The sequence below is a fragment of the Lepisosteus oculatus genome, chromosome 2 (genome assembly GCF_040954835.1).
Source record: "Lepisosteus oculatus isolate fLepOcu1 chromosome 2, fLepOcu1.hap2, whole genome shotgun sequence".
NCBI classification, from domain to species: Eukaryota; Metazoa; Chordata; class Actinopteri; order Semionotiformes; family Lepisosteidae; genus Lepisosteus; species Lepisosteus oculatus.
In genome coordinates, this window is record NC_090697.1 from 64,670,755 (window position 1) to 64,742,843 (window position 72,089).

Consider the following 72,089-nt stretch of genomic DNA (forward strand, 5'->3'; position numbering starts at 1 on the left):
TTATCCCTCCCCCATTGGTCCATCGTTACACCATTGTTTCCATATTACGTCATCGTCAATTAACTCTCGACCAATCAACTCAGCTTATTCAGTATATAACTTAGAGTTAACTATCAGAATGAAGGGGCCTTTCGCTTGACTTCGGTTCTGCTTGGCTCAGTTTTGTTTCGCGTTCATTTTGCTTTGGCTTTGCTTCTCCATTTTCTTTCATTTCGCTTCGTGTGTGTGTTTTCGTGTAGCTTAGGTTTTGTTGGTTTGTGTTCATCTCCTTGAACTTTCGTTTGTTTATGTTTATCTTTGTTTCACCATTACCTTGCCTAAACATATTATATCAACCTCTGTGTTCTTTTGTACCCTGTTCCTTGTGTCTACTCTCATTTTCCCTTATTTGTATTCGTACTTCACTTGTTTATTTGTGTGAACTTTTGTGTAAAGGGTTAGTGTAGGTTGTGAGGTAAATTGTACACACGTAGTTGGTCTTTGTATTAGTAACACTAGTTTAGGACATGAGTGCCTTTTGTCTAGTATGGTTTTTGGGTAGTTAGTGAAGGTTAGCTAGGGCACTAGAAGATGCCGAAGACTGAGTGTTTTGGATTTTTTGTTTCGGTAGTTAGGTCCGCTTTCCCTCACGTTATCAGCCAGCTCCATTTTGTTTGTTATTTTCTTTTCTTTGGCAGTTCCCTTTTTCCTGTGTGTTATTGAGTCCTGTATTTGTACCAGTCACTTATTCACCTTTTTAAATAAATCACTTTTGCACCAAACTTGTTGTCACGCTTTCTATGTCCCTCACCAGAAACCCACCGGCATCTAAATCCATCCTAAATCCATCCAAAGCCATCCTAAACAGGACCAAATGTTTATATTTATGAAGTGTACAAAAGACACAAAGACAAACAGAAGCATCTAAGCCTGTAGGACTGTTACGGGAGCAGTGTTGGCCTCCCGTGGAGTTTGCAGTAAAGACCCCATGCATGACGGTTTAATCTGGAAGAGGCAGGAGACAGACTTCAGGGAAAGACACAAAAGGATTTATTGTGACAATAGTGAGCAGTGACAGTCCGTGATCCACTGCAAGGGGAATAACCAAAGGCATCCGAGTCCAGGCAGGTCCACATAGGTAGTCAGAAGAGCAGTCCATATTCCGTTAACCAGGTAATCCATCAAAGACGAAGACAAGGATAAAATCCCCGGAATGGGGAGGCAAGACAAAGAACACGCGGGCATGGAACACGAACGGGACTGGGCGCTACGAGCCCCAGCCTCAGAGGTCAGGACGTCTGGGTATAAGGCCTATGCCCTCAGGCTTCTTCATAGCCTGGTGATAGGCAGGCCTTCAGCGATCCATCTTGCAAATCTGAGCCCGGAACACCAGAGACTCTAGGCTTATATAGAAAACATTGCAGACAAGGCACACCGGAAGATAATTAAACTAAAACCAATTCCAATAGCCGATTGGAGCGCCCTCTAGAGGAGGGATGTCGACCATAACAGTGACATAGATGTGTTTCTGTGAATAAAAGTAATTGTTGTTTTATTTGACTGACACCTTTATCAAAAGCAACTTATAGAGGTTAAATTTTATTCCTCTAAAAATGTTGGTAACACTTTTGTTTAGATGTCTGTTTTAAGTGCTCATAACTAATCTATAAACATGTTATACTAGAAAAAGCATAGCATTTTAATAGAAGCAATAACATATCAATAATACCCATTTGCTATTTTTATTTTTGTCAATATAATATTAATAATTAGTATCCATTTTAGATTTTATTAGGTGTCTCTATTGACATTAAAATAACAAGTTATGATAGATTTTGTAAATAATAATAATAAACTTTATTTTATATAGCACCTTTAAAAGTGACTTCTGAAAGCGCTTTACAGATTGACAACAACTACAATAAAAGCAAATACACAAGATATGTACAATGAGAATACACAATGAGATGGAACGGTTATAAAACATGTATTAATAATTATTAAAAAGATTTACATAGACTAAAAGACAACAAATAGTCTATAATTTGCAATATAATCATTAATATGTTTAAGAATTGTTGATAAGCACTTATAATGGAAACCTAAAGTGAAATATTGCCCATATATTTTGGTACCCATTAACACAGCTCAAATTTGCTGCAGTAATCTGGTAATATACTGAACCTTGTTCAAGAGTAGAAGAACGGTGATCACATTAGGGTTCCCAAAGCCTCATCCACTACTCTCTACTGTTGCCACAATCAATAATGAATAGGCCTTGGAATTGCTTTTTTATAGAGGTGGAGATCACAGTTCACCAACAGACAGTGGCTGTTGGCTCAGGTTATAAAACATTCTACTATGTTTTAAAAAATTTTAATCATTTGAATGAACCTTGTGTATTAAATGACAAGATTTAGTATAGCTACTGTGGATCTCCATAAACTGACATTGAAAAAGGTACAGTAGCATTAGAAGGGCAAAGAAATGGAAATGCAGACTCACGTTTGATTGCTTTGTTTGTTTTTCTCAGAAAATCAAAAACAATATACTGATTAGAAATAGTCCTCAGAATGGTGAAACCCTGTTTAATAACCCTAGAATAATGGAGATTGTGAAATTTCAAATGTTGTTCACATATTTTATATACAGTGTAAGTACTTTATAATCACTTAGCATTCTATATTGTGTACTTACAATTTCCTTTCTTGCATTTGTGAAATTGGCAAGAAATGTAATAAGATAATTTGTATAAGACAAGATTAGAGCAATAACATTCAAAGAGCAAAAGGAAAGATGTGAAATATGGTAGATCGGTTTAATCAATTGTAGCGCCCTCTCCTGGCATTGCGGCCAAAGAGCCAACAGCTGGGGTCCATAGTGAGGGAAAGAACGGGAATAGTAGTGGCCAAGGCAGGGACTAGGAGAGCCACTGGCAAGTGTGCTTACCAATTGTGGAACCGGTTTACACAGTCGCGAGATCGCCCGGACTCATGTAAATAGTTTCCCTGGTTTTGCACCCCTTATACACATGTACCCAATTACCACCCTATAACTGTGTAACTGTACCCGAATTGACCCCAGTGTGATGTAGGCTGTTAGTGTCTCCTCTCCCTCTGTTATGGTTGCTGTGCCCGATGCATGTCCGAATAATAAAGCGCCGTATTCTCATTTAACAAGAGCCTGAGTTCCTTTCTCTATCCTTGCCGAACCTGTCATGTTACACAATTATGAAAACGTTCTGTCCTACAGAAAAGAAATGAAACTAGATGATTTATCAGTTCAGATAATTCTGCCTAAAGTTAGATGATTGTTGCAAATCTGGCAGTTTTTTACAGGAATATTGAGACTCCAGTGTATGTTTAATAGCTTTCTCCAGGTCATACCTTGATTTTTTATATAGTTCTCTGTCACCTGACTGAAAGGCAGCAGAGTGCGCTTTAAGTTTACAGCAAATGTCTTTGTTCATCAAGTGCTTCTGATTGGGATAGGAACACATCTGTCCAAACAGTAATTGATGTGGGACGTGACCTCCTCTGTATACTCATTTAGATCAGTGGATTAATTTATGAATATACAGTACACCAATCAGTCATCTCAAAAGAGTCTGTGAGTTCCTGCTCAGCAGCGTCTGACCATTGCTGCACAATCTTAATTGCAGGTGACACACTCTTCAGCTTCTGCATGGAAGCAGGAAGAAGGACCGTGGAGGCGTGGTCAAACTTCCCGAAATGTGAGCAGTATGCTGCTCTAATAATGGTTTAACAGTGAACCAGTGTGTTACTGCCTCCAGTGGGAATAGAAACATGTTGAAAGATTTTTGGTAGTACTTTCTTACGGCTGCAGTGGTTAAAGTCCTCCGTCACGATAGAGACAGCTTCCGGATTCGTGTTTTCATATTTGCTGATGACACTCTACAACTTGTTGAGTACTGCTTCAGTATTAGCATGCATCTGAATGTACACAGCAGTCATAATAACAGCGGTAAATTCCCCCGAAAGGTATAAAGGGTGGTATTTAATAGTGAGGTATTCCAGATTAGATTAGCAATATCTGTAGAGAATTTCTATGTCAGTGCACCAAAGGTTATTGAAGATTAATCGCTGTGTCTTGTACAAACAATCAGGAATACACAATTCTCACAGCTTATCTCTTCCCTGAACAGACAAGCCAATGCCTTGAGGACCGGGGTATTCCAGGATTCCTATCCCCTTGCTCCTAAACTTGATCACTGTACTGTTTCCCAACTGTACAGCTACCCTAGCCATGTCCAAACTGTAAGTATAAGGATTTATTAACCAAGATGACATTGTGCAAATCTCATACTTAAAGCCGCTGAGCACTTCAATAATATTTATTTAACCAGGTGGCGATTTGATCTCACCGGAAAATGTTCATGGCCCTGAATACTAGATGTGTACTGTTAAATGTTTGGCTTGCCTGACCTACTGTAGATAGCACAAAAAATAGAATAAAAAACGCAGAACCATCAGTTTATGAAGTATTTCATTTCCGTTTAGAGCACAATATAAATAGCACATCCAAAACTTTATTTTACATCTCCAAAAGTTGTAATAAATCATAGGAAGATCAATGATTTTTACATCACAGATATTTTTAAAGATGCATTTTTTAGCTATGGAATGTTATTTTAGCCCCCTAAGAGAATATAATTCATAGCTCTAATATGCTGTTGGGCAGACTCTTAAAGAAACATATAGTATATATTTACTTGCCTGGCGTTTGAATTGTTTGAATTGAAACGTCAGCAGGTTGCAATTTTGGTAAAGTACAGACCAGTATAATTCTTAGCATTGTTTATTTTAATGTTATGTTTACTTCATACTGAAAGTGCATTATCTTTGAAAGTATTTTTTCTTACAAATGTTTAAAAAATTGAATAAATTGGTACACTTACATAACCATACAATCACAGCATGAACACAGCCACAAAATGTTATTAGGAGACATTATTAGGTAATTATTCGGTATAAGGTATTTGGATCAACCTTGCTTTTCATTTCTCCAAACAATTTGGAAAAACAAATAGAAAAAGATTTAAGTTATTCAAAGTATCTAACTTGTTAAGAGACAGACAAGTTGTAAAACCAGGAAAACGTTGAAAAAGAAAAATATGATGGTCACCAGTCCTGTTAAATGTTAAAACATTTTTGTCTGGACAAAGTGGGCAATTAATATACCCTATATTCCTTGATGATTTATTTGTTGCTACAGTCTTCTTCAATACTCACATCTGTCTAAAAAGAAAACATAGTATATCAAATTAAATTGGTTGAAGTTGAGGAATGCAGATGTTCATATTTGCATAATTACAAATCTGCATCAAGAGTTCCATGATGCAGACTTCAGTAGGAGAGGTGCGAAATAATTATGATATATATATATAATATCACAATTCCTGTTGAAAGTAACTCTGAATACTGTAGAGCTGCACAAAGATGAGACGGGAAGCTAAAAAACTGGCACATACAGATTCTTCAAAAGATTTATTATTTCAAAACCGACCAACAGACAAAATTATCAGACAAATCTCCATAATCGAGAAAATTCAGATTTATATTGTCTTATTACTGACAAAGACTTGTACAGTACATACATGTACAATATACTGTACAGTATACAGTCACTTTCTCAGTTAGAGTCAGTCACTCTCTCAGTAAGACTGCATTGCCAGTGGCAAACTTTAAGCAGTGTTACTTGAATTTCAATTTTGCAGCTTCATGAGAAATTATACACATTGACTAGACAAATGTGGTAGAAGTAAGAATCGGTGTGTGATATAAATGCAAAATTCAAATCTGTATTTGAGATCTTGCATCATTTCCTAACCAATTACATACATTCTTTTCAAGATGGAGGTCAAGCCAAAGACATTGACAATGAAAATGTCAGTATATGTTAAAGGAGGCTTTTAGAGCTTTAAGAGCCATCACTGACGATCATGTTTTTCTATTAAAAATGTGTCAAGGTAGGCGTATCATATCACAGTAGGTGACAAGAACAAGTTCAAGAAAAAAGTTAATCACTTTCATTCCCTCTCCATCCATAACCATTCTGTAGCATTTCCATGGCTCTTTTCATCAAGTACTGTATGGTGGTTTTGATAGCCTCATTTACATGCCCTACTCTCTCAAATGCCAGATTACAGTATGTACTAATTTGCTTGTCTTCCAATTTACAAAATACCGTGGATATTTTCTGAATCTGAATAAAATGCTTTGGTACAGATGTAGAGCAAGAAACAAAGTTAACAAACAAAAGCCAGTTTCAGAATTTCAGTTTGTAAATATGATCTGTAAATTAAAATGTATTGATTTACATATTCTTGTTGAAAAAGCTTCTATCAAATCAATGCCATAGATTCAGAAATTAATCTTAATTAACTGAATCTGCTAAGTTAAAAATTTGCTATGAAATGTCAGTCCATTACTTAAAATTCAAGGAAACAATGCAAAGAAAATTATTTGTAAATTTGAGAATTAGAAGTGCTTACTCACTCATCACCGTCCTGCTTGTTTCTTTCTGGAAAATAAAACTAAATTCTTAAGAGATACAGTTACAATGAACTCTTTTTATCTCTAAAACATGCAATTTGTCTACATAAAAGGATAATTACTTGGCATTGTTTTGCTTTCATATTAAAATCACAGCACATAATTTTGCTGATGTGTTCCATCAAACATTCCTTTTCATTTAAATGCTGCATTTTTACATTGTGTATGTCGTACTTTCATTTGATCTCTGTTTTGTATGTCCAAAATACACAATAGAAAATGAGCTTGCTGGTTTAAGAAGAATGAGCAAAGGTTTCCGGAGTAAGTTGAATAAGATTTATAAAAAATGCTAATAATGTAAGAAAGACCAACGTACTGTGTTTGAAATAAAAGATAGATGAAACTGCCATTGCTATCAGGAAAAGTAATTTACCAGAAGCAACCCAGATACAATGATGAGAGTATTGTCCTGAAAAAAAACAAACATGCACATGATTATACAGTATACCATAAAAGAACTGCAACAGTCAGATCTAACCCACTTAATGAGATATGCTGGACATACATATCAAAGAAAATCACATAAAACCACAAAAGAATCAAGTTTTCAATATGAAAGATATCATGTTGTTAAACTGAAAGTATTATAATATTAGCATTTGTGTATGACCTCCCCATGTATTCGCACAGTCCTAGCAGTGTTGCTGCTCAGATCTGATCAGTCTATGAATACACTGTTGTAAGATGTTCATCCATTCTTCCTGGGCAGCCAGCTGGCTCAGATGTCTGATCATATGTGTTTCCTGCTAGTTTGGACCCATTTCTTGTCCACTCTGGTTCTAAGAACTTCGTATTGTGTTAAGATTGTAATCCTGGTACTGTGGTTTGGCATTGTCCATTTTGAAATTTTACATTTCCAGAAGAGCTTTACAAGACTAGAAAAAACAGTTTACTCAAGGACGCATCAAAGTATTGCTAAGCTGTGAGGTTGTTCTCAGTCTGCACCATAGATATTCTTGGGCTGAAGAATGCTAAGAAAGGAAGCAAAGACAAGCTCAAATATATCTGAAGATTTTTCAGAGAGGCTCAGTCTAAAGAGAAAAGTGGATTCCATGCAGCCATAGAGACAAGTGAAATTCATATGCAGATTACCTGCCACAAAATACCTGCTGGTGGAGCAACACATAATAAGATTTATTTTTAGTTACTAGTGGCCCTGAAATGAAGAATTTCCAAAAGAGCATTGAGCTTAATTAACAAAACGCATCTAATATGTGATTACAAAAATACACTCTCCATAGGTTCTACTTATGCCAGATCCTATGCTAGCAATAACCTTTCTTAGTAGAGTATCCCGTGTATTCAGCATGGAATTATTTTGCAATGTTTGCAAATTTTGAAAGATATTATCAATAGATCACAGCTCACTCTAGGGCCCACATTCTGAATTGTCAAAGTCTGTGAGGTCATTGATCATGATACCTGTCAGTTTTAGGACACCACCAAAAATGGTCCTAAATGATGGTATCACCCAATCACCTGCACCCTCTTCAATAAAAATAAAAGACATCAGACTTTCCGTTTGAACGTTCTCTGCTCAGAAAATTTCCGTGAACCCTATTTTTGCTGGCCTTGTCCCATTTCAGCCAATACAGCTGACCACCTTGTCCACAAAGCCGAAGCAAAATTCTTAGCAGTCATTCCATTGGGTTTGCTTAAATCTCCTGAAATAATGTATAAGATTAATAATGCTATGTGCTTCCTTTAGATTAGTCTTTTCCAAGAATCAGTGGAATCCTGACCATGTGAAAATTTGTGAGAATATATTTTATAATCATTGATGTATAGTAGCGGTATTTTTCATGTGTCACATTAATGTTTAAAAGAACTAGACCAAGAACACATCAAAACCATTTGTTTGGTACTGATACCAAATTTAATTGAGTGGTAATGGTCAATTAACCCTCTGAGCTCTGACCACAGAGCAGGGTTCGGCAGTTTTTTTTAAAAGCATGGACACTCTTGTCTGTAGCTGCAGAGAGCAATGACTTTGATGAAGGCTATGAATGCAGAACTGAGATATTTTTTGTTGTGGTGATTGCTGAGTTCTTGGTAGAGGAGGAAAAAAATATATTTCTGCATTAGTTGTATGTTTTGCCTGAAAGAAGAATGAAAGGATGGAAATTCATGAAATTCATCCCCAAGAGCATGAAACAGTTTTAAGGTAAATACCCCCACCTCTTAGGCTACTGGAGAACCCTGTTGCAGACTGATACTCACCAGCTTCATCTCTGGACACATTTGATTCTGAATATCCTGAAACAATAGGGAGAAACATTTGAGGAATTTAGAAACAAACATAATGATATTAATGAATTTAGACAAAGTATGATTAAAACAGCAAAAAGAACGTCCACAAAAAGGTGACGTAAGTTATAATGAAAGCAAGATATACTGTACATTATACTTTAGAGAAAGGACAGGCTTGGAACTATTTTTAGGTTTTGAAAAGTTGTTGCATCCAGTTGAAAAACAAACACTCATCCAGCCACATGGGACAGGAGAGCAACATTTGTAACTTATAACTGTAATATAATGTTATCACCATCTACCATTCTCCATTTGATTTGCAGTAACATGTATTAGATATCTTAGAAATGAAAAGACAAGTTTATAGTTTTTCATTTATTAATTTAGTCAAATACCATTACTGACAAATTGGAAAGTGCAGACAACAATATAATTCCTAGAATTGTTTCTTTTAATTTTGTGTTTACACGGAAAATGCATTATCTTACAAAATATCCTTTCATGTAAATATTAAAAAACATTGAATAAATTGGTGCACTTACAGTAGATAATCATACAATCACAGCATGAAAACAGACAAATTATTTAAAAGAATTATGCATGCTGCTTATTGTAGATTAAAAATGTTTCTCTTTAATTTGAGCTTTAACATAAACCAGCCAGAATACGAGTTATAATTTCCTAACGGGTCCATTCAATTCAGTGTCAAGGGGAACTGAAGTCTACTCCAGTAAGCAATGTGTACAAGGCAGGAGACACCCTGGACAGGACACCAGTCCATCGCAGGGTACACACAGACACAGACACAAAGATATACACTCACAACAAGGCCAGTTTTCCCAGAAACCAATTAACCTACTAGTGTGTCTCTGGACTGAGCAAGGAAACAGGAGCACTCAACAAACTGGCTCCACGCAGATAGCACCCAAGTTCCAGAATTAAGAGCCCAGTGCTGCAAGGCAGCAATGCTAACTACTGCACCACCATTCCATTCCCGTAAGCTAAAATATGATTAATGTATTTCTTAAGTGCTGAAAGATTATTAAAGTAAGTTTCTCCCAGCTTCACAAAAACTATATTCTAATTTCCTCAAGTCTTTATTTCTGATAAATAAAACTGTGAAAAGTAAATGACACAAATGCACTTTACAGTATGTACAGTAGTTGATAATGATAACGATTCGCTATAAAAATAAGAAACAATCCTATACTTTCAAAACTATTACTAACCATCATCTTCCAGATTTACTCTGATGCTCTGGCTGCGTCTTGAGGTCACCATTGTTTCTCCCAGCTTCACTTCCACCGAACACCTGAGGAGAATCTGAGGACTCTTCCCACTGTGTCTCTCTGACACCAGCTCTTTCACAGGGAGAGCCAGGCTGCAGGAATTAAACTCTTCACTGTAGGGCACTGATCCAAGAGGAACTGTGTCATACTTATTGTAAAAATGACAATGTGTTCCTGTGTTCGCATAGCAGAACATTTGGACAACATCTTCTTCATTGACATACTGGGAGTGTGCTTCAATACGAGGTCTTTCCAGTTGACTTAGCTTGTCTGTTGGAGGAAAGATATAATATGATCTATAATAATAATTCCTTACACTTATACAGTGCTTTTTTGGACACTTGACTCAAAGCACATACACGTCACCACCACCATGTGTGTACCCCCCAACTGGATGAAGCGCTGGCAGCCATAGTGTACAAGTATACTCACCACACACCAGCTATCAGTGGAGAGGAGAACAGAGTGATGAAGCCAGTTTAGAGATGAGGATTATTAGGAGGCCATGATTGGTAAAGGCCAGAGGGAAATTTGGCCGGGACACTAGAGTAATACCCCTACTCTTTTTGAGAAACGTCCTGGTATTTTTAAACACCACAGAGAGTCCGGACCTTGGTTTTATATCTCATCCGAACAATGGATGATAAATAATGATGATTAATTATCCTTTGCTACAGACTTTAAGTACACTATATTTTAATTTTCGATTATTGCAGTAGGCGTAATTGCTGACAAATACACTTTTAAAATAAACCAAAGTTTAACATATTATCATTTAACTCACCAACAACCTCCACTTTGTTAATATCACTGTGCTGTGAATGTTTTAGCTGTCCATCAATCATCATTTCAACAGAACAGCTCAGAGACACTTCAGTGCTCCTCCCAAAGTCTCTGTCCCCCACTAACTCCTCGACAGGGATAGAGAGGTGACAGAACTTATATTTTGCACTGTATTGTGTTGTTTTGAAAGGGACCGCACTGTGATTGTGGTAGAAATGGCAATGAATTCCTCCATCAGATCTGCAGCGAATCATAATGTTGTCTCCTATATTGGTTTGTTTCACTGGAGAATCTATATATGGTTTTGTCATCAAGGCTGAAAGCAAAACAAACAATTTCAATTATTCAAAATTTAAAAATGCAAATGTATCTAACAAAAGAAAAATTTTAATTATTTAATTAAATTATTTAATTTTTAGTTGATACAGAAAAATTACTTTAGCCTTTAAATAACAACTTTTACCATACTGTACGCAGTTTGGGAAGTAGAACCTAGCCTTCTTAATCATTTGTAGATCTAATTGAAAATATAGAAATTAAACAACCACGTTTCAAAGCGAGCAATGTTTGACCTTCTGGTCAAAAATAATTTATTTTGTTCTCACCTTGTACTTCTGTGGGAGCCACCAGCAAATAACTACAGTACTTATATTATTTGTCAGATTGTGCTAAAACCAAATTTAAAGAAATTAACAATTTTCTTGATTTCAACTCATACACTTTATATTATCCTGTTATCCATTGTTTGTAATCAATGTAGTAGTGAATTAACATCACAGTGTGTTGTCCACAACGGTACTATAGTGTGCATGATTTCATCAGAGTAATCTTACATTCCTATAATTCCAAAAGTTCTAGCTTTCCACCATGCACAGTTCCTTCCTTCACATTTGTTTTAAACCATGCCGTTATTTATGCAATTGCTCAATACAATAAAACAAATCTATTTCTGAATTATATACAGTTGTAAACTGCTGTAGCTAAAGAATTCATGGGAATCTAATATTTGTCCTGGAAAGATTTTACTACTATTTGCCAGCTCAATAATATTATGTCACCAATAAAATCATCAACTAAAATTTATTTTTGTAATGATCGCAATTCGTATCAAGTGTGCAGATTTGACAAAACCATACATAGACTGATAATGTTTAATAGGCTGTTCGCATTATTATTCTTGCGAAATAAAACAGAACTAAAGAAATAAATTGCATACTGTACCTGCATTTTCCATCTTCACTTCAACCCCAACTATAATTTTGACACAAAAAACCTCTGTTAATCCTAACCTAGAAATTACATACAATTAAAATATTATTGACTAAGAATACAAATTATTATAATAAGAAAAGTTATGGTAGAGCAAACAAATCTAATAATTAAAATGTTACACTATGTACTTACTCAGCATATAAAAATACATTAATAAGATCATCTTATTGTGAGCTTTGATGGTAAAATTGTGCCAGCTGCAGTAAAGTGACTCTGAGTGAAAAGAACACAGTGAGCAGAAATAGGAAACATAACAACCCACACCAAGTGAACGTAAAGTGACGCTGTTTTGTGCAACTCAAACTATTAAGCAGGTACCCTAAAGACATGGACCACAATTTGAAAATAAATGCTACCTCAGTAGTTCAAAATTATGTGTTCTGCTTACTTTCTTTGAGAGATTAAGATCTTAATAGATTTCCATTATTTGAGTGCCTACTGTTACAAGTTTGGTACGGTATGTTGTATTTTTTCTCTCTAACCAAACCTCTAATGGTTGATTTCTTACAGACCAAAATAAGCATCTGTTTTTTGTAAAACAGTAAAAAGTAATAACGAACAGATCTGTGTGAATTAATAGGTCTCTAGATGCCATCCATTAAAATGTATATGAGATTAATAAAGCTAAATGATAAAAATATATGCTTCTTTAATCATTAGAGCATCACATATACTGTAGATCAATTCAGAAAGTATTTTAAAAATGAGGTCGGGTTTATTTGACACATTTGGTGAAAACACGGAACACAGCTCTTACCATGTGTTTCCTTAAAAATGAAATGGAAAAAAACAAAAACCTCATTCACTTGCCAGGAAATGTCATTCTTATCAATTTGGCCCTATGCAATGCTGGAGAGTTTTACAGTAGAGTCCCTCAGGTTTAATATAATTAATTAATAAAATAATATGTATACCTCTGGATCTTACTTTCTTATCAAAGCTCCCTTGCCGTTGTTAATTTTAGTTTCTAATTTTGATATTTCAATATGTAAGCCAGCCTAGCATACAAAAACATACAAAAAAACAAACAAGACAAAACCTAAACAAAACAGACAGATAAACAAAACCTGTTTTGGTCCCTCTGAGCATAGTTTGAGCACAGAATAAAACTGTCAGCATTCACATTGCATTTCCCCTGTATATCTGTAATAGTACTACATACCTGAAACTAGTTGACCCAGCGCTGACCAGTGACATCTTGCTTGGCAGTGGGATTGTTGTCAGTGACGACAACAAATCAGTGTTCATTAAGGTGTTCATGGAATTTTTCAGTTACTGCTCATTTTAAAGCTAGAAATTCAAGTTTATATGCAGAGGGAGAACATGTTTGTTCAGATCTGTTCCTCTGAGCATACGCAGATGTCAAGCAATACTGTAGAGGAACAGCAGTGGTGGCATATCCTTTAATGCCTGGAATATCCAGAAAACCCAAGGAACTGCAGCACTTCTCTCCTGTTGGCAGGTTGAGTGAGCTTTAATGCTCTCTGCCAGCACAACATGGCCAAAATCCAGTATTCTTTCCTCAACAAGCTGCATGTTTAGACATATTCAACAGTTAATAATGAAAATGACAGCATCTGGAATGACCCCCTAAAGCAACTGTTTTTTTAAGCAAAATCATAATTATGTTCATACTGTATGTATCCTAGACAGTAAATCCATGGACAGACAGCTGAGGATTTTTTTTTCCACACATGTCCTGTGGCTCCAACAAGCTGGCAAATGTTCATTGATCAAGGATTTCTATTACTAGCCTTCACTGTTTTCCAAATGTTTTGTTTGTTGAAGATCAGGTGAAAATGGACATGGTAAAACATTAAGAGTTCTGAGTGTTGCTATCCTGAATAAAATTGTGGTACAGTATTTCAACCACAGTGTGGTTTTGCAGTATCTTGCTGGATAATCGTTATATCATTAAATTGTATGCTTTCAAGAAATACTGTAGTTCCTGAGCTACAGCAAAGAAATGTGCCATCCCTAGTCTACTTTTGAATATAACTGCTGATTGCTGATGTTTTACATTCTAAAAGCAATTTCTCTCACTACAAAACCACCTACAAAACTGGAATCAATTCTTCAATGATAAAGATTCAGATATGGGGTGCTATCTGCATGGGGTTTTTATGTTCTCCCAGCAGTCAATGCCCACAGTTCAGAGACATACTGTACCGGTAGGTTAATTTGTTTCTGGGATAATTGAGTGTGTGGGTGTCTGTGTTTACTCGTGTGTGCCCAGCATTGGAGTGGCATCCCATCCAGGGTGTATTTCAGACTTGCACCCATTTCTTGCCGGGATAGGCCTCTTGAATTGGATGACACACTTAGAAGATATCAGGAAGATTCATGAAAGAAGAATTGCTGCTTTGCTTGTAGAAATATGCATTACTTGTTTATTTTTATTTTTTTACTAAAATTATAATACAGGAAATACAATACATTTGCAATACATTTCTCTGTGGAGATAACTGTATAAACAGTTTCAATTAATTAAATTATTCAGTTACATAATTAAGGGATTTGACAATATAAAATTAGGAAGACCAGTGATCCTTAAATACCTCAGCTGACTACTCTATAGTAAAATACTTTAAATTTGTTCTTAAAGAGATTGAGCTGCTGTTTCATTTTGGACTGGTTTACAAGCATTGTCAGTATGTATTTGTTAATACAGATGTTGAAGACATGAATCTCTCCTCTTACACTGTCTCTGGACCACTGTATCTCAGTGTATCACCACAGCGGCATACTGTGAGTTTTCAGTGACCTGAATCACTGGGGCTGTTATCTTCTGACGTTCAGTATGCATCAAAGTGGAATAGCATACTTCATTGTCTGTGACATGCTGTTTCTGTAAAGAAGAGTAAAATGAAAAATAATGTTACAATACAGCACCTCTATTCAAATAAAACAGGTAAAATTTGCCTTGATTATTTTGTCTTTCTAGCTATTTTGCTGTTCTACTGTCAAATCTTTGAGGTTGTCAATGTTAACAAAAAAGTAGTTCTACTGTACATGTGTCTGTATAGAAACAGTTTAGAATTCAAACCACAAATTTCATTTTAATATTAGATGTGATGAATGTTACTTGTGTTAATTGCAGCATTGTTTAAATCTTTTGTAAATGTTAAAATTTAAAAAATGTGACTTTTTTATGTGTTATGGGTCTCCCGATGCATTCAAGTTAGGTACCCCTACACCAAGTGTGGGACTGTTTACCCACTAGTAGAAAATGGGTTTGGTTCATCATGAGACAGGTTAGTTTTACTCTACTGATGATGTGTCTTTGTGATAACAATCCTGCTTAGTAAAAGTAGAGGCACAGGTGCCTGTGCTTGGCTGAGGAGCCATTGGTACAAAGCTACCACCTTTGTGATTAAGATTGAACTCCTCTAAGACACTTTAAAAGGTCACCAATAATTCATCCTAAATTATACTAATATTGTACACTAAGTTTTCAATGTCTAATGTATCCACTAATGGCTCAAATACAATGTACAAAACAGCATAATTTCACAGGCTGAGATGCTGCCGGGGGACCACAGGAAGTAAAAGTAAAGTCGCTCACATGTCACTGCAAGATTACGTGGCACTGGTTGACAGTTATGAATCATTGCATATGCTGCATTGGGGTTTGACCTCCTATGGTGGTAAAGGATATTGATGCAATACATCATGCCATGTGAGGTATTACTGAATTGAAAGATTAAGGGATTACTTTGATGTTCTTGCACTTGTACAAGTTGGTGGATATCAAATCTCAAACTGTGTTTATTATTTTATTGAGCGGTGAGATCATCATCATCACCAACAACAACCATGACACTGTTGCCATCTCTATGACTCAGCTGATCATTCTTGGGTTCTACTGTGTCACAAAATGAGTTACAGAACTAGAATTCATGAAAGCTTAATATGTAAAAAATACTGAGTTGTCTAACTCCTGTATTCAATCAGGTCTTTAGAACTTCTAATGGCATTTAAATGTTTTAGTTTGTGTAGTTGTTACTGTATGAATGCAATTCTTCAGGTAGTCCTAATTATGTTAATAGTTATTTTTTATTTATTAAACACAGTTGATTAGGTTGTTTGATAAATTATAGCACTGTTGACATTCAGAGATGATGTGTGGGTCTTAAATAACCTAATGAATTTGTATTGCAATATGTCTGCCAGCACATGTTTGTGCATCTTTACATAACATAACCATGTTTAACCACAATTCTTACTTATCACCTTTTTGCCATTTCAAGGGTAGCAAGTGCATACAGTAGGTGAGATGTGGTCTTAGACATATTCTGCAGACACAGCAAAAACCACTTTTAACTGTATACTGTAATTAACTTGTTGGTCTGTCATAATGCTCAATTACTGTAGGTATTAAATACACATTCTTGAGTGTTTCAAAACATGTCCTTGGTGATATTTTTACCATGACTCTCTGTTGTCCTTTATTAATACTGGCATCTGTAAAAAAATGAAAATAAAAAAGCATAAGAAAGCTTCGGAAGATTTGAAAGCTGTGAAGAATATCTATACTTAATTACTTTCCTTATATCAGTTACCATAATTCTGTAGTTTTCACACATACTTACAGACAGTATTCTCAAGATTGCTGTTTTCATGCTGTTCTACATCCCTACGGGAGACAACAAACATATTTAGGAACAGAGCCCATGCAGACAAGCTCATGAATATCCAAAAGTGATACATATTTTGAAAAATCCCAACGGGAATCTTCAAAGATGGAAAAAAAAATCAAGCAGTAGTCATCTTTATATTATCTGTTTACAATAAAAATGTGTTTTAGGTAAAAGTATACATAACACACTGTACATTATTTGCATGCAAACACAATGTTAAAAAAAATGTTGTAAACCAATTGTTTTGCGATATTACTTAAAAAAGATATCAAGGCAGTGCTATTAACACAAAAAAAAGATGGAAGGAGTTGAGAAATGTTGACTCACCTTTCACTGACATGTTTGTTTCTCTCTGATAAATAAAACCAACAAACAACCTGAGAAATATTGTCCAGTGCAGTGAATTTAAGTTTTTTTTTAATTAATAAATTCATATGTTATCTGGTATTGTATATGATATTGGATGGTATAATATGCAGTATTTTATTCATTAAAATAATTCCAAAGTCTACTAATTTGCAGTTTTGTGGGAATTTTATCATGTTAAATAGTAAAGAAAATATGTGTTAATTATATAGCTCTGATCTAGTATAAACAGAGAAATGAGGTTCAGCGTAGACCAAAAAGCCTTCTGGAGTAAAATAGATTAATCTGATCAACTACAAAAACATATTCTTTCCATCTCACTGGCAAAACAGTGACAGATTATTTTGCTAGGAACTACATCATGTTTAAATGAAACAGCTACAGTATTGTAGGAGTTCAGAAAACCTGTTTTAGGAAGAATGGAGTATTGCTAATGGAAGACAAAATACACATACTGTGCTGGAAGAAGACACAGGTCAGAACTAGCATTGGAATCAGGAAGGATAATCCACCAACAGCTGCCCACTTGACATTTTTTGGAAGATGCCCTGCAGCAACAAATGGAAGAATCTTTTTTTTAACTAAAGCTGACAATGTAGCACAACGAAAAATAATATGATGTTGTTTTCATCTACTGTAGGTACTGTAGATGATCCTCTAGATAAACGTTCATGTTCATTTCCATAATCTAAGGTATAATTACTTGGCTTGGTTTCCACATCTTTCTCTGTAGATGGATTCTGGAGAATCGGGTTTTTTAATGGACGTTGCACTGAAGTGCTTGATACTCCAAGTCATGTACTTTATTAAAATAAAGAGATGCTGGTTTGCAAAAGCAGAAGAAATAATAAAACGTCTCTGGCATAGGACAACGATTTTGTGTAAAGGTATAGCATTCTTGCTTTTCTGTACATATAGTAGAAGATGTCCCTGTGACATATTCTACTATATGTACAGGAACAGGAACAGGAACAGATGTACAGGTACAGGAACAGGAACAGGAACAGATCATCATGGACAGAGAAAATTCATTGTGTGAACTCACAATTTCCTTTTATGATTCCATTTTTATGAAGTTCATCTGATTTGGTAACATCTGGAACAAAAGGTAGACAGATTTGTATTTAATTAAAATGCTATACAATTTTATTCTGTTTAGACTTTTATTTATTTTGCATACATGTGTTGCTGGAAAGTATAAAGTTTTATGAGTCATTTTGAAGTGGGACCTTGAGTAGACCTTCTTCCAGCAAGTTAACAGCATGCAATCAAAAATAACAGGTCATACTTTAGGTCTCCATATTTATAGTCTATAAGTAGTTTATTAATACAGTATGTTATTAATAGTACTATATGTAAGAAAAGTACATAGTCCTAACCTCAAGATTAGGGCCCAGGCTATTTTAACTAGATAAAGATGAGGGTTTTGCTGATAACATCTACAGTAGTTAATCTACAGCATAAACATATTATTACAACAGTATGTTGTAAACTCATTTTATAAAACATGAGTAAATGTCATTTGCAATACCTAATCCAATTTGTTGCCAAATATAATTCATATTTTATAACAAAGAAGTTGCATGTCATGCAGAACACCCTTCAAACCTGAATAACATACAGACTAACAGTAGAATCTTGCATACTAGTAAGGATACCAAAATAGAATGTTTATCAACAATGTAAACACTGAAAAGAAAATTGGACTGAGCTTCAAGTAGTATCTGTGAAAAAGACACTGTACAGTGGGTGTGTATCTTGACATTGCTGTTGGATTCTAGACAATGTGGGGATGAAATAAAAAATAGAGTAGAACAGAATACATTGAACAGTAGAAAACAAAAGAAAAAAGAAATGAGGTGTTTCTGTGGTACGAGTTGAAAATAAAAAAAATAAAAAAATAAAAACACATATGGTTCAGGATATTGAGGTAAAAGTCCTTTTTTTTCAGCTGGTGAGAAATAAATGTACCACAGTGTAGTAAAACGTTTGGATTCACACATTTCCCTGCCACTCAATGATTGGTTAATCTATTTTTAAGTCCTTTCAACTCACAGATTGCTCCCTTTCACACCTCTGTCTCACATGTTTGTTCATACTTTTGTCTCACTACAGTAACTCCATCCATTTTCACCTGTTTCATTTGTTTTCCCTTGCCCACCTCCCTCCTCCTTATTCTACCCCTGTCCATTTTAGTTTTACACACCTGGGGAAGGTGTGACAGCCAAAACTGTCCAGTATTTGAATTTTTGCAGTGTGGAATTAACCTTTATTTCTTTCTTATTCTTAAACAAATATCAGATTTTAATATGTGTTGTGTTTATTGTAGTATATTATCCTAAGTGGGTAGCTGCTTCGGCATGCTTCGGCTGTAAAGGAACAAGTAAAAGGTTCATTCCATGCCAAAAAAAGAAAACACAACTTCACACCCGAAGAAGGCTTCACAGCCAAAACGTTGTGTTTTCTTTCTACTCTTTTCAGCATGGAATAAACCTATTACTTGTTCCTGTATATTATTCTATAGTTAAACAGTAAATTGTAGGTATCAGCTAATAGTATATAAAATTAACTAGAAATTAATTTCATACAAATTCATCTTTATCTTTATTTTATGTAAATGAAATGTAGCTCTCTAACACCATAAATTATAAAAATAAAAACAATATCAAATAAAAAATTAACCTTGTGCCTTTACTGCTCATGCACTGATCACACTAACTTACATTACTCTAACAGTAATGTGCAAAGCCTTGCAAAACAGTTCCCTTCTTTGCAGTCATCCCAGTTCTGTTGAGTTAAATATGATACAAATTTTTAAATGTATTTTAAAGTAAATATTTTTACTCTCATCTTAAATGCTCAAACGGAACAGTTTCATGGTTAAAAAAGGGTAAATGTCAGAACAAATTGCTTAAGCAAAACCAGGTCACAGGTGCAGCTGCTGGTATTCTTTGTGGGCCAGAAGTCTCAAACCAATGACCAGTCACTATATGTCCCATGACATGTTTCAAAAGAGAAGGGTTTCCTTGAATTTAATTGATGAAGTAATTTCTTACTTCGCAACCTGATCTGCTGTGAGCTGGCGATACAGTACAAAATGGCTGCTGCGCTTCAGAGATGTATGAAATGGGTCCCCTTCTATGACTAAAGTGCTTGAGGATTTTTGGGTTGAAAAACTGTAAACATGAAAGGGTCTATTATCATAAAACAGTAGCTTTAGCACTGTATATACAGTATACAGTACAGTACTTGAAATGTTTGGAAACGCTACAGAGTGCCAGGGCAATGGGCTTTTCAAAGACCATTTATCTTCTAACTGTTTAGTTTGTATGGAGTTTACTGAGACCCATAATGCTTACAGAAAAAGACAATTTATAAAACAGTCCTTTAGAGGATACAAAGTTATGCATGAGTATTTTTTAGTTGGAATCTAGAGAAGAAAATTGACAAAATGTTGATGTTTCATTCAATCATTGAACAATGAAAAGTTTGTTTGCAGTTAGGGATTTTCTTCTTCTTATTATTATTATTATTATTATTATATTTATTTATATGTATATTACATATATTATATTTATTGTTTTAGTCTCTTTACAAGCTTCCCTGAATTTTTAATCTTATGGTACTAGAAGGGTTCTGAGGAGCAATGTTGTTAAATATTGGTTTGCATCATGGTATTATTCATTTTTTTAAGTTTAATTCATGTTTTCTCCAGACTACCTGTGCATAGTGTACTCAATCTTTAAAATACCATTAATGACTGAACAAATGCATGAAAGAACAAGAACTGGTTTGTTTCTTACCTTCCACCTCAACAGTGATGTTCTTACTGCGTTGTGAAGTTGATGTTTGTCCCAGTGTACCTAGTTCAACAGCACAGCTCAGAACAACCTCAGTCCTGATCCCAGTCCCTCTCTGTCCCAACAGCTCCTTCCCAGACAGAGTGAGGGAACAGACTTTATACTGCTCCCTGAATGGCACTGATCTGAAAGGAGCTTCACTCTCATCAGTGTAGAAATGGCAACGTGTTCCTCTCTCAGCTTCACAGCGAATTGTAGCATTCTGGTCTGTGTTGATACGTTTCAGATCCATATCAATTCTAAGACGTCCAAACTTGGCTGCGGGAATAAAAACGGATGTATCTCATTAATCAGGATAAGAAATAAAAAGGGAGGAAAGGAGAAAGAAAACGTGATTTTAAACAATGTCACTTGCTTGAGTGGGAAGAATCACCATCCAATCACTAAATATTTCTGTGATTTTCAACATTAGTTACAATTGGAAATTGATTGGCAAAACTTTGCTCAACTGTTCAGAGCTGTTTATCAGATTTATCCAGAAGTTTCTGGAGTAATTAATTAACTGAAAAAATACAGCAATTCAGGCAGGAGACCTCATCAGTAGTTTCTAATCAGATGCCGAAGCAAAATTACATGGAAAAGTACATTTTAGATTTATAGTTCACACAAAAAACTCACAACATATTCAGTACTTTTGCATTTTTGGATTAATCTACCAATCAGACAAATGTACTTTCCCTTTCGAAAGATAATGGTCATCATTAAAAATAGATTACTACATCTTTCCCTGTTTTAAATTAAGATAATATTGCCATATTACTTCCTATTTATACCTGTATTATCTGATGTATACATTATATAAGCAAAAATAAATTAAGAAGGAATTAATTTGGCTGCACTTACCCTCCACCTTGATTCTGATCTTCTCACTGTGAGATGAAGTAATCATTTGCCCCTCACTTTCAAGCTCAACAGCACAGCTCAGACTGACCTCTGTACTGATCCCAGTACCTTTCTCTTCCTGCAGTTCCTTCCCAGACACCCTGAGGACACACACTTTATACTCTTCCCTGAAGGTCTCAGATCTGATATGGTTTGGATTCTGATCAATGTAGAAGTAGCAGCGTGTTCCTCTCTCAGCTCCGCAGCGAAGTTTAACATAGTCCTCTTCATCAATGTGCTTGCGGTCTACTTGAATTTGAACCTTTCCAACGCTAAGTGCTGGTAAATTATATGAGATTTGTCTCATTAATAACCCTTATGTTTTATTATAGATACAGTCTAAATCACAATTCTTTAATCCTTTAGACAAGCTACATTACACTGTCAAGCGTCCTTTATAAATATTATATTATATACAGTATCATAATATACTGTACCAAGATGCATCATTGTAATCCTATTCTGTTTGTCCAGATTACATCTGAGGTCTGCAATTATTCATTATGTTTCATGAACGTTACAGTCTAAAGGACAATTCTTCAGTGCTTTACGGAGTGGAGCAACGTAACACTGTCATATGTCTTTCGTAAACACTAAGAAATATTATATAACAGGAGACACCATTTTTTATAATGATTTGTCCAGATTACATTAGAGGAATGCAATTATACATAACAATTAATACTAAGACTTTTTCACCTAAAAAATAAGAGCACAGCTCCACGTAAAAACAGTAGTTGATTAAAGAATAATTCTAACCAAACACTTTACAGTTCTAATTTTAGAAATACCAATAACGATGACTTACCAACAACCTCTATTTTTTTTATTTCACTCTGCTGTGAGGTAACTGCTTGCCCATCTATCATCAGCTCAACAGCACAACTAAGAAGCACTTCAGTTTTATCCTGAACAGCTGTCTTGCCCAGTAGATCTCTCCCAGTCATAGAGAACTGACAGGTTTGATACTTGTATGGTGCTGATCTCAAAGGAACTGGGCTCTGATCAGTGTAAAGGTGGCACTGTGTTCCCCTCTCAGCTTCACAGCGAATGTAGACACTTTCCAGTAAATTGATAGATTCGGGTTGCACCTCAAGAATGGGCTGTGATAGTGAAACTGTTGAAAACAAACATCTAAGAATGTTCTCTTCTTCAGATTCATAAAAACATAGTCAATGATTGTAAGCAGTCAATAAAATATTTTCCACAGTAGGTATATTAATATCTTATTCTCCATACCTATGTTATGTGTTGCCTATTGATTCTAGAGGCAAATTACAATTTACATGTAGTTATTACCTCCAGAAATTATGGAGGACAAAACTGAGATGACTGTCTACATCTACAGTATGTAGAGTATGTAGATGTTTAATATTTATAAATATAAAATAATATGTAATTTAATAACATACTGTACCTGAGTAACCTTGTCTCACTTCAACCCCAACCATAACTGAAGAAAAAACAAAGCAATAAAGCAGTTAATGGTCAGATTAAAATTTCAAAACCATACAGTGCAAAAAATTTGAAACATTAACTAAATATTTAATTTCTTAATTAAAAAAAAAAGAAAATATTTTCTCAGATCGAACTTTTGTACGTCTCTACTTTTCAACGATTTCAATTGTTGAATGTATTCAAATTCAAATGCTTTTAGTACAGCAACTTATTTGTTTTATTAAAAGATTCAGGTATTTTGTGATGCATTTCATATTATTCAAAAAGCTGGAAAGCTGGATGTTTGATTTTCCACTATAAAGCTTATGCTGTGTTAATTTGTAAAAAGTCCCATTGTACAATGGCAAAGAGAATCAAACAAATAATACTCACTTAATGTAAGAAATGACAATGAAAGAATCATAATCTTCAGGGTGTTAAGCAAGAGATGCACTTATGTTTGAGACTGTACAGTATAGCTTTGCATGAAGCAGTGCACATCTCACAGGAAACGGAAAAAAAAACCCTTAGAAAAGCCCTGCAATGACGTGCAGGCTTCATGTGTTGTCCTATGTTGTCTTTGACTCTTGCAGAAAAGCTGGTCAACACATTTGGGTTTTATTTTAGAATTGGTTAGTGCTAGCCGTACTCACTGGGGTAACTAAATCCACACTTCCAATATGTTCAGAATTCGGCAGACAGAATCCTGACCAGGTTGTGTGCAAGCGATCACATTATGCCTGTCTTGGAGTCCTTGCAGTGGCTTCCTATCAGGTTTCGAGTTCTTTTAAAAATCTTTATGATCACCTACAGTGCATAAGGCTTTACTTGGCTTGGCACCTCAGTTCCTGTCTGACTTATTATCTTACCACTTCCCACCTTGAAACTTCCATTTTCTTCTGACTACAGTCTTCCATATGTTACCCAAGCTCACTTACATACTATGGGTGACAGGGCCTACGCTTGCTCCTGTACGTCCCAATAGTCTGAAATTCTATCCTTAAGGATATCAGAAAGTCACTTACCCCTAAATGCATTTAAAATTTCAAAGCCTTTCTTTACTTAACCTGTGTCTGCTCTGTTTTATAACATTTGCTGCACTTCTAACGTCTTGTTTTATATGTTTTATTTTGTAATTTGCTATCCTTATAACAAAATTATCCTGCAGCTAGGATCACACCTTTCCCCTTCTCGACAGACTAATTTTCTTTTAAATTCTCTCTATTCATTGTAGGTTTAATTTCACACCTCTCTTCACCTATCCTGACTTTACACTTCCTGATTGGCCACTGTCTGTCCCCTGCTCCCGCCTCCTGCTCCTCCTCTCTCCCAGCTTTTGTCCTCCTGCTACATTACCTTTGCTTACTGCCCTGTCTTTCTCACACCTGAAGAAGGCTCCACGGCTGAAACGTTGTGTTCTCTTTCTTCTCTTTTCAGTGTGGAATAAACCTATCACTTGTTCCATTGCAGCCTACGCATGCTGTCGCAGCTACCCACCTGAACTACTTTATCCTTATAACTGTTTCTATATCTATTGCAAAGTGCTTTGAGACGGTATGTTTGAAGACTATATAAAATAGAGTTAATAATCATCATCTTCATCTTCCACTAAGAACTATAATACAGTAGAAAGCAGCAGATTGATTGAGACAAAATATGCAAAATACATTAAGAAACAAATACAGGGAAAAAGAAACATAACAAATTCTTCTTGGAATGAACTTGCTATGCTACTGTACTGTATATGCAGCAATATTAGGAATTCACACTCACTCAGAAGCCAAGAGGGTAAAGATTTTAACCCCTTTGCTCTTCCTGTTCTCCTACTTAAATCCACATACAGTACACTGTAACACTGTGTAGATATACACTATACAAACCACTGACAAGTGAGATGCTACACACTGACAAGTTGCAGACGACACCATATACTGTACAAGACTACATACAACCCAGCACATATAATGTAGAATATAATGTAATATTATGTAATATAATATAGAATATTTAATGCACAGAAAAATCTTTTTTTTACATTTTGAATCCTAGTTGTTTTATCTTAGTTTATGCTGCATTTTAATCTTTTAAATTTCAGTGTTTATTCATATTCTTTTTGCTCCCAGTTTTCTCTACTGCTTCCCATGAAGTCTGTTCAATGTCTGTGAGATCCTCCATCAGATAAGACCTTTGTTTGTTGGGGTGTATATTAACTGTTTCTAGTTAAAATGTGTAAATGGTTGTTGAATACAATAGTCACATTAGCTACATTTGTTTGACCTTCCTCCAACCCTACCTTAAGGTGAGCTAGGCATTTCTCAATTGCCACAGAAAAGTGGCCTGTTCTCTTTTTGAAATGAGAATGGATAGTAGGAGCCAGTCCAGTATCACCCAGTCATAACACTATCATAGTTACAGTTATAGTGCCATTATGAATGAAATTATGAATACAATAACTTTGAATAAAAAAGCATTTTATTTCCAGTCATTTCCACATTCAGCTATTTGTAAATTATTTTCAACTGAACTTGAGTGGCAGATTGTTTCCTCTGTCCTTGTACACAGCTACTGTATTTCTGTGCTGTAGAATTGTGTCCATATGCCAACAAACGTCACTCATCAACAGTGAAAGAATTTAAACCCTTTAATTCACATTTTTATTTTCAGTAATGCTCGACTGGTATTCATATTCTATTCTTCCCACTTTGTATCACCATGTAGTTCACTTCTGTTAGATCCTCCATCAGATAAACCTTTATTTATTGGGTTGTATATTTCTGGATGGTTACAATTTGTTAATGAAGGTTGAATACGATGCTCAAGAATGTATAGCATGCAAGGTAAGAACAACTATAACTACAGTATCTCTAATCCAGTTAGCAATGATAGGAAAGTGGTGTTCTATAGACCACATCCCTTTCTGTTTTAAAGGACTGTTGAATTGGCAGTTTGAAACAGGGTATACAGTAACAATACTGCAGGTGGGGCTTGAATCCTGTCATTTGTATAATGCTTCTCCCTTTAAGTGCCTGGTAAATTTTATTTATGAGAACAACCTTGTAAAATGCTGAAGAACACAAATCTCGCTACTTTCCAACCCTTTGAAGATCATTTGTTTTAGAAGTAATTTCAAACTCCATAATATGAATAAAAAGCAGTTCACACAATGTATAGTGAAGTTACATTAAAGCTTCTCAATGAAAAGGAGCTGTTTTTATTATGAACAGTTTCATTGGTATTATCATGGTTTCACGAGATGTTTATTAGCAAACTCAATAATGGAACAAGTACATTCCCCTGGAGACTCACAGAACAACATTTAAACTACAGTAAATTCACTCTGAAGCTCATGTACAACAGGTTAAAAATTACATTAGCTTTGCATAAAAAACTAGAGTGATAAGCAGGAGAAATGACATCGAGAAACAAGGCATTACTTTAACATTAGTTTAGCGGTAAGTAAATTGCTGAATTTCTCTGTTATTTTAAAATGTTTATGATTCAGGGTCCTTCAGTGTCTCAGCCAGGATGGGCATGTTTGGAGTCCAAATTTAACTTGATAGTCATCACCATGAAGCGTCATTCCACTGTTTTGACTGGGAGTCTTCAATGTCCGATACCCTGGGAGTTTGATGGACTCAAGTCAGTTAGTGCAATGTATTGCAATATTGTGATGGTGGGGCACATCACTCCTCCATCTGCTGCCAGCTCTTCAGTAGGTTCTGTCCAAGAGTCAAAGTGAGAATTACTTATTGGGCAGGTACTGTACATACCAATGATACAAATGAATGGAACAACTTTCTGAAGCCTTTTTTTTTTCAAAGAGATGTAAAGCGAACCAGCGCCTGACCAGTCCTGTAGCTTCTAAAACATTGTAGACATTAAAATATTTTTGTTTTCACAAATGCCCCACTGGATCTTACAGACACTATGAACTGCTAAAACATTATAAATGATAAATGTCTGCTTCTATAGTTTTATTTAATTCGGTGTTCTCATTTGAATTGCAATGTGATTTTTTAATACACTGCATACTCCTCTATGTCAGTGTCTTGTAATCTGCTAATAATCTTCTTCAGAATTACTGATAACCACACCTAACATAACGTGGAGTACAATTACACTCCTCGACTCTTCCAGCATTCAACATACTTACAGACAACAGTCTGAAAAATGTTGTTTTCATGTTCCAGATCCCTGCAGAAGAACAACATTTAAAAGTAAGTTTAAAAACTAAGGACTACCTGCCTCTTTATTATCTTGTTCCAGATTGCTAAATTTAAAATTAATGTAGCACTTACAAGGTTTAGGCTAAACCAAAGTAATCAACTTATAGAATTTACATTCTTCTACCAACAAGTAATTATGTATATACAGTCGTTTTTTTCTTTCATCCATGGGGTACTTTTAGAACATTCATCCATGTGTCACATTTGACTTTATGCTTAGATTTGAACCTGCATTTCCTAAAAACATTTTTATTTTTGCATTTCATACCCATCTGATTTGGAATTGCTAATTTATTCTTTAAACATCAGCTCATTCTATAAACAAACAGTACTGCTGGCTTCACAGTACTTGAGAGGTGAGTTACTGTTGACTGGAGGAGAGCTGTATGTCATACATTGTAAACTGAACACTAGTACACTGTATGCCTGCAGTAATCACCTCTAAGCTGAGAGTCAGTAATGTCCTTACCAGCACACACCATCCCCACCTTTGAGACAATTGTGTGTTGCCACTAAGGGAATTCTAATAACAGTACCTAGTGACTAGTGATTCTGAGTCTGAGTCTCACAATTACTATTCACAATAATGAGATACTTTTTAAATAAGAATTCACCTAGTATTATTTGGAATAAAAACATACAGCATTTTCGCCACTGAAAAAGCCAGAGAATAGGAAATGCTGACTAACCTTTCACTGTCCTGTTTTATAACTTCTGAAAGAGAAAGACAGGTTAGTAGGTAGTAGTAGTAGTAGTAGCAGTAGCAGTAGTAGTAGTAGTAGTAATAAGAATAATTTTCCTTTAAAGGTGGTTTCTCAAACTGTTTTACAGAATGACAACAACAACAGAAAAATACACAAGATATGCACAATGAAAATACACAATGAGAGAAGACAGTAGATGGGGATACTGCGTACAGAAGGAGCAAAGGGGTATATAACAGAACCAGTTGCCAGGCCATGCAGAGCCTTATAGGTGAGCATGAGGATTTTGAAGTCAACACGAAACCTGACAGGAAGGCAGTGTAAGAACCCCAGGATAGCAGTAATGTGATCACTTGACCTGGTGAGGACTCTGGCTGCCAAATTTTGGATATATAGTACTGGAGTTTGTATTTAGGAACCCCAGCGAGTAGAGCATTACAGTAGTCAATTTGGGAGAAGACAAATGTGTTGATCAGCTTTTCATCCACAATTAGTGATAACATAGGACATGGCCTGGCAAAATTTCTGAGGTGAAAAAATGGTTTTGACAATATGCTGCACATGTGGGTTAGCCTGAATCAAATATCACCCCACATTTTTCAATTAAGAGTGAAGCTCAAGTTCAGTACCATCCGCAGATAGGATTACAGCATTGGCTTTACAAAGTTAATGGGGAGTGCCAATAATCATGACTTCAATCTTGTCACAGTTTAGATTAAGTTAATTGTGAGTCATCCATGTTTTTATGTCAGAGGTGCAATTAGCTACAGTACATCAGTGTCAGGTTTGGCATGGATGTAGATTTGAGTATCATCAGCATAGAAGTGATAGTTGAGGCCATGTGATCTTAAAAGCTGACCACTGTGAGTGTGAGAAAACCTTGCAACTGCTAATTTAAGAAAGGCATACTCACTGTGCTTGAAGTAAAGACAGCTCAAGACTGCTGTTGCCATCAGGGAAACTAATTCTACAGCTGCTACCCAGATGAAAGTTTTAGGAAGTTGTCCTGTAGACATGAAAAGGTGCGATTGATTTAAAAAAAAAAACAGAATCAAATCATACATAAAACATCAAAATTGAAAAAAAGCTGTCCTATGTATAAATCTCCAATTGTACTTTATATTGTACATGCAGTACATATAAAAATACATTTCAGAAGATTTTAATTTCATTGACTTCAATAAGTTTTTTTCTGTTTTCTGTCATTCTCTAGGAGAGTACAGATAAGTGAATTGCTTAATGTTACACTTAGATAATTGAAAGTAAACTGGAAGAACAAATCCTAAATTGAGCTTCTATAAAATAAGGATTTTCTGTAAGGGAGCTGGGACCCATTAAATACCACAGGTTTGTGACCTCCCATTTTACTGAGAAAAAATGCTCACTTAAACCTCTTTATGAAGAATGCATACGTACCAGGTCCAGTTGGCTCAATTATAGGGATGTTTGACTTGGAATCTTAAATAAAAAGGAAATTTTATGCATTGCCACTGTACATCTGTTCCAAGACTGACATCTGACTCATGATTTTTTCATTAAGAAGAGGATATGTGCTATTGGTACTGTAGCTACAATATAGATGATTCCTTGAATAGAGCATCCTTTCTCCAAAAGATTCATCATTGTCTATATTTGTAGGTTAGGGAAACTCTATAACTGCTCACTACTATCTGCCTTCTGGGAGCACAAAGTTCATAAAGAGATAAAAAATGTCACACTAACATCTTTCTAATTCACCTTTCAACTACTGAAATGTCTGGCTGAGAACCTTTCCAGTTTCCATAGACTCTTCTAACTTTGAGTTCCAAAGAAATTCACCTAGATTTGATGCCTGCATTCTAATGTGAGGAATTTAAATTCCCAATTTGTGAGGGTTTGTGAGGATTGAGTCTTCAAAATGTATCTTGGTTACATTTGGTTTTTATAAAGCCTTTCCGTACACAATATGAAGGTTGACCTGTAGTGTACAAAACACTAAAAATACATTTTAATGTTGCAGACAAGGTTTAAATGTCTTCTAAAATTAATACTTTAATCCTTAATGACTACAAAATTAAAGATGTTTTGAGGAAATACAGTATATCATCAGTTGATGACATACTGTACTTACTACTCTGTGAGGTACTGTAATACCTTATCTCTCAAAATTACTTTTACTGAAATTCTTATCAATTTAAAAATTGAACCCCCTAAACATGTAAATTGAAATTGTAATTGGTTGGTTTAAAAGTAAGCTTTCACAGCATTTTGGAAGCATTGTATGTACATAAAGTACATCAATAAACATTAGATACATTTTTATAGGTTAATTTATAAAAAAGCTCTGCGTGGATATCATAGTGGGAAATTTTACTGATGTATGACATAATCTGATATATAAACGCTACAGCCAAGCGTGAGAGTGTGGGAACTGAATATTGGTATAATAAAAGAAAACTACAATTCAGACTAGAACAAAATAAACAATATTGAAATGTGGATAGCATTCCTTATTCATAAAAAGAGTGTACTGTATAAGAAAATTGAAAGAGAGATTCAACAAAGTATTTTATACCCGAGTAACCAAATTTACTTCAGCAAAACTGAATTTCTCCCAACAAAGGCTTACAAGTAAGAAATAAAATACTTATTTAACACAAAAATTCTGAAGGATACACCTTACTCTGCATTCTAAATTTTCCTATTTACAGAACAGATTCACTGACACATGATAACAATAGGTAGTCTGGAGCTCAAAAAAGGTATTGAGATTATTCATCACAAGTACAGCAAATGTACTGTATTTAACTTCTGACTTTACAGCCAGCATTTCCAATGCCTCATGCTCCAGCTACCAAGAGATTGTGGTGTTAAAATTAGAAAAAAATAAAGCAAATACATTTTAAAAAATAAAACACTATGAAACTCAAGTTCAAGTTGTAAAATTTACTGATTTATTTTTTATATACTATAATAGTAAAATGGTATTGTTACAGCTTTGGGTAACTTGAGAAATGTCTCTTAGATTTTAGATCAAGTTGTTGACACTGGGAGTAGTAAACACTTCTAACTTCAAAGCAGAAAGGATGTTTGCTGAGGTCTGGGGGGGTCCCTTTAACAGAAACAAAAGTAACGTTTGCAGTATCATGGCTAGGCAAATTGTGGATTTATGATTACAATGGAGCAGGGCAGAAAGACACAGTATAAGTTAACCTTAAGAGAGGCAGGAAAGAGTGAAAAGAGGAAAGGAGAAAGAAGGAACAAACAAGGAGAGCAGGGAGAATCAGAGGAATCCAGAGGAGTGGGGACTTGAAGCTTGCGTCAGGCGAGAGCTCCTACTTCATGATCATCCAAATCAAACCTGACTGGAGCTAAGTATTCGATCCTTGTTAGAGAGAGCTTGCTTATGTTTTAAGGGAACTTGGGATTCCTGGGTAGAAGATATCTCAGTTAGAAATGTCTTTCCTGATTAGGATGCATTTTATGGATAGGGATATACTGTAGGCTCCCATTTATTTTGTGCATCCAGGGTACAGAGAGAGAGATTTAACTGCAGGTTGCTTTGTATTTAGTTAGAAGGCAGCTCATCTCTTGTGTGGCCTCTGTAGGCATATTAAGAGTTTAGTGCTTAGTAACAGTCTGGGGTTCCTGGGTGACCAGATTTTATTGTCAAGCAAATGAATATCCAGATCAAATCTACATAATGTATTGCTAAATACCCATCCATCCATTTTTTATCTGCTTCATCCAATTCAGGCTCACGGCAATACTTACAAGCACTGATGGTTGCTGTTGCAGGCATCACATTATTCTCCAAACCTGATAAATTTGTTATATGGTTAGTCTACTTGTTTTACAGTATGTCTGTTCTTTTAGGACAATACTATAGTGCTAGCAAAAAAACAGATATCAATCTGGACTCCATCCAATAGAGACAGATTAAACCCAAATCGTAATTATTTGTTGGGAAAATGAAGATAAAAGATTATAGGCATAAATTAATGTATAGATTATTATATAGTAAAAGGAATCAGAAAAATATAAAATGCCAGTACCTCTGAAAAATCTTTTATACAGTATATAACAATGGGGCATGGGAGAAATAAATGGTGTTGTCTCCTCTTCAGGGAAATCTTGTAATAATTACAGGATTATAGCATATTCAATACATATTCCAGAAGTTCCTAAACAAAATGTATGCACCTTAAAGTACAAAATCTCTCTATATATATACCATCTAGCTTGGTAGATTATAGTATGGTATATATGTATTTATGAAATGATGTTGACATTTCAGAAATTATGGGTTGAATGTTTGTTTTTGTAAATTAATATTAAAGAAGGAAAAAAAACCCTGGTTCTTACCTTCCACCTCAACTGTGATGCTCTCACTGCGTTGTGAAGTTGATGTTTGTCCCAGTGTAACTAATTCAACAGCACAGCTCAGAACAACATCAGTTCTGATCCCAGCCCCTCTCTGTCCCAGCAGCTCCTTCCCAGACACAGTGAGGGAACAGACTTTATACTGCTCCCTGAATGGCACTGATCTGAAAGGAGCTTTACTCTTATCAGTGTAGAAATGGCAACGTGTTCCTCTCTCAGCTTCACAGCGAATAGTAGCATTCTGGTCTGTGTTGATACGTTTCAGATCCATATCAATACGAAGACTTCCAAACTGGACTGTTGAAATAAAACCAGAATCCACTCATTAATGCTAGCTCTTGTTTTAGAGCAGTTAATCACAATCATTGAGCAGCTGTTCAGAATCTGTTTATTACAATTCTAATCCATGGGCCAGAAATATATAGAGCATACTAATAATTAAATTTTAAGAATAATCAATTAAAAAACATGTTCTGCTTTATATAGATTATTATCTTGCTGATTAAGTTTTATGTGATGCATTGGTTGGTCTAATGTTACTAACAAATATAGATGCGTGGAATAGAGAAGGAGTAATACAAAAAATGCCCCATTAAAAATAATTTAGCTTGATTCATTTCACTTTAGTAAGTTCATAATATTATTGAGTAAAAAGACCGGAAAAGTTATGGATCTATTTAATCTTGTGTGAAAGTGGCATTGTCGGTGAAAAATGTATGAAATGAAGAATAAAGTGAAATTAGGAAAACACTTTCAATTGGAAAGATTCTGTGAGCTCTTGTCCCTTTGGAAAGAAAGCTACAGTAGCACTTAATTAATCTACCACAGTGTTTAACTTCAATCTAATTCCAGTTGTATTTTTTATAGTGTCCTTTACAACAAGTTGTCACAGAGTACTTTCACAGTTGTAAATTATTTAAATAAATTACGACAATTTGAACTGTTATTTACTACATAATCTGATAAATTAAATTGCATGGATTCTTACCATCCACCTTGAGCCTGATCCACTCACTGCACTGTGAAGTAATTTTTTGCCCCTCTGTGACTAGCTGAACAGCACAACTCAGAAAAACTTCAGCGCTGGTCCCAATACCTCTCTCTCCCAGCAGCTCCTTCCCAGAAAGATTGAGTACACAGACTTTATACTTTTCGCTGAATGGCTCAGATCTAAAAGGAGCTGCATTCTGATCAATATAGAAGTCACAGGATGTTCCTCTCTCAGCCTCACATCGGACATGGACAGAGTCTTCCACATTAATGTATACTGGTTGAACGTCAAGAACAGGCTTTCCCCGTGGATCTGTGTAAAACAAAAGAGTAGCTTCTCATTGATATTTTGAGAAAAATCTCCAAAAATGTTTTAATTAGGTACAGAGGATCAAGAGAAAGAGTCATATAACTGCGATTATGGAGGTTGTGATCAATCGTTTGTTTCATTTGAGAAATCGTATCCTCCTTGTAAGTGTTGATATTAATGTTATTAATTCCCTTAAAGAAATCATTTTCCAATATTCTGGTTTCTGTACCCATGTTACCTCAAATGAGATTTGCATTTGGACTATTATTATTAATAACAGAAAATGATAAAGACATTTTGCATAATCCTTTAATAAAATCAACCTGTCAAAAAATTAACACATTTTATTAAGAAAAATAAAATATATCTAAATAATTTAAAATACATTTAATGGTTGTAATATATTTATATTTTAATGTGTATTTGCATTATAAATACATTAATAATACAATCAGGTAGGAATTCTTAAATTACGATAGATTTTCAATTCTTACTGATTGCTCGGGATTTTGATTATTGTAGTCAAACTATAGACTAATATCTTATATCTTATCTAATATATCTGTGTATACAGTATAATACACAATTAAATAAACATACCTGAGTAACTTTGTCTCACTTCAAGCCCAAACATGACTGTACAGAAAAAATGTTAATAGTCATATTTCAATTTCAGAACTGAATCAATAAATTATTATTCATAAATGGAAGAACAAAACAGTGATTGAATTTTAATTTTAATATTTAACTGTTGCACTGTTCTTCTGTGCTATTAAAATATATTGGTTATACTATATAAACATATTTGTGGTACTTGATTCTGGTATTCTGCACTGCATATTGAATTTCATTGAATGCTAGACTTTTTCTGTACAAATGATGTAAAGCTTATGCTGTGTAAACTTGTACTTTGTAATTCACATTGGACAATAGCATCAGACAAAGAAACATGTAATACTCACTCATCATAAGAAATGTCATAGAAAGAATCATGGTCCCCAGGGATTAAGCAAGTGATACACTGACTCGAGACTGTACAGTATAACTTAGCATGTAGCACTGCACATCTCAAATACACAGGAAACAAGAAAAACATCCCCTCAGATCAACACTGTAGTGATGTACTGACTTCAGGTTTTTAGCTGAACTGAATCTTATTCAACCCCAAAACAGTTGTAGACATATGGTACCTTGTTAGTTAACAATCTATATTTTTCAAACGATTGCATTATTTACAAAGTCATAAAAAAACAATTGCAATTAACATTGATACAATAATCACAGTGGCACAGTGGTACAGCGATTGTTAGTCTGTTAGTCCTGGGTTTGATTTCAGAATGTGGCACCTTCTGTGTGGAGAATACATAGTCTTCCTAGGGTCACAAGGGTTTTTTCCAGTACTCCAGATTCCGAATGTAGTCCTACTTTGTGCCCCATGTGTCTGGAATAAGCTCCAGGTTCCAAAAACCTCTGCCAGGAATAAAAGGCTTACTGAATGAAAGCCAGTGGAATGGATAGAAAACAATACAATCTTTTAAATTGAAATGTGTACAGTTCTCTTGTATGATTAGCTAACATTCATTTGGGGCATCTTATCTCTGAGGTGATAATAACAGTAAACCATGCATTAGCTTTAAGAACTGAAGTACTGAGCACACTGATTAAGGACAAATATATGCTAAAAAAATGAAATAATTAACAATGAAGATTGTTAATGTATTGGACCATGAGCTTCTTCGTCTGCTACAAGTTTTGGGAAGCAGGGTAAATGAAGTTATCGTCTACAAATCCTTTTTAGTAACAGAGATGGATGAAGTTTAATAGATATTGTTTGAACCACCAACATACTATGAATTGTTTAGAGTTTGCATGAATATTCAGAAGTGACAAAGATAGGCAATGGTATACTGTACATTAGTTGTAGTAAACAATTCTGTATATATAGATTCTTTATTTACATTCTATACTACCTCGGTTTATAGAAAATTGATCATTGATATTGTTTTATAATAATATGATAAAACTTTGATATTTATGTACAGTGGTGCTAGAAAGTTTGTGAACCCTTTAGAATTTTCTGAATTTCTGATCAGATCTTCATCTAAGTCATAAAAATAGATAAAAAGAACCCAATAAAACAAATAACACAAAAAAGGATATACTTTTTCATTCATTTCATTCATTCAGTTAAGGGGATAATTAGAGTCAGGAGTGTCAATCAATGGGATGACAATCAGGTGTGAGTTTGGGTGGTCCTGCCCTATTTTAAAAACATAAACCTGAATCTTCCCTACAAAACTCTGGTCTTCACCACACATGTTTGTGAGTGCATGCCATGTCTCGATCAAAGGAGATTTCTGAGGACCCCAGAAAAAGAGTTGTCAATGTTCATCGGGCTGGAAAAGAGGATTTTGGAAAGCAAAGACCAGAGTTTGGTAGTGAAGATAGGGCAGGGCCACCCAAACTCACATCTAATTGTCATCCCATTGATTGAGACTCCTGACTCTTAACTGAATGAATGAATGAAAAAGTATATTCTACTATGTGTTATTTGTTTTATTAGATTTTCTTTATCTATTTTTATGACTTAGATGAAGCTCTGATTACATTTTAGGTCAAATTTATGCAGAAATTCAGAAAATTCTTAAGGGTTCACATACTTTCTACCACCCCTGTATATAGTAGGTTTCATACAAGGATCACCTTTCATTTGATAAAGTATGATATACAGTAGCTACTGTATGTCATGCTGATGAGCCCTAAAACAGTTGTCCATGGCTGCTAGCTTTAGTTTATTTACACTACACAATGAAGATGTAGAAGTTCATCAGACCTCCTTTTAAGCATTTTGAAATCAGCAGTGGTAATGAGTAATAATTAATATTCCCATATCTCATATTAAGTACTGTTATGGTTATTAAAAGTGGTTTTTGAAGTGTCATACAAATCTAGACACAATAATTAACACCTGGCTATAGTTTTCAGGGAGCTTTGAGACAAGAAAGGAACTAGGGTTTTACTGACTTTAAGTTTTACTGACACACTGATCAAAGGAATCCTCTGGTTTAGCTTGGTCAATTAAGTTCTGGGTTACTGATTAAATGCCATAAACAGAACACAGCATAAAAAGGCAGGCAGGCAGACAGACAGGGAGGGAGGGGGAGCAAGAAAGACAGCAGGGGAAAGGGGAAAGGGGAAAGGGGAAAGGGGAAAGGGGAAAGGGGGAAATTGTTTTGACCAGCCCTTAAGACCAGATTCAAGATATATATTTGAACCTTGTTAAGACAGCTTGCCATTTAGTTGTTTTTAGGAAACTGATTTCCTGTATAGAGAGTCCCTAGGTTAAAATCAGACTGTACTGCTTGGAGGATGCATTTTTAGAAGAGAGAGACTACTACTATTCCCGTTCACATCGTAGCATCCCAATTTCTAGAGAGATTTAACTACTGAATAGATTCTGTTTAGCTTAGAAGGCAGCTCTATATCTTTTGTTGGCATTTGAAGGCATTATATAGGATTTGAATACTTAGTAGCAGTCTGGGTTTTCATGTTGGTCAGGAAGTAAGCCTTCGAGTCGCCTTGTTTGTAAGTAGCCTAACTTGTATGTAGTTATGTTGTTTATGTTGTGTGTTGTTTAGGTGTGTTGTTGTTATTTATAAATATTTGATTAACCCAGTGTGCCTGAGTACTCTTTTTACCAAAGCTCTATGAGAGAACAAAGAGCTCAGGAGCCTCTAGTCAGGGGTGTAAAAAAGTACTCAAATGTGTTACTTGAGTAAAAGTACTGTTACTTCTAAAAATAAGTAATTCTTTAAAAGAAATAGTTTCTATTCGAGAAAACTTCTCAAGTAAAAGTACAGAAGTATCAACTCTTATCGGTACTCAAGTAAAGAAAGTAAAAGGTAGCCATCCTTTCTGTTTTTACCATGACAATTTAATTGTTTTCACAAATTTTCCCATCCTACTGTAGTATACAGTATTTAATAAAACTGATGTTGCCAAGCCAACAAGTGAGATAGTATGTTAATACACTTTTAATGCACACTTACAGAAAAGCGTGAAAATAGTTCTATCGATCATGAAATAAATTAAGTTCCTAATAAAAAAGAGTCTCTGCTGGCCTTTTTTAGAGTCTCACATCATTTGTCACATCTTAGTTTTGCGTCTTATGAGTCCAGTCCCAAGTAATTGTTGACAGTTTCTACAATCTGACCATAAATACAGTAGGTTCGAGGGGTGCTGCATTTTTCCTAAAACGTTCCTTTCTTTTCAAGACATTTAACTTCAAAGACAACTACAAAATGTATTAAAATCATTCAAATGGGCTCATGGTTTTCTGAGTACTTTAATTAGCCTACCAGGTCTGTCCCAGTGGGCATTGATTCGTCGAATATACGTACTGTATATTCACTGCGAAAATACGGCTATACGTATATATACAGTACGCCGCCGCGACATATAATCAACGTCGAATTGCAACCGTAAAATCAACGACATTAATAAACGCATATATAACGTCGAAAACACATCTAACACAGTGCCTGAGGCTTTTAACTGTATGTATCGTGTGTGCCGCAACTAGGAGTATACGGCACTCTGCACAGTGTACGAAGTAAATTATTTTCGCAGTAATTAATTTACATGTGTATAATAAATATAGTAATAAATATAATAAATTAATTACTGAGAAAATAATTTACTTCGTACACTGTGCAGAGTGCCGTATACTCCTAGTTGCGGCACACACGATACATACAGTAAAAAGCCTCAGGCACTGTGTTAATGTGTTCTCAATGTTATATATGCGTTTATTAATGTCGTCGATTTTACGGTTGCAATTTGACGTTGATTATACGTCGCGGCGACGTATATATATACGTATAGCCATATTTTCGCCGTGAATATACATATATTCGACGAATCAATGCCCACAGCTTGGCATAAAAGGGTTTTGCGGAGGGGGTCTTGCCACCTGCCTGAAAAAAACAGTAAAATGTTTGAGTGCTAGTTTCTATTTTTATTTTCTTGAGAAAAGTTGATACCATTTCCTGGACACCCCGTCCCCCATCAGTGCGCGGTGCCAGGGGAAAAATCTGTAGGGGGGTGTCTGAATTTCTGAGGGGGGATGATATTGCGATTGAAACGGAGCTGTTCGGTGCAGCTACCCAAATGAAATCTCGCAGCTATGCCATTGATTAGTGCTTCATGATAGAAGATAACGACTAGCAATCTGGTTTTTGCGGTGAAGTTCAGTTTCACATTTCTCGTCACTCTCGTGGTTTGTATTGCCTGGAGCGAAAAGTACCATAAGCGTTCATTTTTGCAGCTACATGGAGGTTCTGAATCGTAAAGAAAAAAATGTTGTAAAACCAACAGAAAGCACAGACTGCTATAACTAGTCCTAGTTATATAACGATTTTAAGTATAATGATAAACTACTGCAAGGAATCGGTCCACCTGAGCAAACAGGATCGTAATGTTGATTCTCAATAACGACACTGATATGTGCAGTTCCTGGACGGATAGCCCTCCTGCACATCAAACAGTCTGAGTGACTGTTAGTGTCATTTAGTGTTGTCTGACCATTGACAAAGTAAAACTATTTTTTTAGGGCGCAAATTAAGTTAGGTAAATCTTTTTGCCCAAAACTGAAAGGGCGACACTCTTCCTTCCCCCCGTGATGCCAGGCCTGTCCCCATCCTATTCCATAATGTCATTATATATAATACCATACAACAGTGACCGATCCTTACTAACTGCGTGCGTTAAAATTGCACATCAGCACATAACAGGGGGCACATAGCCGCTATGTATTATCAATGTTAAATTTCAACCATAATATCGACAACATTAATAAACGCATACGTTGAGAAAATATCTAACCCAGCATATTTTCCTGTTATATACCACAATGCATTGCTAGTATTCGTTGGTTACCATTTTGGACACGTTTTTCAAACGTAAAAGTATTTATCCGCAAATATCTCAGCAATCCTCTTTTGACGATAAGTATGAATAATAATAATACTATCTGAATACATACAGATCTTTCTTAATATTATTTTTTATTAAAATAGTACGTGAATAAAAAAAATGGCACATAAAAATAGTGTGAATGGGGAAGATGACACAAAATCTTTTTGCCGTTTCTCTATTCTTATTCTATGTTGTACTTTCAAACTTTGGGTACTCTTTAATTAGGACAGACTTTATTGCTCAACTGCTATGATGCAAGCCAAATTTTATACATTTATTTCAGCTTTGAGCTTAGTAAACCTTTCATTTTTTAGATTATACTAAAGAAGATATTAATAATCATTTATTTGGGAAGTAATATTATATAATTTTCTCCTAGCTGCGGTGCTGAAGTCCCACCCTACATCAACAGAAAAAGAAATAAAGGAGCACACAATGTGTTACTTGAAGAATGCATATGCAAGGTAGGGGCCCAGGAGATCTGGACACTGAGAATAATAGGTTTTTGGTTCTAACTGTTAGGACAATTAGACAGGGTTTGCATATAGTGGACAAAAATCGTCTTAACTTCCATTGTAATATTTTTTTTCTTGGAAATATAGAAGTCGTACATTTTAAAAAGTATATTTGAATCAAAATGTGGTTTTGTGTTGGTGTGTTAATGTAATTAGTTTGTGTTTGTCATTACTATACTGTATATTGCCATGTTACCAGAATTTGTAGCTGAAGTTTAAGACTAGTTGTGTTTTTTATGATTATTGCCCATATGTTGATTGTTGATTGATTGTATACAATGTATAATTTGAAATACATATTTTTCAGGTGTGAATGTGTATTTTCAGAATAAATTTCTAAACCAAATCATTGGGTTGATTTACTAGTTTCTACACCTGTAAAACCTATCTTTGATGTATAATAGACCTCTACCATATACGTATAATAGACCTCTAAAGTTATCCATATAATAGACCTCTAACCATATACATATAATAGACCTCTAAAGTTATCCGTATAATAGACCTCTACCCATATACGTATAATAGACCTCTAAAGTTATCCATATAATAGACCTCTAACCATATACGTATAATAGTCCTCTAAAGTTATCCGGAACTCCTACCATATATGTATAATAGTCTTCTAAATTTATCCGTATAATAGAACTCCAACCATTTACGTATAATTGACGTATAACGTATAACGTATAACAATAGACGTATATTAGAATTTCATTCTAGACGAATTGCGGACCACATTTAGACGTCTAAGCTATGTGTTTAATAGACGTATATTATACGTCTTTTTCCCACTGGGGTCTTATCAACAGACTTATTGAGATACCTGTGAGTTTGCTCTTACATTTGTTAGAGTACAAAATGTACAGTTAGGGAGACTTTATCAAGTCATGGTGTATAGTGAAATTCCATTTCCGTGTAAACTGAGAGTTTTTGTGAGATGGTGGTTGTTAGCCTGGCAGTTTTAGCAATGGGATTAGTAAATTTCTTCCACAGAAGGGGAAAGGTTTGTAAATGAAAATGGATGACATCTGAAAATGCAAGATAAAAATATCACATACTATAACTGATCTGCAGAAGTTTAGACCTGCACTTTGCATTACATTAATTATCCTAAACTCTCTACACAACTCTACTGATTAGCTGAGGCAGTTGTAGGTTTTAATTCAAAATGGGTATGCATTTTAATTAAACTATATAATTAAACTAATTACATCTATTGAAATATAGCTAGCTGTTTAAATTAAACCAGTTAGCTAAAGAACAAATTCCACATACCATTTGCACTAATTGCACTAATAAACAATGGCAAATTACAGACTATGAACATAAATTCATAAAATGTAAAAGCATCACACAAAATCATTGCTACAGTGTGTATTATATAAAGACATATAGTATTACTGTATTAAAATCATTCATTATCAAAAGTTTTTAATTCTAAAAAATTTCTAAAACATTTAAAATAAGGTTATATTAGTGCTCACCTTAACTGATCATTACAGCATTCTGTTTATATTCAAAAATGTGATTATAAATGTTGAGATGCGTTGTCATCTCCTGGTCCCTAATCATGTTGAACTACTTTGATTCTTTGAAGAAATGTGTCACACATGAGTCTCAGAGGAATATTAATGCACTCAAGGTCCCCATTAATCCTATTTCCATTATTTCTTTTGGGAAATAATTCTCGCTTAACATCCATGTATTCCGATACACATTAAGGATGTTGTACTTGGAGCTCAGATTTCCTTTTTAGCTGTATTGGTGGCTGTATTCTAGCTGTATTGAGTGGTTATTTTATAAAACACCACAGTTGCATGCAGACACTTTGTGCATGCGCCTGCACCTCTACTTTTCCCAATCAGAATCCTAGCCCATGTACAGTAAATGTCAGTATCCCCGAGGAAACCAGGCAGATGTTTTGGGGAAATGTGGTGGAGCAAAATAAACATTTTTTTCTAAACCATCGTACATGATTAAAAGTCAAAGAAAATAAAATAAAATACTTACAGTAAGTACAGATACTGTAGCAAAGAAGCTCTACTTCATTACCTCACACCCTTGCTTCTAATTATACCAACCACTCAGGTAAAATGGTAAAGAGTTGCGACAAATCTTTACAATTTGCAGGTTATGATTTTTAATTTGCTTATTGATAAACCTACTCAGCCAATTTCTGTAAATTTATTATTTTCGTAACACTTATTTGTAACAGTATCTTTATACTTTTGACAACATTTTTTTTTGTATTTGTCTGTTGTGGGGAACCACTCCACTTACAATTCCTGGGGACTGTGAACATGCAATAATGTGCTTTGTAGCAAGAAGGGTAATTCTTTTCAATACTGTAGTATTTTTCAAGTACATTGTTTTTTTTCATGACATTAACAACTGCAGAAACCTTTTTCAGTCTCTTTAGTGTTTAATTAGGTTCTGATCTAAAGCAGGCAGAACATGGAAAGAGAATGAATCATCATTACACCAAATAATGCTGGATTTGGTTCAGAGAAATAAAGGACATTACACAGTAGTTGACAGTAATGACAAGATGAAAACAAAATCTTTACTAAATTCTTTTAAAATTAAAAGTTATCTAAACTCGAGCTGGATGTGATGTTATATATAATATTAATAATAATCTTCCACAGGACATCTGGATCTCTATGAGATAAATCCTTATTTATTGGGGTGTATATATCTGGGTGTGTGTATTGTTAAAATGTGTAAATTGGGGTTGAATATGATGCTCAGTAATGGGTAGAGTACCTATACATTTCTCTAAACAACACAGAAAAAACTTGACTTATCATTAACAGAAAAAAGAACAACAATCATCTCTTATCCATTTAGCAATGATGTGAAAGTAAAGTTCTGTAGACCACATCCTTTACTACTTTAAAGAGCTGTTGTGCTAGCAGACTGAAATAAGGTATAACTTTACTGCATGTTAGGTTTGCTTTTCTGTTGCTATTGTGTTTCTCCTTTTTAAGTGTCTCATAAAAAGAATTTATATGCACAATTTTGTTGTATTCCTCAAAACAAAATACACATGCCTTAGAACCAAAAAAAACATTTAAATTGGCAAGTTCTTTTCCAAACTGAAGAAAGTAATCCTGTTTTATCCGAAAGCGTCTGATTCATCAGAATGAACCACCTGGCATTTCAGATTGTTTAACATTTCTGTTTTCAGTGTGTGAGGATAAAAGGTTTGGCAAGATGGCAACTCTTTCCTGAGCTACATTCCTAAGAAAGCTGTGAGGTACCAGACCAGTTGCTAAAGTAAGTCAGGTGCTGGTATGATATGGTTGATGCCTCTAGAGAGTCATATACTGTATGGCACACTGTACATTATAGGCTCAGTCTATTAAAGTGCATGAGATATTAAATATTTTACGAATACTTTTATTGTACAAGATAATAAGTACATTTTCCAGGAGAATCACGCAACTCCATCACAATTTTAAATGATAATAAATGAGAGAAAAACATAAATTGGCCTCAGAGCTAATTAAAAAATAAATGACATTATTTATACATTACCGTCTAGAGGAATGAACATGAGAAACCAAACTATTTAACAGCAAGGCATTAGTTTAACAGATAAGAAAATTGCTGTATTTCTCTGTTCTTTTAAAATGTTTATCAATCAGAGTCGCTCCAGGGTTTCAGCCAGTAAAGGCATGTTACCATGTTGTCCAGGTTGAGTTTGATAGTCCAGAAATCACTTACTTGAGTTTTTTGAACATTTAATATCCTTTATTCTATGATTCAGGAGAGAAAGTCTGCCAATAATACTTTCTTAGTTTGTTGAATCTCTGCATTTTCACAGTATGTGCACTGTGGTATACTTGGATATCTAATTTGACTCCTTTCTGTGACAATTTAATTAATTTCAGAGAGATGTAAAGCTCAAATGTCCCTCTGTACTGCAGCTTCTGTGGAAATGAACAGCAACACAAAAACACAGTGGAGATTTTCATTGTTAGTTATGCATTTGTTTTTCTTTTAAAATACTAGAATAGCTTATCATAATCTTGTTTTAATGCACAATATATTTCTTAAAGATAAATACATTCTTTGATTCTACCAATTGAATCAAAATTTGAATCTTTTATAAAAGAATGTATCAAAATATTGAAGGTTTAATGTGGAGGCCATTGTCATAAAATGGAGTTTAATTTCCTAAACCAGTATATTTACACATTTTTGTTTTGCAAGAACAAGTATACAAGGCTTAAAGAAGCTGACTATTTCTCTCTGTATCTTTGTATCATTCTTTGTTTTCAATTTGAGCAAAAAATAACAGCACAATCAAATTTCATTCCTGTAGACATAGTTAATGCAGTTTTCTTCATCAGTGACCAAATTAATTGATTAAACATAACATGAGTGATAAAAGTAAAGACAAATATTGGAATTGTGATAAATATCCTATATAGCATATTTGATTTTTTGTTTGTTTCATGTTTTTTTATATTCTTAATTATATTACCAAAATAATTCCATATATACTGTATACACAAATTAGAAAATGGATATTAATAATTAAGGAAAAGTGACACTGGATAATATTAATTAAAATTAATTCAATCCTTGTGAGAAAAATGACACCTGTATAATAAAATACAAATTAAAAAAAAACAACTTAAAGGTGAGCTGAAACTATGGCGTGAGAAGTCCTTGCATATTGCTAATGTAAGAAAGGCATACTCACTGTGCTTGAAATAAAGACAGCTCAAGACTGGTGTTGCCATCAGGGAAACTAATTCTCCAGCTGCTACCCAGACAAAAGTCTTACAAAGTTGTCCTGAAGACATGGAAAGACCGAATTCATTAAAAGGAAACCAGAATTACAACTTACAAACTGTAAAGCATCAGGATAGAAAAAAATGTGTACATACAATACATCACATGCTCTCATATATAAATATTTTTGTCAATTTTGAGGTGTCATATACAGTAGAGCCTGTCTGGTCATTTATTTCAACAAGCTGGATATTTTGTTTTCTGTGATGTGTGGTGGTATTATTGTTACATACTGTAGTTGAAAATAAACTGCAAGAACAAATTGATTAGATTAACATTTACAAAGTAATGAAGCTCTGGGTCAGGGAACCATTAAATACCACAGCTTGGTTTCCCCCCTCTTTCACTGAACTCCACAGAAGATTACTCCAACCTCTTTTTGAAGAATGCAAACTCACCAGGCCCATTTGGCTCAGTATCAGTGATATTTGACTTAGGAAGACCTTGAAGTAAAAAGAAAGACATTTGCAGTTTTTGATACTAACCTACTATGTACTTTCTTTTACCTATGATTTTTGTTGAAAGCTATATATATGTAAATATTAAAATATTTAAATGTATTTACCTTACTACAGATCAATAGCAGTCTAGCTTAGCTAGTCTGTAGTTGTAGGTTTTAGCTAGAGTGGGTTTGCAGGTTAAGACCATTTCCTTCTGTCTCCCAAAAAGCTCAGTTCCAACAGCTATCCAACCTTTCGCCATCATATGTCTGCTACAAGATTGGCATCTGACTCATTCTTGTTCTTTAATAACAGGATATATACTCTTGGATCCATCTCCAAATGGTTAATCCTTTTCCACTTCTACTGGTTTGGGAGACTCTGTCTCTACTCACCAGTCTTTGCCTGGTTGCATCCCCAGAACAAATCAACTGACAAAAATTTGACCTGTCTTTCTAACCCTAACAACCGAGCCAGCATTTGCAATTCCCTGTACTCCTGATGTAAAGTGATTGTGACTTTTAAGAGGGGGCATGATTGGTTGTGTAGATTCTAATAGTAAAATATCATTTTGTTTTTGAACATACGATTGTGTCTCATACTCAGTTCAAACTACGGTATGTCTATGTAATGTATTGATTGATATTAATTGATATTAATTTTAGGTGGGTATCTGCATCAGCATGCGTGAGCTGCAAAGGAACAATTAATAGGTTTATTCCATTATTTTATTCCATGAGCTCACACCTGAAGAAGGCTCCACAGCTGAAACGTTGTGTTTGCTTTCTTCTCTTTTCAGCATGGAATACACCTTTACTTTTTCCTATATTAATTTTAACCATACCCAGTAGTGCTTGTGGTTCCTGTTGCAAGTACACCATTATTCTCCAAACCTGAGAAATGTGTCATATTTTTAATGATTCTGTTCTAACAATTCTGTTCACAATTCATTAATGATGACAAGTTATGAATAGATAGTACATATTTGCTGGGAAAATTAGACAAAAATACAGGAATAAAAAGAAAAATCTGTAGTATGGGAAATGCAGAGCAGTAGTGATTCTGAAAAGTTTGGAAACACAGTGAGCTGGGAAGCCTTAGAGAGCAGAAGGTTGTCCATTACTCTTCACTGAAATCTGTGACTCATGAATGTACAGTAGTAACAGTCAAACTTCTTCTCTTTTCACTAGTGTCTCTTGCCCGGAAGACATGTTATGGTATGTGTTTGAACCACTGCTGGTATTTAAAGAAAAAATCCAGTTTAAATTCTTCATAATCTTTTACATTTCTTTCATCTATTGAATATGAATTGTACAGTGCATGCTTAGTATATGTAAGAAAAAGAATATACTGCTCTGTTTCTTACCTTCTACCTCAACTGTGATGCTCTTACTGCGTTGTGAAGTTGATGTTTGTCCCAGTGTACCTAGTTCAACAGCACAACTCAGAACAACCTCAGTTTTGTTCCCAGTCCCTCTCTGTCCCAGCAGCTCCTTCCCAGACAGAGTGAGGAAACAGACTTTATACTGCTCCCTGAATGGCACTGATTTGAAAGGAGCTTCGCTCTCATCAGTGTAGAAATGGCAACGTGTTCCTCTCTCAGCTTCACAGCGAATTGTAGCGTTCTGGTCTGCGTTGATACGTTTCAGATCCATATCAATTCTAAGACGTCCAAACTTGGCTGCGGGAATAAAAACGGATGTATCTCATTAATCAGGATAAGAAATAAAAAGGGAGGAAAGGAGAAAAAAACGTGATTTTAAACAATGTCACTTGCTTGAGTGGGAAGAATCATTATCCAATCACTATGTATTTCTGTGATTTTCAACATTAGTTAAAACTGGAAATTGATTGGCAAAACTTTGCTCAACTGTTCAGAGCTGTTTATCAGATGTATCCAGAAGTTTCTGGAGTAATTAATTAACTGAAAAAATACAGCAATTCAGGCAGGAGACCTTATCAGTAGTTTCTAATCAGCTGCTGAAGCCTGGTCAGAGGCAAAATTACATGGAAATGTAATGTAATATGTAATATGTAAACATAATTAGTACTTTTGAATTTTTGGATTAATACATATGCTTTATTTCTTTATTTCTAATTTAATGAGTAATGTATATAATATATTAGGTAATGAATATAATCTACCATTCAGAAAAATGTACTTTCCCTTTGGAAAGATTATGGTCATCATTAAAAATGGATTACTACATCTTTCCCTGTTTTAAATTAAGATAATATTGCCATATTACTTCCTATTTATACCTGTATTATCTGATGTATACATTATATAAGCAAAAATAAATTAAGAAGGAATTAATTTGGCTGCACTTACCCTCCACCTTGATTCTGATCTTCTCACTGTGAGATGAAGTAATCATTTGCTCCTCACTTTCAAGCTCAACAGCACAGCTCAGACTGACCTCTGTACTGATCCCAGTACCTTTCTCTTCCTGCAGTTCCTTCCCAGACACCCTGAGGACACACACTTTATACTCTTCCCTGAAGGGCTCAGATCTGATATGGTTTGGATTCTGATCAATGTAGAAGTAGCAGCGTGTTCCTCTCTCAGCTCCGCAGCGAAGTTTAACATAGTCCTCTTCATCAATGTGCTTGCGGTCTACTTGAATATGAACCTTTCCAACGCTAAGTGCTGGTAAATTACATGAAATTTGTCTCATTAATAACCCTTATTTTTATGATAGATACAGTCTTAATCACAATTCTTTAATCCTTTATTTTAGACAAGCTACATTACACTGTCATGCATCCTTCATAAATATTATATACAGTTTCATGATATAACAAGATGCATGATTCTGTATAACCATTTGTCCAGGTTACATTTGAGGCCTGCAATTATTCATGTTTCATGAACGGTACAGTCTAAAGCACAATTTTCAGTACTTTACGGAGTGGAGCAACATAACACTGTAATATGTCTTTCGTAAACACTAAGAAACATTATATAACAGGAGACACCATTTTTATATCTAGATTACATTAGAGGAATGCAATTATACATAATAATTAATACTAAGACTTTTTCACCTAAAAAATAAGAGCACAGCTCCATGTAAAAACAGTAGTTGATGAAAGAATAATTCTAACCAAACACTTTACAATGTCATTTTAGAAATACCAATGAAGATGACTTACCAACAACCTGTATTTTTTTTATTTCACTCTGCTGTGAGGTAACTGCTTGCCCATCTATCATCAGCTCAACAGCACAACTAAGAAGCACTTCAGTTTTATCCTGAACAGCTGTCTTTCCCAGTAGGTCTCTCCCAGTTATAGAGAACTGACAGGTTTGATACTTGTATGGTGCTGATCTCAAAGGAACTGGGCTCTGATCAGTGTTAAGGTGGCACTGTGTTCCCCTCTCAGCTTCACAGCGAATGTAGACACTTTCCAGCAAATTGATAGATTCTGGTTGCACTTCAAGAATGGGCTGTGAGAGTGAAACTGTTGAAAACAAAAATGTTTTATCATCTGTCATGTTATTCATGGAACCCTGATAGAGTTCAGACACACAAAGACAATATGTGAAGAAAAGAAAGGAGATCTCAACTTCAGGATTTCATCAATCGATAGTGAAATTGAACAAAAATATCTGTAATTAAGTAAAGAAAACATTTGATGATGTTCTCTTCTGTGCACTTGACCTTTCACTACATTTTAAAGTATTTTTAACAAAATAAAAGTTTAGTAGAAAAATAAACACATTTATGTTCATATTTTTTCCTTACGTTACAGAAAATTCTATTTCTTTAACATATATTTTGCATATACAGCACATACTGTAAGTGTGTGTGTCAATATTCATTACTTCTACAGGAGTCTTAAAGTACTGTGACCGTACAACTTTTTTTGGAATTCTATTCAACATTTTGAAGAATTGTCTGTATTGTCTTTTAACTACAAACTGTGTTCATACATATTTACATCTAAAAAAAATAAATTAATAACTAATCAAATTAATAGCCTACCTGCACAACTTGGTCCAGTTTCAAACCCAGCTATAACTAAATGAAACAGAACAGCATATTTACTTGTAGCAATCCCAAAACTATAGAATGCTTGAAAATAAATTAATGCAAAAAAATCTCATTAAATTCTACTCACACATGGTAAGAAATGATGTGAAAAGCATTTTAATTCTTCAGGGTCTAAGCTTGTGATGTTTGGACTTTTTTAAAGATCTAGAACTTGACATGTGGAACTTCACATCGATACAGGAAACAAAAAAGGTATGGCTTTGTGATGATGTTTAAATAGTCTCACTTGGTCTTTTTTTATCAAACCTAAATAACTTGAAGAACAATAAACCACAATTTAGAAATTAGAAAAAAAGCAACGTACTGTATTTAAGTACTTTAGTTCAGCATAATTAAACTTTTATCCTTAAACATAACAATATTAATAGTGATTAGTATTGAATTCTGTATTCAACTCCTTATGTTTTCAAATAATTCCACAAATAGTCCCACATTTCTAAACATTAAATCATGTTTTTTAATGGAGATTTTTCAACGTTTCTCTTACTTTACAAATACACATCCTTTACATCCTTTATTACTTTCACAGAGACTTTTTCAAAATGTCGTCTTTGGTCCTCACACATACAGTAGATCATCATTGTTCACTGAAAATATCTTAAACCTTCGATGCCTGATCTGAAGCCTTTCAACACTGTAAGTACATTAACTGTTACAAAAAAAAACAACATCTAAGTGTAATTGAACAAAGAAAATAAATGTTTAGAAATGAATGTTTTTGCTAATATACCACACTGTCAACATTTTTTTTAGTTTACTTAGTAAACTAAAGTTAGTTTACCTTAGTAAAGTTACAAAATACAGTAGAAAGATTGTTGAAAAATATATTTCACCTTGATGCTTTATCGCGATTTAGATACAGTCTAAATCACAGTTCTTTAATCCTTTACTTTCTATAATTTAGAGATTTTGCAAATTCAGCTCTAAAAATAAGGGATTTTTCATGTTAGTACCACTGTGCATTTTACAATATTTTGAATTAATTCATAACAACACTCTAGGGAAGTAGTGTTTCTTAAATAAAATTTCCCTCATATTATGAGACTATGAAATTAGTCTGAGTTTCTAGGTTCACTGTTTCCATTACCAGGGAGGTGTGATGGCTGGACAGTTTCTCTTTTTGGAAATTACAGGCATTGCAGCAAGCAAAATGCAAACTTGAAAATTCTATTTTTATTCATTTGTATCTGAACAGAAAGGCTGTATTTTATACATACATTACAGTATATGGATTATTAGTAATTGATACATCATATACTTCATCAAATATTCTTATGAGTCTGCATTTGTGTATGAAATAACATGACTAATGAGAAAACACTTGTGAAAAGACCTTTTTTGCCAATCAATTTCCAGTTTTAACTAATGTTGAAAATCACAGAAATACATAGTGATTGGATAATGATTCTTCCCACTCAAGCAACCTTTTAACTATTAAATAACTGCAAGGTATTTCATAATCACCTTAGGAAATATAACCTAAATATAAAATTAACCTTATGACGTGTCAATGTAGGACACATGCGAAAGCTAATTGTGGCATGAATGTTTTGGAGTGTTTGCTGTTGGATTTTGATGGAACATAGTTGCTCTTTACCTAAACTAGTACCCTGTTTAATTAAAAATCATCTTCAGGATATCTTAGCCTACCAGCCGACATTAAGATGGGGATACATAATGGACAAGACTTCAGCCTCTTGCAGGGCACCATTTGGAGACAACAGTTACCTGGTCACCAGTTCTGTAGACATGCAAAGAGGGAACATGGGACAATATGAGGAAGCCAGTGCATCATGTTCACATGAAAGTAAGGAGAACATGCAAACTCCACACAGCAGGCCTTCAAACCCAGCAGCTGTCAGGCAGCACAGCTAACTTACTTGCCACTGAATTGCATTGTTCTCATAGTGATATTAATAACGATCTGAACTTCTGGGTTAATAAACCCCACACACTTCCTTTGACCAACTCACAACTTTCTCTGTTCTTTTTTTGGTTGTCGTTTGCTCTGCCAAGCATATAGACAAAATATTATTTTATTCAATAAGTGAACCTCAATATGTTCCACTCCAGTTTGCAAACTTATGTTATTTGTCTGTGATTCAACTAATAGTTAAACACATAATCCCAGTGTAGTTAGAATACACTTTCTTGTTCATCTTAAAATAAGAGTTATTCATATCTGTATTCAATGGGGAACTTTTTATTATTTTTTAAATATTTTTTTCCTTAAGACAAGAAAATTGTTAATGTACAGTAGACAATACAGTAAATATGCACTGATCTGTTATTCAAAGAAAGGACGTAATCCTAGAAGACCTTTTACTGGAAATTTCCTTCTATAACATATAACTAACACATAGCTGAAACTTCAATACAAATTAGCACCTTTACTTGGTAGACTCCTCTGGAGAACAGATTGCAATCTTGCAGTCAATACCAGAGATTCTGTATAAATGGATAAAAATAAAGTGTACCATCAGCAAGGCAGAAGATGACATAAAAGTATTTATTGTAAATTATTGTAAATATACTGATGGAAAAAAAATGCAACACCTCCTCCTCCACATTCTGGCCCTCCCTTTTGCGTGGAACAGGCTGAAGAGTCATTCATCCGTGAAGAGGACCTGATGCCACTGCTGACGAGTCCATTGCAGCCTCTGTCTAGCCCAAGCCAGTGTGACGTCTAGGAGGTGAGAGCAGAGGGCCTCTAACAGGTCGCCTTGCTCTAAGGCCAGCAGCATGGAGCCTCACTGTCCTGTCACTGATGCGGCATTTTATCTGAAACGATCTCTCAGATCTCATGTGATTGGCAAGTTGCAATGCCTCACTGCACAAGCTGTATTGCTGGTCAGAGAGCTTAAAATAAAATTGGCAAGTTTTTGTGAAAAACATAAACTATAACTATATTATCCTCATCCAGAAAATGTGTTTCTTTTTTCCATCAGTATATTTTGAAACTATATTTTAATACTTATAGTTTTGTAAATGTATGTGTAGAATTTATTTTAAGTTGTCAATCAATTCATTTTATTCTTCCAATGTGCCTTTCAAATCAGAGCATTCTTAAGGCACTTTACATAAATACATAATACATATAAAAATGTACAGTAAGCAGGTCTTCTAAAACAAGTAAGTTTTGAAGCGATATTTAAAAACCTCAACAGTGATGGTGATTTTTTAATATGGACATGAAGGATATTCCAAAGACAAGGGGCTACTAACGAAAAGACTCAGTCCACTGACATACTGTATGATGTAAAGCCTGCTTCGCACTTCTTTTGATGTTTTTTCTTACCCAAGCTCATTTGTACTACTGTATTTATTGCTGCAAAACACCAATCTAATAGCCGAACCATCTGATTGCCATTTTTGATTCTTCTTTCTGTGAGGAAACTAATAAAGTCTTCTGTTTTTGTATAAATAACATTAACATGTTCTTGGATGTACCACTGAATAAAAGTAATACAGTTCAATAGATGATATTAAACACCAAAAGCCCAATTCAGTCTTGACTACTATAGAGTTTTCACCCTGTTTAAGATTTGTATTGATGTCAAGGATGTTTTAAGTCTGTGTGCACCACACAGACTTAAAACATCCTTGACATCAATACAAATAATATTCAGTACAGAATCAGCCAAGACAATGCTGTTTTTCTAGTATATTTAAAAAATTTATTTCACACACATTTATCATAAACATTTTAAAAAGTAAGCAAAACACATAAAACAGCAAGTGCATCTTAGTAATGAAGTTTATTAGTATGCTGTATATGAATGTTGGCATCTGTCGGAAACAAAAAGACAAAAAAATAATTAATTAATTGGAAGTCTGATTAATACAGCGGGTTTGACATTAAAACGGAACAAACACACACACTCCTACAATGACAAGTTTTCAGTTTTCAAACATACTTACAGATGCCAGTATCAGAATCCATTGTTCTATTTTGCAAATGCCTACAGGAGGAAAGATTTCTGAAAATAAAATAATTAAGATACGTTTTACAAAAACTGTATTTATGGAATCAATATTTATGTATCTATGGAATACATAAATTTATGGAAATAGGTTCACTAAATCATGTGTTAGCTTCAGAGCGGTTGATTGCGCGAATATTTTTTCAAAATTATTATTTAAAAACTGTAATTGATAGTCATTAGGAAAAAACATTTTTTTGCCAACCATCAGTTTTGTAAGTTATCATTTAGCATAATTTGAAAACATGGATTTTGGCTAAGTAAAAGTAGGAAGAATAAAAGGTAGACTGACCTTTCGCTGTTCTTTTTGTTTTGCCCTGAAAAGAAATGACACTGTTTGAGAAAAAGCGTTCAGCTGACATTTGTTTTGCTTTTTGATTGAATACATTCATTAATTTGAAACATTTCTAATATCCCATTTCTTCTATTATTTCTAGCATTTAAATACTAATTCTTTAAATATTTACAATAGTTAGTATGTTAGAATTGTACGTAGAACACTGTACAGTATATTGTTTTTTCAGAGGAAAATTTACATACATTAAAATATAAAGCTCTGTCTGAGAAGAAGAAGAGCAGAAGAGAAACACAATGTTTCAGTTGTGGAGCCTTCATCCAGTAAGTTATTATTATACTTTTTTGTAAATACAAAAGTTATATACAAAGGTAATGTTAAAAAAGACTAACGTACTGGATCTGAAGTAAAGAAAAGCCAGAATTACTGCTGCCATCAGAAAGAGCACAACACAGACAGCTACCCAAATGGTTTTTTTTTTAGAGTCTCCTGAAGAAAAAAAGAAATTAAATTAATTAAATGAAAACCAAAGCCAGACATATTTTTTAACTCCAAATGAATGGGTGCAAATGAACTGTTCCACTTCAATAACTGACAGTAGAGTGTTTTGTAGAAATAAGGAGGTCTTCATTGTACTGTATGATGTTCAACCCTTGCACAGTTTGATACTTCAAAACAAATTCAAAGCAAAAAATAGAAAGGAAAAAGTAAATAGTAAATGACCACAGTATGAAGCAAGGTAAATGTGCAGAAAAGGGTTTGGCAGGTTTATGTAATTACTGCTAAAGATGCTTCCACCAAATATTCATAGGTCACAATATTTATAAAAGCAACATTTAGTACAGTATTTCATTATTTTTTTTAAATATATTTTTTTCTCTGTAGTTTTTGCTGACTTGTAGTAACTTAACTTACCATAAATTTGAGTATTCAGGTTTTTAATAAAATAAGAAAGATGTGTGTCTATCATTTTGAACTTGTGGAACACAATCAAGTGTGAATATATTAGCATGGCACTGTTAGTACATATTGCAAGAAATTAACATTGTTTTTCCTTGTGTCATTATCAAAGCAAAACAAACGAGAGCACACGATTTGATCATTTTATATTTGCTTAATTCCTATGGCAATTAAACCACGTTTTTCAGGTCAGATATCAAACCAAAAATTAAAGTCTGTCCCTGACATCGACTAGAAACGTACAACATGTCTAGATAGTAGTTTGGCAGAAACTTTAGGCTTCAGATTGCCACCTTGTTATAATGGTGGTGAAGAGTAATTGTCATAGACCCACTTATCACCAAGGTCATTCTATAAACACAATATTCTTTCTCAATAACTTACTTCATATTTTATTTATCCTAGACTGTAACTCACCAGGTCCAGCTGCTGCAGAAATAGAAACCTCTGAACCAGTAGCATCTTCAAACAAAAAAGATTATTTACAATTTATTTAAGTAATACTACAATACATTATTTTAGTTTGCTTTGCTTAGATTTCAACTCAGATATAAATTATTTAAATTTCTGCACACGAATAAAAATGTATATATCAATAATACAAATGAAAGAGGAGATGAACTGACATTGGTACCAAGGAAATAACCTGGTACCTGTTTAAGAAGAGCTGTCTAGTAAGTTTTCTTAGTATTGCCACTACCAGCAAACTGCATTGAAAATTCATTCAATACAGTGTTTGTAGAAGATTTTGAGAGCATTTCCACGAGTCTCTGTGTAGAAGCAGTTGATGCTGAACTTTTTTCATCACAACACACCCATTCCTATAATTGATAATTGGTAATCTTGAATAATTCTGGAGAATTTAAATAAATATAGACTAATATCTACAATACTACAATGAAAACCTACAGACCTTCACTGGCCCTCCATTGCCAGGACTGGGGAGGCCTACATGAGTACCACTATCAACAAAGATTAAAAGACAAGGAGATGTACACAACAGAGTCAAATCCAACTATCAGACAATTCCACTGGGCAGATGAATCTCATAAGAACTAGTCAATATATTTAACCAGGAACACACATGATTCTGGATGCACAGACCGTCAGATGGCAAAGTAATAAAGATAAAATATATAACATTGATGAGAAGTAGACATTTAAGAGGTCATATCTCATAAAATCTCTATCTTACATATTGAATATAAAGAGATATTTCAGGTGGGAAGTCAGCATGCATAGTCTGCAAAGGAACAAGTAATATGTTTATTCCATGCTGAAAAGAGAAGAAAGAAAACACAACATTTCAGCTGTGAAGCCTTCAGTTGTGATATACTGTACTTCAGGTCCACACCTGAAGAGGGCTTTGCAGCCGAAGCATGAAGAGATATTTATTGATTTAGACAATGCCACTCACTAGTAATGATGGCTGCTGTTGATGTTACTTCCTTGTTCTCCAAACCTGAAGAAATTATGTTGAAAGTCATCAGATTAAGATTTATAAGCAAAGTAGAAAGGCCACTGTTCATCCAAGGATCTTAAATTGGTATTTGTTCAAATGTCCTCCAGGAGACAAATTAAATGCTATGCACTTTGAATTGAAGCAGATAAAATATGAATTAAAGAAAAAAATATATAAAATCAAATTACAAGTATATGAAAGAAATCTACTGTATAGTACATGGACTAGTTCGTACCCTTAACTTCAATTTTGATATTCTTGCTGTGCTGTAAGGTTACATTTTCCCTTCATCATTAATTCAACATCACATTCCAGAAGAACCTCTGTACTCGTCCCTTTGCTTTTCCTTCCCAGCAGCTCCCTCCAGACACAGTGGGCAGGACAGTGGCAGTCCATTCATCTTGTAACTGCTTAATTTATAGAGAGCATATTGAAACCCCTAACACATACTCTAAATGACATGATTTATAAAATACTTCTTTCAAGGATAAAAGATATTCATGAATTTAGGAAATACAGAGAATAACATTTTGACAAAATTATGATGTTTTCCCTAGACTGTCCGTGTAATCTGTACCCAAAGTTTCAAATGGCATTACCTCTGCATTACTAAAATGTGAAAGAATACATACAGTAGTGTACCCGATCTTTAAAATGGCATTAAAGACTGAACAAATGCATGAAAGAACAAGAACAAAAAAGAAATTACCCTCCACTTCAACTGTGATGCTCTGACTGCGTTGTGAAGTTGCTGTTTGTTCCTGTGTATCTAATTCAACAGCACAGCTCAGAACAACCTCGGTCCTGATTCCACTCCCTCTCTGTCCCAGCAACTCCTTCCCAGATGCAGTAAGAAAGCAGACTTTATACTCTTCCCTGAAAGGCACAGATTTGAAAGGGGTTTCACTTTGCAAAGTGTAGAAGTGGCACCATGTTCCTCTTGCAGCTTCGCAACGAATCATAACTTGCTCCTCTTTGTTGATCTGCTTGAGGTCCACCTCAATCTCAACGCTTCCAAAGATTGCTGTCGGCAAAACAAAAAATAAATCCATCATTAAATGCAATGCATATTGTATATTACTGTCGTTTTTTAATGATCCTCTGGATTGAAAGGCTCTATTTAAGAACTGATTGATATAAGAAGTAAATAGTAAATCATTACTGCAGTATGAAGCAGAAGATGGGAAAGGCATGATTAAATAAATGTACTTAAACCCTTTATAAATGTGTGGAAAAGGTTTGGGAGGTTTATGTAATTACTGCCAAAGGAGCTGTCACCAAATATTCATAGGTGATACTTATAGAAGCAACATTCAGTATTTTGTGAGTTTTTTTATTTTTATATTCTATATTTTATTTTATATTAGTTTTTTTCTCTGTAGTTTTTGTGGAGTTGTAGTAACTTATCTTACCCTTATCTTATAAATTTGAACATTCAGGTTTGAAATAAAATAAGTGAGAAAGATGTGTATCATTTTGAACTTTCACGAAGTAGAACACTTTTGAGTGTGAATATATTTGCAAGGCTTGATTGATTGAAGAAGCAGACATGCATGTTAATCTGCACATTAAACATATACAGTACAAGTCTTCATTAATCATCTCATACTAAGAAGCCTTATAAAATGATGATGCAGGATAAGATGGAACAGTGATATTGACTGGTATTTTAGCCAATGTTTAGTAATGAATAGTCCATAAAACTACCCATCTCTGTTGAAATATCAATTCATAATTTTCCATAGTTACACATAGTTATTTCCCAGGTTCTTTTATTTATACTTTGACAATTCATTAAATGTTATTAAATGACAAGCAAATTTTATTCTGAAGCAATAAGTCTCTGTGTGTTAAGCAACACTGATGAGTTTTCACAGCTCTTGAGTAAGGGTGTTTGCAAATTAATTCCTGTGTAAAAGGTAAATGTTCTCATTTATTCATTAAAAATCTCATGACAGAAGGAGCAAAGTGATTTCTGTAATTAAGTTAGGAACCAATAATTTAATGTAATCCTATTCCAAAGTTAAGGACGGGAGGAGTTCAATATGTAATTAATATTTGTCTTAATGTTCACAAGGCTTTCTTTAAACTATAAGGCACTGTCTACAAACAGCTGTAATGCAAAGTTTGATTAAAGTTCAGATAAAATGTCATTAACTGTTTCATTACCATAATATTTGCATTACTAATGTACTGTATATGTAATGGATTAAAAAAAACACTAAATGCATATAACATTTGGGCATTGAAAGAATGATTTATTTTTATTAATGTGGATACTTGTCTCATGGCTTTCCAAAATATTTTGATTTGGTGCATAATTTATGCACCTTTTCCACTTACAAATCTGAGTTTCCTTAGTAACACCATCACCCACTAGATGCAACACTGGATTTTTAAGTTTTGCAGAAACTTGCTTCCAGAAAATGGGGAAAAAAACTCATTGTGAGTAAAAGGCTTTGAAAATCACCCTGTTTGTAGAAAACATTGACACTCTTAGTCCATTAAAACAAATACTCTTAATCAATTTAAAAGGTGATGTATGTCCTCTGTTACTGAAATATCTAAAATTACCATACAATGACTTTTGACTTCAATTTTTAGCTCAATCATTTATGGTTTGACTATGAATCTCATAAATCTTTAGTTAAATATTTATTTTACATAGAAACAACAACCGATTTTTTTGTACCTGAATAATCTGGTCTCACTTCAACATTGGCCACAGCTTTAAGAAAACAGAAGAAAATACTTGTTAAATACTAACTAGCAATATGCAATCCTTGATTTGTAAAATTAAAATGTGTAAATTCATACTTTCTAAAAAATCAATACAGACAAAACATAATGATGTACTCACTCTGTGTAAAAAACAAAATAAGAAGCATTGTGATTTCGCAGAGAGTCATTTGGGGGTGATGCTCCTGGTATAGAGAGCGTTTCAACTAAAATGAGGAACTGCATATCTGATGACACAGGAAATGTAAAAAAAAACTTTTACATAACAACTCTGTAATGACGTTTAACTTTTCTTTTATGGTCTTTATGCGAAGACGGAATACAGAATCCACAGAAAAATATACTGGCACTGCATTATTTGCATAAAATGCTGTTTAACATTAAAATATACAGTCTTTTTTCATTTTCATTTTGAAACATTTTTATTTGTAACTGCTTAGTGACTGCTTCAGAATTCAAAGGAAGATACAGACATACAGTAATATGATCTGAGATTTATCTTTTTGAATTCTTGTGATTTTGAAGACGTTATTTGAACATATACAGTACCAAGGTATGAGTTATCTTAAAAGTTAAAAGGTTATTGCAGACATTGTAAATCCATATTCTAACTTTATACTGCCTGCTTATTTCAGCTTTGTTCCTAGGATACGATTTATTGATGATATTAAAGTCAAATGTAATATCTGTCAAAGGTTATGAATGTGCTATATTTCAAAATCTCTTTCATTCGCGATATATTCCAGGTTATATTCCAATTAAAATTAAGACATCAGTTCTTAGGGAAATGGCTTCAGTTTATGAAATTAAATATTCGTGATAAGTTGGAGATAGTGCAGCTTTTCTTTACACTGTGGAATCTCTGTTCTGGGTAATTGTGCATTGCAATACTCTCGTCAAAGTGATACAGTACTTTCTATCCTCCTTCTTAGAAATGTAAAAGTATGGTGTGGTTAAAAGTGGTCAGAAGCCTTTGGATTTTGGATGGCTTCCTCTCCTAAGTCACAATTAAATTCTGTCAGATAAACCCAAGGTCCTGAAAAGCAAAAATGACCAAAATTCAGAACACATACAAGTACATACAGTACATTAAATGCACATGGTACTGTATAAACAGTGCAGTATTGTATAGAAAGACAGAGTTAAATATCTGTCTCCAATAATGTAATTGATGGAATGGTTTTATTTTTTTTTAAATCATGTGAGAGTAAATTCTCATGTAAAAGCTTTACTGACATCCCGAACTAAAAGAATAAAATAAATATGAACATTTTAATTTTAGCCCAATGGGTAAATGCTTAATTGATGTACTGCTACTATTAAAATAAAACACCATATTTCTAACAATTATTGTTGTTTTTGTGCCTATAAAATCAACTGACTGAAAAATCTGTGAAGATTTAATCCTCTTTGTTCTATCTTTAAATTAGCACCTTTATTAATAAAAATGCACTTAAAACGTCCAATACTGATTTATGTTCAGCTAAAAAAAGTTACACATTTGCATCACAATAGTGTACAGAAATTCTTAACAACATGGTGTACATTGAATTACAATACAATCTCATTTGTCAGTTGTGGCTTTATTTGTGAGTTACAATGTATTATTTTTATGTAATGTCCAGTGAAAGGCATTTCTCTGCATGAAAGGATTCATGGTGCAGTAGGTTTTGTAAGAGGTTTGTCTGCAATCTCCCTGTATGGTGGCACAGGCAGCATTTAAGAATTGTAGAGTAAAGACCAAAGTAAAACTGCATCTTTCTCTGCTTGGGTCATTCCTCTATTAACAAAATAATTAATTAACACAAAAGCTGGTTTTATTTTATTTCTTAAGGTACTGTAAATGCTCCTTTTTGTAATTAAAAAAAAACTTTCTGTTTCATAACAAAGATGTACTACATCTGACTGCCAGGATCCTCAGTGCCAGTGGGGAGGCAGTGGAGGCCAGCTGTGGTGCTGCTGCAGTGTTTTAGGGGTCCTTATGTACAGTAGAAACTGTGCAGCGGAGAATGGTTATTTTAATTTGGCAATGCATTTTGTTGTATTTGGCAATGTCTTTTTTTGTGAATGGTAAAATAAAAATAAAAATATTTTAAAAATGTTTGACTAAAAATAAAGTCGTTCAATGATAGCGAGTTCATGTGATATGGTGGTGGTGACACCGCAGTTTTTCTGATTACAGCGCACCACAGGCAGTGTCTAGAAAGAGACTAGACTGCAGCATGGTGTAAGTGTATATTTATTCACTGTATTATTTCACACAGAATCATTTTTTTTTGTCACTGTCATGTGAATGTGACTTGATATGGTACAAAATCACTGAACGCCACAGAAGAAGTGTATGCTGAAGTAGTTGGTGGGAGAAAACTAGTGGGCCACATTCTTTTTAACACTGCAAACATGTGCAGTGTTCATATCCATCTATCAGTCCTAACATAACCATGCATCAAGGGAGATACCACAGGGGATCTCGAAACTTCAGAGTTACTGTATCACAAACACTGAGGTACTTTCCAGAAAGCAAGGTCAAGCCAGGTAATATGAATGCTCTCAGGTCTGAAACAGCGGAGCAGCTGCTCCCCCTGTGTACCAGAGAGAGGTGCTGAAAAATGTGCCAGAGCTGAGAGTGATGAGAGAGTGATGTATCACTTTGTGTTCTATTGCTGCTATGATTTTTTTTCTTAATTTACTGCAACATTTTATTGTCTTACATTTACGGATTATACAGTACAAGTTATATGTGAGCACGCCTATTAATAGACCACAATTTCTATGTATTGATAAAATGATAGCTGGTTGGATATACTGTACAATACATAGATACAATACAATACAATACTGTTACAGTAAGTGTGTAAATCTTGTGTACAAGTTTAAAATAGGTTCGTTGGTGAGCATGAAAATGCTCACATTTACATCTTAAACTGTGCTACTAAAAATAAAAAAGATTAAACACTAATGCATTTAAATATTAACTGTATGGAAATATAAAAAATACTACAACAGGGAAATGTCCACTACTTTTTCAAAAGTAGTGGTCTGTCTTCAGCAAGAATAAAAGAATACAAATGAAGAGATCTACTGTATTCCTCTTCATTCACTTTTTGTGAAAGGAAGTGTGTTAAACATTTTCTATTCTGGTACTGTACCTAAGACTCTAATTGAAATCTTCTATTTTAGAAGCTTTTTGTCTTAAGCTTTTTTCTTAAGCTCAACTCAAGATAACAATTTAAAATTAATACATAGATGCAAGAGGCTATAACATCTCTAAGAAAATCTCAACAATTGGTTTGCCTGAGGGATCAGTGGCAGAAAAGCACCTTAGATATGAATACAAACATTCAAAATTAAGAAAGAGTAGATGAAAAAACTGTGTACTTCATCAATATATAAAACCACATGAATAACTTTTATTTTGGGAGGCCTGAAGTTAGACATATACCAGCTACTGAAACACTGAAATGGTTCAAGCCACATTGCATATATACAGTATGAAGCTCTGTGGTCTTGTTTCACATATCGAAACGGTCATGAGAACATGCAGTTCTGAAGCTCAAGCTGTAAAGGAAGTCATCTTACCCTAAGAAATTTGTGTGGACTCCAGTACTAAATGAAATTATATGTCATCTGCAATGCCTTATTCCTGTGCAACTGATGTACTGTATAAACGTCACCATTAAATGTCTTCTATAATACTGACAACATCAAACAGAGTAATCTTACATTTTAATTACCTAATTGCAGAAAGACATTCTTATATTTCTTATAAGCCAGCAGCCATATCACCCTGCAACTCACAACTGGCAACCCACTGAAGCTAAGCAGGTGTGAGCCTGGTCAGTACCTGGATGGGAGACCTCCTGTGAAAAACTAAGGTTGCTGCTGGAAGAGGTGTTAGTGGGGCCAGCAGGGGGCGCTCACCCTGCGGTCCATGTGGGTCTTAATGCCCCAGTATAGTGACGGGGACACTATACTGTAAACAGGTGCCGTCCTTCAGATGAGTCGGAAAAACTGTGGTCATTGAAAATCCCAGGGTGTTTCTCGAAAAGAGTAGGGGTGTAACCCCGGCGTCCTGGCCAAATTTCCCATTGGCTCTTACCAATCATGGTCTCATAATAATCCCCCTCTATGAATTGGCTACATCACTCTGCTCTCCACCCCACTGATAGCTGATGTGTGGTGAGCGTTCTGGTGCACTATGGCTGCTGTCGCATCATCCAGGTGGATGCTGGTTGGTGGAGGGGAGTCTCCATTACTTGTAAAGCACTTTGAGTGGAGTGTCAAGAAAAGCTCTATATAACTGTAAACTATTATTATCATTATTATATATGATGTTATATGTTATATTATTATATAACACCTAAGCAGAGTTCCATACAATACCATAAGAGGGGAGAAAAGAGCTTGATATTGATTTGTCTTGCACACGTTAGGCTTTGGGAAATAATTTGTTTGGTTTAATTAAGTATGAGTATAAGAATTAGTCCAATTCTAAATGAAATAATAAATGAAATTCCTTTTCCTGCTCACATTAATTGTCCATTACGCTTTGATTAAAGAGTTGTTTGATTATGATTCTGTGTTCAGGTTACTCTCTCTTTCTCTCTCTCTCTCTCTCTCTCTCTCTCTCGCAGTGCATTATCACAGTGGCATATTCACATTTTTGACTGAACTGAAGCAGAGGTGGTGATTTATTGGGGCGTTCAGCTTGCTTCACAGTGGCACAGCATACATCAGCGTCTGCGTCCTCCAGCCACTGTGGGAGATGAGCAGAGAGAAAGAAATCTCAGAGATTTCAATTGTCACACTGGTCATGAATAGCAGTCATGATATAACAGGTATTTTTTAAATTAACACCCATAGCTAAAATGCAGTATAAAAGACGTACTCCCTTTCCAACCACTCCATTGTCAAACACTTTGGAACTGTTAACTTTAAAATATAGCATATTCATATATATTTTGCATATGTACTATTTGAACTCTTTACCATTGCAATCTGTGGTTGTTCTTTATACACAATGGCATCTGTTGAAAAGTGAGAAAAACTGATTTTGAAGCAGTATTTGTTTTTAAGTAAAAATAAGCAAAAAATTAAAATGACATTCAAAGGACAATTTTCTGTTCATACATGTTGTACTTACAGACAGTAGTCTCTGGATTGTTGTTTCTGTGTTGTTGAAGACCACTATAGATGAGAAGCACCATAACATTAAGATTTAAAGATGGATGCACAATACAATGTACTTCTGTACTTCTTGACCCGGTACCAACAAAAAGGCATGTCTATGTGAAATATTATGTATAATGTATAATATAAGACTTAACATACAGTTTTCATGAGAATAAAATGGAGTACTTCACAAACTGGCATGAATCAAGCAAAAATCAGATTTTATGAACTAAAAATGCCTTTTAGATACTATTTTATTTCAAATCAATACAAAATGGGTTAAGTTCACGAAGAAAGTTTTTAGTTTTTAAAATTTGCAAGAATCTATCGAGACAGCGGTCCATGCATTGCAATTAAAGGAGATGACTTCACATACTCACCTTTCACTGTCCTGTTTGTGTCTCTCTGAAAAAGGGAGAGAAAGTGACTCCATCTCACACAAGGAACCTCCTTTTTTCAATATGTGCAATGTACCAAGCATATATTCTATACAGCCTACGGAATCTTCCTAAGAACATACTTTTAGCCAGCAAAAATTCTGAATTCTCCTTGATGATATTCAGTGGAGTTTATATTTGGAGTAATACCCTTTTACCAGTCTGCAGCATTTTACATCTATTGCTCAAGTCTATCTGTTTCTATTCTATTTTCACATTCTATAAGCCTACCCAGGCAACATTTCCTTCAACCAAGCAAGTTGGTTAATCTAAATCAATTGAAGTTAGCACAAAACTGATATTTCAGACTTTCGGTCAAATTGGGAAGGATTGAGTTTTAAAAGTTGGCATAACTTACATGACCGAGGAAATGGCAGCCTGACCTTGAGGTCAAAACTGACAAGACCCCCAAAAAAGATCAACAGAACTCCATAACACTGGTACAGAGTTATTCAGTGACTGAGCTTTTGATGCTGAAGTTTTTTCAGTTTGATCAGGACAGTTTGGAAATGCAAGGTTTTGGAGGAATGCCGGTGTAGGGTTTGATTGATGGACTGGGATTCTAACGGAGGTGGAAGATTCTGCAATAACCCTGAAGAAGCAACCTGATGCTCTGGTAACGAATAACTACTTGCTGATACTTAATTTAATTTAAACAGATTAAATGGAAAGAGATAACTGAACAAACATGTTTGTCAAGAGACTAATTTTCAACAACTGCTTGCATGTTCTCTTTATACAGAATTGAATATACAGTACAGTAAATACAGTATACTGTACATAGTGCAGTCAAATTCTAATGATGGAACAAGCTGATGGATATAAAAGAGAAGGGTACCTGTCTGAGGAAATGACGGTGCAGGTAGGAGATCAATGCACTGACATTCCCCCTCACTTACAAAAGATAAGCCAGGATAAGCTGGGGTGGAAGGTGGGGTGCTAGAAAAGATACACACAGCACCGCACTAAGCCAGGGAGTTCATATACTGTATTTATGGAATTGGAAGTGTGAGAACTTGACCTCCTTCCAAATCTCTGTTTAAACAAAAACAATTTAAATAAGATAACCAAATTAATTCAGCCAAAGGAAATTAAACTGTTCTGCGAGACTACCAAACGTTCAGCTACTTTATGGGGTTGATCCTGCAGTATTATAATGCCCGGACTGCTGTTGATGTAATAAAAGGCCAACGCACTGTGTTTGAGGATGAGGAAGCCCAGAACCGCTGCTGACATCAGTAAAAAAAGCACAACAGCAGCTGGCAAGATGAAATTGAGATGTTGACCTGAAGAAAACAAAAGGAGAAGAATTAGTTTAATGATAATTGTTAAAGTTTAGTATTTAACAGTGAACCGTGAAGAGACATCATATATGTTGATAATCTCTGACTTTTTTTGTAACATAAACCACAGTAGACAGAATAGACAATGTCTAATGTCAAAATTAATGTTTTTGATGCAGCTTTCAGATGTAAAAGACTCACCAAGTCCAGCTGTGGCAGAAGGCAATGCTGTAACATCTTCAAAAAGAAAAAAATATATAAAAAATTAAGAAATGTATTGTCTAAACCACTTTATCACAGCAACAAAGCCACAGTATGGGTTTACCAGAGAGTGGATGACTTATTAATAAACCACACAACAGGTCACATCACTTGTAATTGGACATTCTGAAGAATAAAGATTATACAGACAGGAACATGAATATTCTGCATATCATGGTGCAGTTTATTTAAGATGGTTACTGTCATATTACTATCTCATTACATGTGAGTTTTCATTTTCTTTGTATAACAGAACAGTGTCCTTATTAATTGTGATTAAACAGTTAACATTGTAAACAAGCTTTAAGTAACAGACAGACTAGGGCATAACATCATCCTGAAACCTACTTGATCCAGATGTGAAGACGTCTGTATTTCTAACAGCTGGAACAAAAGAACAAGATAGGATAATAAACTCTTAGTGTATAAAAAACTTTACAGAATTGTCATTCCCATTAAAGTGAACAAATCTGGAATCTTTGAATTGCAATCAATATAGGATTTGTCATGAATACTATATTTTAAAATGTATTATGTTTAATTTGTTATTATAATGTAGACATAAATTTGTCTAACACTTTTACTCACAAGTAGTTGCAGGTATGTCACTCACATTCAGTCCTGTAGAACAGTCAAAATGTTTTGTTATGTTTTGTTATGAACTTGAACTTGATTGGAATTAAAAACAGTGGATTTCTTGTCAAAATGTTAAATCAATTAGAGATACACAAAGTCCATAATCTCTGAACCAATAATTTAATATCTTAATCAGTGTTTCACCTGTTCTCCCTCTGGTAATTTAATAATTTTTTGTATTTGCCTTAGTCTGAATTTTGTTCCCTAAAAATATAACACATACTGTATTTCCATTATGAAAATACATTTAACTTGTATTTTTAATTGGAGTTTTTAAATCATTCCAATTATGAATGATTATAGTAGATGAATGATTAGACTAAACCATTCCAATTATGAATGATTATAGTAGATGAATGATTAGACTAAACAAAATAATTAAAACTGAGCAAAGTATAAAAAAGTGTGTGTTTAGGTTTTTAAAAGATGTTTTAACAATGGATGACTCTTACCCTCCACCTTGATTCTGATGTTCTCACTTAGATGTGAAGTAAAACTTTGTTTCTCTATAACCAGTTCAATGGCACAGCTCAGAGAAACGTCAGTCCCGGTTTTGCTACCTGTTCCTTCCAGGAGTTCTCTTCCAGACACAGTGAGCAGACAGACACTCCTGTATGGCTCAGAACGGAAAGGGACTTTACTTTGACCCGTGTAGAAATGGCAGTACGTTCCTTTGTCAGCTTCACAGCGAAGCTTGACCTTTTCTTCTGTGCTAATTTGCTTCTGGTTCACATATAAAAGAAGTTGTCCAAAGTTGACTAAGGGGAAAAAATGGGAGTTTGAGGGACAAGAAATCAAGCAAAGGTAGAAGAAATTATTTAGAAAAAGAAGAAGCGTACATTAACAAAACACAGTCCGTTTTTGGGGTAAAGAAAAAACACCCAACATCAAATTTATCATTACATTTCAAAATATGTAATATTATAATGACATTTTTGTCCTTTTTCAACTTGATTTTAAACATGATTGATATTTTGATGACATTTTGAACAGTGATTCAATATTTAAATATAATTAATATTTCCTTGAAAGGTCCTAGCCTTTACCATTTAAAATAAATGGAAATATGTGTTTGATTCAATTATTAAGTACTGAATATCATAAAGTAAGGGATAGACCAAACATTAAAATCATATATTTATACAGTATTGTATAATGGAAGAGATGGAAGAAAGGAAATACAGAAGAATTTTACATTACCTACAGTACATGAAACAATAAATATTTTTTTGGCAATCGGATTCAATATCAACAATGTTTTTATAGTCAGCACCACTTCAAAATTGTTTACAAAAATCCTGTCTGTTTGCCTGTTTTTTTATTGCCTATAAATCAAAAACATGAAACAGAAATAATGCCAAAGGTCCTACAGAATTACCATTAAAGTTGTCCCATGGCAATTTGCAGTGAATAAATAATTTGTACTTACAGGAAGTATACCAGTAAACATAAACATCGTACTCTTATAATATAATTGATAATAATAAATACTTGAATATAAAATACTCACTAACAACCTCTACTTTCTTGACCTGACTCCGCTTTAAAATAACTCTTTGGTTTTCCACGACTATTTCAGCAGCACAGCTCAGAAAGACTTCAGTTTTATATACATGAGCTTTGTTTCCAAGCAGCTCCTTCCCAGACACACTGAACTGACAAATCTTAAACCGGTTCGGGACTGTTCTGAAAGGCTCTGGGTTCTGGTCAATGTAGAAGTGACATCGCTCTCCTCTCTCAGCTTCACAGCGCAGTCTGACAAAGTCCTCCACATTGATGTGTTCTGGTTCTACTTTAAGAACAGGACTTTCAAGTGGGTCTGAGTTTGAAACAAACAAGTCAGGTTTTCTTTTAATAATCTTGTAAAAAAATAAGTGGAAATAAAATATGGGGAGAAAATAAAGAGAACAAACAGAGAATAATAGTCCCAGTTATTAATCTTAAGGTCAGCATTAATATAATTTCATGGTAAAATAATTAAAAGAGTAATGATTATGTATTCTACTGTACATACTGTATACGGTTCCTAATGTAAATACAAGCTTGGTCTTTCAAGTCCTTCACTTAAACCATTTAAAAGGTTGTTGCCGATCATTAGCTATTCTGATGTACAGATGCAGCCATTCAAAGTGCGAGGTACAGACACCGCAGTACAGATACCGCAGGTATGATGACACGCGATACCGCGGTGCGTGATTGGTTGACCGACAGGGGCACTCGTGGTCCGTTGGTCTGTCGTTAATTTTGGAACGTAAACATACAGTATATAGCTGGTCTTGGTACTTTAAAGAAAAAAATACACACCAGTATTCCATTTCTCCCTAAACATTGTAAGCTTCGAAGTCTTTAACTAACGTGATACCGGAGTCAACAAGCATACTTTTAGAATTTGATTAAAAGGGAATATAATATGGAATCGCGTATCTCAAGAAATTAATAACGGTATGATTATATCCGTGTACTGCGGCAGGGCTGTGTAGGGCTGTATATAATATAGAATCGCGTATCTAAAGAATTTAATAACGGTATGATTATATCCGTGTACTGCGGCAGGGCTGTGTAGGGCTGTTTCGCCTACCTGATCATGCGAGCTGTCTTGTGGCCTACTGGTCTAGGTGCGTGACTACCAACTGGCAGGTTGTGTGTTCAAATCCAGCTGGTGCTGGACTTTTCATTTTTATTTATTTATTTTTTAATCGCGTAACAACCGTATGCAAACTGTACTGTATACAGTATGTATATGTATATTTAATGTCTTAACTGTGCCCGTTTAATTGAATTAAAAAAAATTATTTAACACGAACATTAAGCTGTTTACATCTTCCGCCTGAGAACAGTCACCCGTTGCTACCCAACGCAGAATGGTGATTGGCTGACACTATCTGACACCCCTCTGATTGGAGAAAAAAGACATGCTGGTGTGCTATACACACTACCAGGAAGAGGATTTCTTTCTATTCAAAACGTGTATTTAAAAAGTTTAAGAAGTAAAAACCTTACAGCGTACACAGATTTCTAAACTGATCAGGATCGTTATCTTTGTCTTATGCATAATAATGTTCACCGCTCTGACCAGCAAATTAATAATAAACTTTATTTTATATAGCGTTTTAAACGAATAAGTAATTAGATTGCTCATAAACCTAATCACTTGCTTTTTCTTTTTATTTAGGCTCAGATTTCAACTATAGATCGTATTATTAATAACCATAATAACAACCAACCAACAAAAACAACCATATAAACATAATGGTGGTGCTGGACCTTCCAGTTTTATTTATTTATTTTTTAATCGCGTAACATAAACATATTACCGTATGCAAACTGTACTGTATACAATATGTATATGTATATTTAATGTCTTAACTGTGCCCGTTTAAGTATTGAATATTCATATCTAATTTTACCACTGAAGGGAAATCTTAACATAAACATACAGTATATGGCTGGTCTCGGTACTTTAAAGAAAAAAATACACACCGGTATTCCATTTCTCCCTAAACATTGTAAGCTTCGAAGTCTTTAACTAACGTGATACCGGAGTCAACAAACATACTTTCAGAATTTGATTAAAAGGGAATATAATATGGAATCGCGTATCTCAAGAAATTAATAACGATATAATTATATTCATGTTGCAAAAGAACTGCAACGGACATAAAAACTCCCTTGCATGGTTTCATTACGACCAGAATCGGTCTTGAGATATTTTTAACTTGATTTATTTGAGAGGTATGTCTTAACACCGATACTACAGTGCTTAAGTTCTGCTCACGTATATGTTTCTAGGTTTATATTATGCATTTCATACGGTCAAATTACTTTTGAGCAACTAATAAGAAGCGCGAAACGGTATGAGTTTTACTTTCGTTTTGTGCTGGGACCCGTGGATTGATTAGAGATATCAAGTACATACAAGTCATTTTTTAAATGTTGTAGTTCGTCTTGAAAAAATGTTACGAGTACATCATCTATCAACAATTACACAGGTTCTGTTTCCATATTGCGGATTTTGGTTACGTAATATTATTTTCTAGATTTCACGTTGTGAATATGATGGGATGTCTGATGGGATGTTTCTAAAAATCCATCCTCTGTAAAACGTCTTCTCTAGTTGTCCTGCATATGTATTTGCTAATGAAGCTGTGTGTTCTGAGCCTAGATCTCTACATTTCTGTATGAACCAGCTTAGAGGGCTAAAGACAGCTTGTGTTTAAATTGAGTGTAAGGCAATTTATGCTTCTAAAGTCATGGTCAGCATTTATCTTTGTACTGTGCTGTAAACTTGTTCTGTGCCAGGTCACATTATTTTATAGCGTTTTTAAAGCGTTATCAAATACGGTGTTACTGTAGTTTACTGAGTCCCATGTCACATGGTCTGTGATTGAAACCTGTAAAACCGGTTTAATTCGTCACAGCCAGGACTCTTCAGGTGTGAGGGTCTTCTGCTCAGAATGAAACGCTAAAATGTTTGTGTATATTCTAATGGTAGTGGGGGCGGGGTGTGTGGGAACAGGTTTGGTTGAAACATTTTCTCTGAAAGCATTTTCTTCGCAGTTTAACCGATCTTGTTACAGCATGTTACAGTTTACTATTATTAACCATATTAATTTTAAGTGCTTAATGTAAAATCTTGTAAAAATATATTTTAATTGTTCAAATATACAAGTCTGACTATCATATAATAAGTTAAATACAAAACTAAAGAAAAAATAGGGTTAAATATAATTCAAAATATTTTGCTAACAATGTTAACTGTTTATGAATAATAAAATGTATTAACTAAGGAGTAGGATGGCACAGTTGTTAGTATGTTTTTTGTTTTGTTTCTTTTTCATAAATACAACAGTAGTACCTGATGTCTCAGTGGCTTTCAAAATTAAATTATGCATGCAAACCTGTGAACTAGAAAGATAACTAAGATATCCATCCATTATATTCCATAATATCCATGAAATATATGGCGCTGAAATACAGTATGTGTGACGCATAAAAGACACCAAGGGATTGGGTGAGCTCCCATCACAAAAAAAAAACTGCGAACCTGCACTACAGCGACCATAGTACAATATGGAGACCAAGGCGTTTTACGGGAAGAGACGGGGTGCTTCTGCCGCCCCAGCTTCCAAAGAGCGAAG

At 34.5% G+C, this 72,089-nt stretch overlaps 5 protein-coding genes and 1 long non-coding RNA gene across 8 annotated transcripts; all 6 read right to left on the reverse strand.

The window, feature by feature from the left end:
- Window positions 1-4,468: 4,468 nt before the first annotated feature.
- LOC138224156 (uncharacterized) lies at window positions 4,469-13,469 on the reverse strand. 2 transcript variants are annotated; one of them, XM_069180629.1, is made up of 8 exons: window positions 13,311-13,469; window positions 12,098-12,127; window positions 10,878-11,192; window positions 10,034-10,363; window positions 8,775-8,810; window positions 6,871-6,963; window positions 6,498-6,522; window positions 4,469-5,237 (listed from the first exon to the last, which is right to left on the reverse strand). In XM_069180629.1, exons 2-8 carry the CDS (start codon window positions 12,108-12,110, stop codon window positions 5,228-5,230), a joined length of 822 nt encoding a protein of 273 aa, XP_069036730.1. In that variant the 5' UTR covers window positions 12,111-12,127; window positions 13,311-13,469; the 3' UTR covers window positions 4,469-5,227. The 2 variants fall into 2 exon arrangements, with proteins under 2 accessions (XP_069036730.1, XP_069036724.1); XM_069180623.1 differs by lacking the exon at window positions 13,311-13,469 and adding an exon at window positions 12,281-12,359.
- Window positions 13,470-14,664: 1,195 nt separating this feature from the next.
- LOC138224148 (uncharacterized) lies at window positions 14,665-22,999 on the reverse strand. Its single transcript, XM_069180614.1, has 9 exons — window positions 22,705-22,999; window positions 21,858-22,175; window positions 20,958-21,272; window positions 18,200-18,250; window positions 17,610-17,702; window positions 17,116-17,140; window positions 16,741-16,784; window positions 16,578-16,612; window positions 14,665-14,996 (listed from the first exon to the last, which is right to left on the reverse strand). Exons 1-9 carry the CDS (start codon window positions 22,841-22,843, stop codon window positions 14,871-14,873), a joined length of 1,146 nt encoding a protein of 381 aa, XP_069036715.1. The 5' UTR covers window positions 22,844-22,999; the 3' UTR covers window positions 14,665-14,870.
- Window positions 23,000-26,499: 3,500 nt separating this feature from the next.
- LOC138225558 (uncharacterized) lies at window positions 26,500-34,158 on the reverse strand. The gene is made up of 9 exons (XM_069185974.1): window positions 34,155-34,158; window positions 33,614-33,928; window positions 32,608-32,922; window positions 32,017-32,061; window positions 29,680-29,721; window positions 29,177-29,269; window positions 28,249-28,273; window positions 27,487-27,527; window positions 26,500-27,052 (listed from the first exon to the last, which is right to left on the reverse strand). Coding segments are annotated over exons 1-9 (882 nt in total). The 3' UTR covers window positions 26,500-27,050.
- Window positions 34,159-43,897: 9,739 nt separating this feature from the next.
- On the reverse strand, window positions 43,898-48,950 carry LOC138226221 (uncharacterized). The gene is made up of 6 exons (XM_069186255.1): window positions 48,822-48,950; window positions 47,998-48,315; window positions 47,032-47,346; window positions 45,624-45,668; window positions 45,134-45,226; window positions 43,898-44,354 (listed from the first exon to the last, which is right to left on the reverse strand). The coding sequence occupies exons 1-6, from the start codon at window positions 48,880-48,882 to the stop codon at window positions 44,329-44,331; spliced, it is 858 nt and encodes a 285-aa protein (XP_069042356.1). The 5' UTR covers window positions 48,883-48,950; the 3' UTR covers window positions 43,898-44,328.
- Window positions 48,951-48,959: 9 nt separating this feature from the next.
- Window positions 48,960-49,865, reverse strand: LOC138226237 (uncharacterized). Its single transcript, XR_011184438.1, has 3 exons — window positions 49,791-49,865; window positions 49,655-49,690; window positions 48,960-49,130 (listed from the first exon to the last, which is right to left on the reverse strand). It is a non-coding gene; the product is annotated as an uncharacterized lncRNA (long non-coding RNA).
- Window positions 49,866-53,462: 3,597 nt separating this feature from the next.
- Window positions 53,463-59,355, reverse strand: LOC138226248 (uncharacterized). 2 transcript variants are annotated; one of them, XM_069186258.1, is made up of 9 exons: window positions 59,284-59,355; window positions 59,116-59,151; window positions 57,133-57,447; window positions 56,379-56,423; window positions 55,379-55,423; window positions 54,398-54,490; window positions 53,999-54,023; window positions 53,645-53,703; window positions 53,463-53,512 (listed from the first exon to the last, which is right to left on the reverse strand). In XM_069186258.1, exons 1-9 carry the CDS (start codon window positions 59,330-59,332, stop codon window positions 53,469-53,471), a joined length of 711 nt encoding a protein of 236 aa, XP_069042359.1. In that variant the 5' UTR covers window positions 59,333-59,355; the 3' UTR covers window positions 53,463-53,468. The 2 variants fall into 2 exon arrangements, with proteins under 2 accessions (XP_069042359.1, XP_069042361.1); XM_069186260.1 differs by lacking the exon at window positions 56,379-56,423.
- Window positions 59,356-72,089: the final 12,734 nt, after the last annotated feature.

Excerpts from the sequence above, each read along its gene's own strand:
- LOC138224148 (XM_069180614.1), bottom strand. The coding sequence starts at position 22,843 with ATGACTGGGAGAGATCTACTGGGCAAGACAGCTGTTCAGGATAAAACT. Across the intron at positions 16,785-17,115 it reads AACAAACATGTCAGTGAAAG|GGATGTAGAACAGCATGAAA; the intron begins GTGAGTCAACAT and ends TGTCTCCCGTAG. Across the intron at positions 14,997-16,577 it reads AAGGACAACAGAGAGTCATG|AAACAGCATGTCACAGACAA; the intron begins GTAAAAATATCA and ends TCTTCTTTACAG.
- LOC138226248 (XM_069186258.1), bottom strand. The coding sequence starts at position 59,332 with ATGACTCTCTGCGAAATCACAATGCTTCTTATTTTGTTTTTTACACAG. Across the intron at positions 55,424-56,378 it reads AACAGCAGCCATCATTACTA|ATGCTACTGGTTCAGAGGTT; the intron begins GTGAGTGGCATT and ends TTTTGTTTGAAG. Across the intron at positions 53,704-53,998 it reads AACAAAAAGAACAGCGAAAG|AAATCTTTCCTCCTGTAGGC; the intron begins GTCAGTCTACCT and ends TTTTATTTTCAG.
- LOC138225558 (XM_069185974.1), bottom strand. Across the intron at positions 32,923-33,613 it reads GATCAGGCTCAAGGTGGATG|TCCAGTTTGGAAGTCTTCGT; the intron begins GTAAGAATCCAT and ends TTATTTCAACAG. Across the intron at positions 29,722-32,016 it reads AACAGCAACCATCAGTGCTT|ATTCCAAGTCAAACATCCCT; the intron begins GTAAGTATTGCC and ends TTTTTATTTAAG.
- LOC138224156 (XM_069180623.1), bottom strand. The coding sequence starts at position 12,311 with ATGATCTTATTAATGTATTTTTATATGCTGA. Across the intron at positions 10,364-10,877 it reads TAACAAAGTGGAGGTTGTTG|ACAAGCTAAGTCAACTGGAA; the intron begins GTGAGTTAAATG and ends TTCCTCCAACAG. Across the intron at positions 6,523-6,870 it reads TATCTTTTATTTCAAACACA|AAAGAAACAAGCAGGACGGT; the intron begins GTACGTTGGTCT and ends TTTATTTTCCAG.
- LOC138226221 (XM_069186255.1), bottom strand. The coding sequence starts at position 48,882 with ATGATAGATGGGCAAGCAGTTACCTCACAGCAGAGTGAAATAAAAAAA. Across the intron at positions 45,227-45,623 it reads TACTGAGCCAAATGGGCCTG|GACAACTTTGTAAGACTTTT; the intron begins GTGAGTTTGCAT and ends CCATGTCTTCAG. Across the intron at positions 44,355-45,133 it reads CTGTCTTTATTTCAAGCACA|AAGCTGCAGTACAGAGGGAC; the intron begins GTGAGTATGCCT and ends TCATTTCCACAG.